The sequence below is a fragment of the Dipteris shenzhenensis genome, chromosome 11 (genome assembly GCF_047967505.1).
Source record: "Dipteris shenzhenensis isolate YYH24624 ecotype China chromosome 11, Dip_SZ_1.0, whole genome shotgun sequence".
In the NCBI taxonomy this organism is placed as follows: Eukaryota; Viridiplantae; Streptophyta; class Polypodiopsida; order Gleicheniales; family Dipteridaceae; genus Dipteris; species Dipteris shenzhenensis.
Window position 1 is genome coordinate 24,994,197 of NC_141606.1, and position 60,948 is coordinate 25,055,144.

Genomic DNA, 60,948 nt, shown 5'->3' on the forward strand with positions numbered 1-60,948 from the left:
TTTTTTATCTAGCCTCTTGTCCAAATGACTATCAAATCTCATGACCAAATCTCATTTTTGCAATATCCTTCTTCTTGCATAACTTGGTGTCAAAACGGGCCTTGCACCCTTTTTTAGAAGCTTCTAAGTTTTGTAAAGAATGTAATCTACATTCATCCAAGGATTCTAATTGTACCAAGCATTGATCATAGGAATCTTCCTATGCTTCTATTCTTGCAGCAGCAATGCAAAGACTATGTATCTCCAATTCAATGGGCAAAATTGCTTCTATCCCATACACAAGTTAGAATGGTGTAAACCCAATAGCTATCTTGTATGTGGTTCTATAAGCCCATAAAACTTCTGCCAAGTTCCTATCCCAATGCCTTTTCTTGGTGTCTATAAGATTTTCCATTGAATTGCACAACAATCCATTTGTTTTCTCAGCCAAGCCATTACATTGGGGATAGTATGGCATGGACATGCTATGATTTATCTTTAGCTTATGCACCACATCTTCAATTTAGTACATTTCTAAAAGAGTTTCTTCTTCCACATATTGCTGAAAATCTTACAGTTCTGGCCATCCAATGTCTACCAAAGAAACCACCCTGTTGTCTTCTATTGCAATGTCTTGAGCTAACTCATTTGCACTTTGATTTTCTTTTCTGTTTATATGAACAAACTTGCATAAATCAAAGTGACTACATAGTGCCATAGCCTTCTGATTAAGCTCCTTTAAATGAGGACTTCTTGTCTTGTAATTCCCTTGCATTTGCTTTATAATAAGTTAAGAATCTCCTCTTACTTGCAATTATTTAACTTGACTTTGAAGACAACCCTCGAAACCAAGAATCAAAGCATTATACTCAGCTGCATTATTAGTTGTGACACCTGGAAGTTCTTGCCCTTTTGCCCATACCTCTTGACTGTTAGAATTCATCAAGACCATCCCCCCAATTCCTTGTTGGCATGCAGGACTAAAAGCCACATAAAAATACAAAACAAAAGCGATTGGTGGTGTCTCCATTTCATCCTTAATATCCTCCTTACATTTATTTTCTTCTCCTAGATCCTCCCACCATGTGAGCAAATTTGCCATAGTGGAGCTAGTGGTATTTTCAGTGCGGCAAAAGAGAAAGAGAACTCCTGAAGTTTTGACAACCATTTTGCAAATCTCCCCCCAGGATTAGGCATGCGAAATAGATATGCTAATACAAACTGAGAGGTAAGGAAGAAAAAGGGTCGAGGCATTAAATAGGAGCGAAAAAGTCTAATTGAAAACACCAAAGAGCGAAAAGGTAATAAATAGGAGCAAAAATGTCTAACTGAAAACACCAAAGAGAGAGCTTCTTGCTCCATTTCTTCATACCTTGTTTCCACCTCTGTAAGTTGTCGGCTGGCATAATAGATGGGTTGCATTCTATCTGCCTCTCCTTTTTGTAGCAAAACATCACCAACTGAATGCAAAGATACACTTAGATTTACAAAAATTCTTGGGACCAATTAGGGGGCTTTAATATTGGGCCCTTACTCATGGCCTCCTTAAGTTGCTAAAAAGACTACTGTTGCTCCACACCCCATTAGAGAGAAACTCCTTTTCTTGTCAACAAGACTACTTGACCTCAGCACAGGCTTAGCACACGGAGGAACTGCTGGCACAAGCTTGACTCACTCTAATCAAAAAAGAAGAAGAGCCCCAGGATTGCCAAGAAAAGCTTGAAGACATGCAATAGTCTTTGGCAACACACACCTTGAGCATTGAAGAGCTTACAAGGGACTATTGAGTCTTAAAGGACCAACTTGCTACTGCTAAAGAGGCCAGCTCTTCTCAAGCACAAGTCTTGGACCAGTGGTCCAATACCACTGAAGCCATTCCTCAACAAGCGCAGTCACCTTGCAAATGAAAAAGCTTTCATTCTCTCTTTCCTTCTCTCTTTTCCTCTCTTTTCTCGTCTCTTTTCCTTCTCTTTTCTCCTCTCTTTTGCTCTCTTCCCTTCTCTTTTCCTTCTCTCTTTCATTCTCTCTTTTCCTCTCTTTCCTCCTTTGTTTTCCTCTCTTTTCTTCTCTCTTTCCTTCTCTCTTTTCCTCTCTTTCCTCTCTTTTCCTCTCTTTCCTTCTCTCTTTTCCTCTCTTTCCCTCTCTCTTTTCCTTCTCTCTTTTCCTCTCTTTCCTTCTCTCTTTTCTCCTCTCTTTTCCACTCTTTCCTTCTCTCTTCTCCTCTCTTTTCTCCTCTCTTTTCCTCTCTTTTCTCCTCTCTTTTCCTTCTCTTTTCTCCTCTCTTCACCTCTTTTCCTTCCCTCTTTCATTCTCTCTTTTCCTCTCTTTCCAACTCTCTTTTCCTCTCTTTGCTTCTCTCTTTTCCTCTCCTTTCCTCCTCTCTTTTCCTCTCTTTTCTCCTCTCTTTTGCTCTCTTTCCTCCTCTCTTTCCTTCTCTTTTGGAGGCTAAGATTAGAGACCCAAGAATTCAAAGAATGATCCGAGTCTGTAAATGCTTGCTAAATCATAGTCTGCACTAGTGCTTGGAGACTATCTTTTTCTCTCTCTTTTCAAACTTTATCCCCTATCTTTTCTCTCTTTTAAAAACATACAGCATAACGAATAACAAAGAGAGGGATACAACATAATCTCATCATATATCATAACAAATATCTAAGAGGGGTTACAACAAATATCCTAATAAGAGTACTTTATAAACTATAAAGACATTCTTCATTGTTTCTTCGATGAAGTGCTACCCTCCCCTTTGTCATCTCTCTTCTTCTTCTTATCCTCCACCTCTTTTTTCTTTTGCTCCTTAGCCCAAGGAGCTTCCTTGGGCATATGACCTTCCTCCTGGATCAGCTCCTGCATCTCCTCAATAGAATCCTCTAGTATCTCCTGATGGGTCTTGTACATGTCCTCATTGGGTAGCTCCTCGCCCTCGATGTGTGCATTTGGACACAGATGCGCACCAGGGAGTGATGGTACATCTACCTTCCCATCCTTTATATCATAATATTGTATGTACAGATCCTCCAAGTATGCTACCATAGCTTTTTCACTAGGGGCCATGGGGAGTAGCAAAGAGAGAGGGCAAAGGGAAGGGAGTGACTAGAAGTGAGCGACAAGAAGGAAGTGACGAGAGAGCGACTAGAAGTAGCAAAGTAGAAGGACTGATGTAAGAAGGGATATAGACTGGAAGGAGTTGTGTGATGCAAAGAATAGAAGAGGGGAGACTTTAAAGATTGAGGGAGGATGAAGTGGAGAAGGGAAAGGAAAATAATAAAGCAAATAGGGTGATAGGGGACGTGATTGGCACATATTGTGGAATAAAGGAGAGTGGATGCAATAAAGTTTCCTAGAATTATCTTTTAGGAATATATTAGCTTGTGTGATATATATAATTATTTGAATAGAAGTGAATGTGAATGTAGCTTGTTTGTACCCTGAATTATTTTACATATCTTGAATGAGTGCCTTGATATGATTTGTAATGTATTTTATATGGCCGTATTTGGTTCTTTTTTTTCAAAAAGATTCTAAATGGAATGCCCTCCTCCATGAAAGTCTTCCAAAAACCCCAACCCAGTTCCCCACGTTGCAGCGATTCGGGACATCCAAACTCTACTATCACATGTAGCATAGAAGATTGTGCACGATACAGACTGGGTGAGGTATAACGTTGAAGTACGTGCACGTGGATGGGGTCCTGACTGATCGCGCATGGAGCAGGGAAGACTGAGGCAGACACAAAACAACCTACGACATCTTCGTAATCTTTGGAGAGACCACTACGACCATGAATATAGCAAGGATGAAAGTGAGATGAAACTATAAAGGACGTAATGGTTTGTGTAGAGGTCTTCTTGGACTGCGAGTGTATAGTCCAAGAAGAGTATGCTTATATATTAGAAGAAGTGAAAGATGAGGTCATGAGTTACCTAGCTAGCAGTGAAGAGGAGTAAAGTACCTTGGATAATAATGTAGAGCACTAGACCTCCTCCTCTATTTTGGCATTTTTGGAGAAGGTCTCTTTTGGAGATAAATTTTGTTTAACACTACTAATTTTTTGATATTTTTTGTATATGAAAACTCTTGTGTAACAATACTATTTTTTACGATATTTTTTGTATATGAAAACTCTCTTGGATATAAATTGTCTTAAATAAATAATTATCTTTTCATAATATTCTTAAGTAAATAATTGTCTTTTCATAGTTTTATTAAATTGAATTCGAGTTTCAAGTAATAAATTATCTTTTAAGTAAATTGTCTTTCCGTTTCTTACCCACTCTATCAATGGCTTTACTTACTCGATAGCCATCCCCTGTAGCCCCTTCGACCAAGGGGTCATCACGTGGGCATATCCATTGTAGTTCTAGGAAGAGTATTAAGGGTCAAGGCTACTATGGTGGCTTGAGGGATGTAGACGAATCTGCACATTCACATCCCTACAGGTTTCCATTTCGTCATGAGACACAAAACCAGTCAGGTCCCTTGCCCTCTGTGACTCACAGGCAGTGGCACCCTAGAGCCCACTCCCTCTGCTACTCCTCGCTCCTTAAGCGCTCACACCACCCCTCACTCTAGCTATGCTACTCCATCCACCGCGAATCCTTCGGACTTTGTTTTGCCCGAGGACCGTTCCTACAGAGTGAACGGCGTTGGGGAGGTTATACAAGACGAGGATGGGAAGGCAGTCACCAGATACATGAGGAGGTTAGTGAGCACCCACTTACCAAATGATATATTCAAACCTTGAAAATGATAGAACCTCAGAGCCAAGGATGCCTGCATAGAAGCCCTCAGGAGACAATTTTAAGTTTCAGAAAAATGCCATGCTTACTTCCATGGGGCATCTCCTTAGGTCTCGTAGATACAAACTAAGGGGTGTTGTAGTCAAGGGTAAGCACAAGCTAGGGTGGGCATACCTGAAGGATTGGAAGAAAGCAAAGAAGTTTTATAGGGATAATTCAAATGCGTATGAGCCTTAGCGAATGGGAAACGAGGATATGCCTGGAGACTGTAGGTCCTTCACACCTAAGGAGCGGCGGTAGACTCAGCAACGAGGCATGGGTGGTACGTATATGTTTATCTTCTATTGAATTTCTAATATGTTCAATCGTTCAAATGTCTTGTCATTCATATCTAACTAATTGAATTTGGATCCATTATACGAATCTATGATTGGAAGGCCTCCAGACAATGAGTACAGAAGGGCTTTCAAGATTGGATCCAAGCCATGGTTTAAGAAGAAGGAGAGAGAAGGAGTCCACATCAATTGGGAAAGGGTCGCGGCACGTGATGTGAGTATATCGTATTCCTCTTTGTTATCGTTTGACTATCACCATTGCCTTATAATCAACACTCTTAGTTTTTCTAACTTGTAGGCACGTTCGATCCCATCTGGAGATCCGAACGGAGAGATGGGATCTGAGGAAGAAGTGGCTCGAGACACAACAGAGGAGGGAGAGGGATTGGGCACACACAGAGAGGCCAAGGGTGAGGAGGCCACTCGCAGACTAGAGACCGAGGGCGAGGAGAGCGAGGAGGATGAGGAGTAGGATAGGACAATATTTAGTGGTTCAATATTTCGACACTTCTGCCATTTTGTAGTAGATTGCACGCCTCGACGGATTTGCCATTTTGGAGTTCGGCAATTTTGCCATTTTGTAGCGCATTAGTGCATTACTTCGGAAGATTTGCCATTTTGTAGCATATTGACATCACTTTGTAGACTTTCATTGCAAAATTGTAATGTACACCTCCACATTTGTATCGCATTTAATTGTGACTTTATTGGGAAAAAATTTTGTGGGGTAGGATGGGACTAAAACAAGCCCCATCCTACCCGACATAATTTTTTTTAGCTTCTGTAAAATCGATGCCTGTACCGACACTACATTGTTGATATATACTGATGCCTACACCAATGCTTATACCAACACTGTTAAGTATATTTTACTGACACCCGCACCAACGCTTTCTGTGCAACGTCCACACTGATGGAGTTTCGGACGATATCCACTTGTAAAAAAGAACATTTTTTTGTAATTAGCATCGGGATTGGTGTCAAAAAGATGCCTGTGTCTTGTAGTGTCATAGTTATGACTGTTTGGAGGAGAACAATAAAGTGGTTTAATCAAATGGAAATTGCTTTTCCATTGCGATGGAGGCTATCTTTACTCGGAGATAAAGGTTTTTTAAATGATTCTTTGTTTGAAGTTTGGTAGGTGGTGAGAGCAGTAGTCATACATTGTATATGGAAATGCTGCAAATAATGGAAAGGGACAATGGAAAGGTTGGGCTTGGGAATAAGGACCTTGCAGAGTCTATAAGAATGACTTTTTGGAGCTTAATTGGGAATAAATGTTTTAGTAAAGTTTGCCTTAAAAAGGACAATTGTCAATACCAGTTGTAAAGAGGTTGTAAAGTGTCCTCTGATAAATTCCACAAAAAAATAATAATCTTGTTTTGCAGTAACTTTATGGTACATGGACTCTCCAAGATTTTTGCCATTATAAAAATAAAAGATGGTTTCATATTCATCTTTGATGGTGGCAACATGCATTTTGAGTTCTTTCATTTGGCTCAAAAGTCACAATGTTAGATTTGGAACATGCCAACAACAAAAGTACCGGTCTTGAATGTTTGCATTGAGTACTTCATGTAGCTGGAAAGATGGCATACTTTGTGCATGGAGTGGGCATGTTCTTTTCTCGGGGGGTCCATTTGGGAAATTTAAGTATACTATGAGAGTTAAAAATGAGGGGTATTTTAATTCTCAAGACTTACAGAAATATATTTATAGGAGGGGTAATTTTATACACCGTTTTTAAATTAACAAGTAGGGTGTGTTTATTCTCAGATCCAAATTAAAAGTTATTTTTTAAATATTCTCTCATTTAGGATGATGTGTAAGAGCAGTCATAATTTGTTCATGGGTAGCTCAAAGTTTTAATGTGTGCTGACTAGCCCTCGCAGTCATGATAATAAGATATTGGTGCTGGATTCAGCGAGACACACATAGAGAGAGAGAGAGAGAGAGAGTACTCAAATTGTATCTTTTAAGCTATGCTTTGAGATAGTGGCAATTTAGTAACCTAATGTCTTCTCATATTGGAGCCTTAGCACCTCCTAGATGAGTGATGAGCAGATAAATCCACATGGAAGCATCCAAATGATCACAACCGTCAGTAGAATGGCTTACAGCACTTACATCACTGAAGGGCCTAGCTTGTCCCATGCATCCTCCATGAAGGCATTGGTAGGTCGCAATGTAGTTGGAATTACCTAGTAGAGCTTGGGTAACCCCATCCAAGTTTCATAGAGATCTAGAGAGGACCTTACAACCCATGGGCAATTTGCTACTGCATCCATTCCTTATGACGCTCAGCTCTTCCTTTCCTCACGCCTGCCTTTGGCCTGCTCGGTTTCATGAGGGGATTCTCATTGTGCCTATTGAGGCTCTCTGGTCCCTTCGTCTCCCTTCGTTGCCTTTGGCCCGTTGATTATGCTGCAAAGAAGAAGAAAGAGATAAGGGATCGAGAGAGAGAGAAGATGAGAAGCTGATGGGCATGGTACAAAAGTAGAAAGGAAGGGGGGACGACGATTCAAGAGCTTGTGGCTCAATATAAGACTACCCAGTCGTCTTATTGCAGCCAAGACGCTTTCGTAATCTAGAGCAGGAACTCCAGGCCATGGAGAACAATTCCCTGAATGGTAGCAAGCGGAGCTGCCCTCATGCCCTAAATGCCTTGCCCATCCAACCAACTTGGGCATTTTTTATTAGTAGAACTGTTTTGCGGTGAAGGAATTTCCCGAGTTTCCAAGGACCAAGGATAGCATCATGGAGCTTAGGTTCTGCTCATCTGTTGGGGCACTTTATGGTCGTACATACAATTTGTTTTTTTGAGGTTGTGGTGGTTTGGGTTATCATGTTTTTGAGGAATGATGAATCACAAGCTGCGTTTAAGACCAGAAAATATGCATATACACTGCTGGTAGTCATCTATGGGAAGAAAAAGGTTTTCGACGACTTCAAAGCATCAAAGTGGTCAAGGGTCCTCCCTCCAGTGTGGAGAAGGCTACTACTTTGTCTGACAATGTAGACGTGCCAGGAAGTGTTCTGGCAAGAAGCAGCATGGGAACCCGACCTGTTTCATGGCTTTCTCGATCTTGTGACAGCGAGCCAAAATGAGGTGGAAACATTCTAAAAAGCTCTATAATCTGCTCTGTAGTGCAAGCTTCAGGAGAATTAAAAGGAACATTGCCTTATTGCGAGCATGCTTTTATGATGTTGATTGAATCATATGCCGGTGAATGACTGCAGGTCCATATCTTGGAGTATTCCCAGGAAGATTGAAAGAGTTGGATAGTTTTTTTTTCCAAGGTGAAGCAATATTTGGCATTGATGATGTAGGCTTGCCGATTTCCAAATATCTTCTCTGGAGGGCATCGCAACCCTCTTTAGTGACAAATTACCAGAAGCTGTGGTTCTTATTCTCCTAACTTTGGGGCTAAATTTCACAACTTTCAAGCTAGCTATGCACTACGTTGCAAATAGGCTTGGTCTTGTATTCCATGTGCTTTGCAAGGTTTATATCCTAGGATTTTCGTTTTTTATGCCATAGCCTTCCCCTCATGTCCTATTTGAAACTAGTAGGGGTCAACTATGTTTCTGACTTTCAAGGTGGCCATGTATGATGGGACTACTATATTGTTGATGCAATCCTTGGTAGACAAGATATATTTCCTCAAGGATTATATGAAGGTAAACGTGATTCTTTTGTCACAACTCTCTTGTCCTTTGCAACCTTGAATGTTTCACATAATTTCAAGCCACCTAATAGGTTTCAAACTCATCCTAATCATGCACTGTCTACGGATGAATTTTGAAGTCATCTCAAAGTGAGGGCTATCACTCTGCATTTCTTCTTGATTGTTGATAAATCGTACTTGTGGCTGAACTTGAAGGGCTTATGGAGATGGCAATGGGCAAGCTAATTGCAATTAAAGGTTTTGCATTACATGGCAATCTTCACCAATAAAGGTTGATGGTGAGTGTGTTCTCAAATTTCTTCCAATAGACTATGTACATGTGGTTGGGTAGGGTTAGTTATAGGATAAACGATGTCTTGTATAGATATAATTTGGTGTCTTTATCTAGGTCATATCATGCATATCTAGAAATCATGGATGGCAAGGCATTGATGAAAATGTAAGCCAATTTCATGTCAAATTTGGTGAATATCCATATTAAATTATGTAGCAGCATCTGAGCAGTGACCAAGGCTTCATAAATATATGCTCAGATTGTTAGAGAGGGTTAATCGAATATGTTCTAAAAATTGATCCAAAAATCACTCACAATTGGTTGGACCAGGTGAGATCAATTCCTTGTCTTGCTTGGTGATCTTCCCTAAGGCAGCCAACACATCAATTTGTTTTGGCTCCGTGCCTTGCATCACCCTCCAAATCTCCCTAGCCACCATGTGGATCCACAAGTCGAGGTATCCATTTGCAAGTTTGAAGCTCTTCAATGCCAATTCAGTGTAGATTCATAGGGTCCTCTAGGGCCAACTCATGCACAGCAAGACTAGGTCCCATCAGGGCAGCAAGAGGGCATAGAAAAGCCAGTAGCAACCAATCCAGACAGCCTTGGTTGGCTGACTAAGTCGGCAACATTAGCTAACCAGATCTAGTCGAATGGGTAGACCAAAAAGTTGGCTAGACATGGTAGCTCTAGACACTCTTTGCAGGTTGCATTCTAGGCAGGTAGCACATACAATCCAACCTTTCAGCTCGTAGCTCCTAGTAGATTATCCACCCTTACTAGCATAACATTTGAGGACAGCATGTCGCAGTTTTTGTGGCGCCATCTGATGAGCAGCAGCAGGGCCATCATCTGGGTCTGTAGAGATGCATATGGGACTCGTAGTAGCAGTCCATGTGCTCAACACATGGGCCTAATTATAGTCCATGCCTAGCCACTCAAGGTCAGCCAAGTGGGCCAACAAATAGGCCAACTTGAGGGTCGATTTTCGGCACCATAGGGTTGAGGGAGCCGACCCCCTGCTGGTGGGTCTTTGTGCCCTACACAAGGGCTATATCATGTGGTGATAGTACCTCTAGGCATGAACTAGAGTGCATTCAGACCTTCCTTACAAAGTGCATGCTCTGCATATTTTACCATTACTACATCTCTTGAGACCTCATTATGAACTGGCACTTTGTCAAAAACTTTTTGTGCTTCGCAAGTGACCTGTCTGACAACTCCAAAGTGCACTTGACTGTTGCATCATTTAGCTATCTTTTGCACAGGCATCTCCTCTGTTTGTAGACTCTTTCCAACCTGGTCTGACCTGTAAAACACCTCCAACCTGTCCCTAGAATAGCCATCTTTCTGCCACGTATCAGCACTCCAGGGAACAGATTGGAGTAGCAGAGCAGTACTCTAAGGAACAGATTGTTCAGAGTGCAAGAAGTTGAGGTTTGAGTGTTTTGTTTCAGCAGCTCTTTTGCAGTTTATTCACAAATCTCTCAGCTTACCTTTAAGCTCTCATCTCTCAGTTTTCACACTCCTTTCTCAGTTTCTCAGGTCCATATCTCAGCTCTCTCCATCATAGTTATCAGGGAATAGGAATGTTCCGGGAAGGGGGAATGGGAACTGGAATGCCACGTTATACACGAAACATCATCATGTGACATAAAACTATGCTAGAAAATGAAAGAAACTGTCATTTTACAAATTTAAACTTTCTAGATAAGCTCTAAAAGACCCATTTGAAATTTTCAAAGAGCCTTTTCTTTTTAGACGTTCCGGGGCTGTTCCCGTTTTGGCTTGCTTCCCGGAATGGTATTCCAGACATTTCAGATGTTGGAACACCATTCCCTGGTAACTATGCTCTCCGTCATTATATTCACCTCAATTCATCTCTCTCGCTCATGTAGTCACGCTCATGTAGTCACTGTGCATGCCCATGGATAGCACTAGCCTCATAGCCTCGCATAGTGGCCCTTAACGTTGGAGTGGCAGCATTGAGGTGGCTGGATCTGCTAGTCAGCTCTACTTGTTCACATTGCTCTCTTCAGAGTGGAATTTTGTGTGCTTTAGAGGAGTGTCCTTTGTATTTCAAGTTCTCCAAGTTTAAAGCAAATTCTCCCCTACATTGGGGGAGGGGGCCGTCAGTGGCTATACAGACCCAATCGGTTGTTGATCTATCCTCTAACTTTTATTTCTCTCTCCCCCCTCTCTTTGATGCATACACAAAGACGTCTCGCTTAAGGGCTCGTTGCGAATTACACAATTATTAACCGTTGCATGTTACAACCAGTGCACATGGACCTGCAATACTAGTCGACTTGTCTTCTATCTTCTGCTGACCTGTATTGTTGCGTAGCAGTCTTCTCTAGGCTCTACAACCAATACTTATCTCTTTGATCAGCACTATATCTTCTGTACCTGCTGTACCACATGATGCTGCACATGCTAGAGCCATGTGTCTGCTCTGACATATATATCTGCTCCTGACCAGGTATAGCCTCTGAAATTGCCTTGTACTTCCTGTCTTGTAGCTGTACAGGTTCTGTACAACTTGGTGTCCTGTGCAAAACCTACTGCAGCTCTGCCTACACTTTGTGATCTACACACGTGGTAGTGCTTAGATCTACCCACATGGCTTCCCACAGATCCCAACCATGCTGCTGTACACCTCCCGCAGTCCTCCTCATTTGGGGGCTCATAAGTGGGGAGGTGACCTCAATAATCTTGACAGCCCCTCTCAATGACCCACAGCCACTCATTGATGCAAATGCTCCATGAGCTCCCACAAAGAAGCTCAGTGTTAGAAATGAAGCAAACAGAGGGTATCCCACAATGGAAGACTGATAGAGCGTTCCAAGAATTCATACAGAGTGTTTAGGTACGGAATTCGAAACTTATTTACTTGTGTGTACTCAACAAACATGTGTATGTGCAAGCCAGCAAGTAGACAATGCTTCACAAGAGAGAGAGAACCAACCAAAATATATATCCCTCCACTTGGACACAATACAAAAGAAGTACAGAGTCCCACCAAAATATGTGGTCCTCCATCCTTACCCCAAAAGGTGTCCTCCTACTACCTCCATGGCACTTCTAGATCCCTAAGCCCATGTGCTCCTCGATGAGCTTCTATAGACCTTAATCTTCATGCTGTGATCCCCCTCCTTGCTATCCTAGAAGCCATGGTTATGGCCCCTTCTATAGCTAGGTCTGCAGTTGTTCAGCCTCACTAGAACCCCTAGATGGTGGCTCAGATGTTGCTGCTCTTCTGCTCCAATCTATTCCAATTTGCTCCAGTTTGGTCCTGGATGCTGTGCAGACATGCAACACTATTTGCTGCCTTTAACTTAGCTCCAATTTTGCCTTCTTTCGCATCTCTCCCATTACTCTTTCATTCCCATCCCATCCCTCCCATTGCCTTTCTATTCATTGCTTTTAGAATCTCTTGTTCTCACTGGGAGTGTCTTTGTTTTAGAAGCACAAGTCTCCAAATTTGATGACAGTGAAGGCCAGAAGAATAGGCTCATGCTGATGTTGCACGGTGGCACACTATGCAAAGGCAGCAAACTGAACTGAGGTTGCTTGTGTGTGCTCCAAAAAATGGAGAGGTGTACTATTAGAGGAGGTCGCAAGGTTTAAGGATGTTGCCTCCATGACTAGGTGAGTGATGTCATGCTCCAAAGTTGCAAGCTTGCTATCCAACAATCTAAGGAGGGGTCTCAAATAGGATGTCATATTGGGATTTAAGAAAAATACTCATAGCGCCACAAATAAGTATGAAAAAGGAGTGAGTGAACACTCTTGCTGGAGTGAGATCTAAAAATCTGAAATCTATCCCATCTAAAATCCCTGATAAGAACTTGACTATGCGTTGATCTATAAAGTGAGGATACCCGTTTGATCCAAGGACCACAATTAAAAATTCCATGAATGCACCTTCCAAGAAAACCCAGTCTACTCTATGATAAGCTTTCTCAAAATCTAGGAATGGATAGCAATGTCCTAAGCACTATGTCTAGCCCACACGGAAGCCTCACAGAATGGAAAGGTATAGTATGCAAACTATTGCAGCCCTTCACAAAGCTAGTTAGTGTAATTGAATGTTAACAATGTCATCAAATTAGGAAGAAGGGTGATTGCCTTCACTAAAATTTGCCGATAGTGTAATTGGCCCTTAACTGCGTGATTAAATTTTGGCCCTTAACTGTGTGAGTATTCTGGGCAATTTTATATGAGCATTTGTATTCAGTTTTGATCGTAAAATAGTGAGATTCTGATCATAATAGTGTGCTTGCTCTTACAATAGCCGGTAAAGAATCACCCTTTTTAGTGTTGAATCATCTTACCTTTTCTCTTCTCGATATAAATGTAACCTTGTTTTATTGATCAATATGCTGAAATTATTGATGGGCACGTGCTTATGCAAGTGATTGTTGGAGTCATGAAAATTTTGAGTTTGACAATTCCCCCATTTGTGCGCATTGACAGAGTTGTGATCAGCTAGTATTTCTCCTCAAAATCTAGTATGTGTACCCTACCTTTCCTATACTACACGATTCTCGCTACATATAACCTGTATCTGAAATTGTGCTTTGGCCAGAGAGCATTGTAATTTTTCATTTTCTTTTTCCTACTATCATTTTTATCATTCCATTTGATTTAACTATTGGCTTTGGAGGAGGAACTTTATATCAAGTTCTTGGGATCTTGTTTCCATTTCTCTGCTTCATATCTTGTTAGATGTGTAATCTGGTAAGATTTAGCAAACTAAGTAAGATTAAGCAAACTAAAAATTTATGTTGCAGACACTAGAGCCTTTTATTGGCTGCTCTGCATTGGATTGGAAATGTCTTGAAATGTCTGCTCGTTGATGGAAAGCTCGCATGGTGAAAAAACTCCTCTGCCTTTTATTCAATATGTGGAGGTGATCGTGAAACCTTTTGTCTCTTCTTAATCTCATTTTTCTTTTCTGCCACTCTGATTATTCAAACTTTAAAGTATTCAATCAAAATGTTGTCTAGAGGGACGTTTTTTATTTTGCAGAAGGTTTCCTCACTATATAAATCACTTCTAATGAGACATTTACACCTAATTTGGCATTCTACTAAATCCAAGCAGTGTGCATCTAAGGAGGAGAATACTGAGGATACTCAATAGTTTTGTACAGCATTCTTTCTGTTTCTTTTGTGCTCATCTTAAGCTAGTCTACCTCACACTTCGTGGAAGAATATACTCTAAGTTTTGTCTATCTTTTTCATGTGCTATTCGAGTAAAGTTTCAGTGTCAGTGTGATTATCTATTAAGTGTTTAACTTGGAGCTGAAGGGTCCAGAGGTGTGAGTCAAATATTTACTGGTTTTTAATTGGAAAGTGATTTTTTAAATGAGAAGGTCTAAGTTCATATTTACTTTATGATTATGCATATTTGTTTTGTTTGAATAACTATTTAAACACTATAAGAAATTGTATTTGAATTTTACTCCTTTGTTGTCTTAGCTCATAACTTTGAAATCTATAACTTTGAGAACCCAGTCTTAGTATGTAAGCAATTTAGCCTCGGGAGCACTCTGGTCTCTTCACACGGTCTATAATTCTCCTGGTAGAATTCTTAGACAATCAAGTTACATATGTAAGTAATCTAGCCTCGGGAGCACTTTGGTCTCTTGACACAGTCTGTAATTTCCCTAGCAGAATGCTTAGAGAATTAAGTCGTGCAATGTATAGTATTAAGCAATCTAGCCTCGGGAGCACTCTGTTCTCTTGACATGGTCTGCAATTTTCCTGGTAGAATGCTTAGAGAATTAAGTCATGCAATGTATAGTATGTAAGCAATCTAGCCTCGGGAGCACTTCGGTCTCTTGACACGGTCTGCAATTTCCCTGGTAGAATGCTTAGAGAATCAAGTTGTGCAATGTATAGTATGTAAGCAATCTAGCCTCGGGAGCACTCCGATCTCTTGACACGGTCTGCAATTCCCCTGGCAGAATGCTTAGAGAATCAAGTCGTGCAATGTATAGTGAGTGTATAGTATGTAAGTAATCTAGCCTCGGGAGCACTCCGGTCTCTTGACATGGTCTGCAATTTCCTTGGCAGAATGCTTAGAGAATCAAGTCGTGCAATGTATAGTATGTAAGTAATCTAGCCTCGGGAGCACTGCCTCCAAGTCTTAGGCTATTTGGGGCTCAAACTCCCTAAGTGCCCTCAAGACTTAAGCCATTCCTGGTTCAAACTGTGAAGAGAGTGGGAGAGAAGAAAGGAGTCTCACTTGCAACTTTCTCACATACATAATGGGGGAATATACACAAAGGTGGAGGCTGAAAACAGTTCTCCTCTTCTTAGTTGTGAAAGCCAAAAAAACTCTTAGTACAAAAGAATAGGTGAACCCTATATGTGGGTCTCAAACCAAACTCAACTAACTAAGGTGGCCTACTAAATGAGCCACTAACCAAAGTACATAAAGATAGCTATCATGCAGCTATTATTCATGGGCGGTGTACCAACCGCATATGTAGCTAACAAGTTGGTGACATAAATGCACAACACTCACCCTGGCATATCACGAGTGGAGCTCGATATCTCAACAGTTTCCCTCGAGCTCAATCCCAATTCTTGCACACCAAGCGAGTCTCTGAACTTGCGCAACTTCTCTACACCCAATGCCTTCATGAATATGTCAGCTACCTGATCCTATGTGCTGACATAAACTAGATGAATAAAACCTACTAGAACCTTCTCCCGCACATAGTGATAATGCACCTCAATGTGCTTTGTTCTAGCATGATAGACTGGGTTATTTGCCAAGCATATACTGCTCATGTTGTCACAATAAATGACAACTGGCCCATCTCTGATGCATATTATAAAGTAGCTTATGCAACCAAGCTCCCTCACATGCAGCCATTGCTACACACGCCTGTACTCAGCCTCTGTGCTCGACAAGGCTGTAGGCTTTTTCTTGCTGCTCCAAGTGACTGCAGCACTCCCCAAAGAGAACATATATCCACTTGTAGATCGTCTATTAGAAATACTACTAGCCCAATCAGCATCAGTGTATCCATGCAACTGTATCTGAGCCCCACTCTCATAAAATAGTCTATACTGCAATGTGGACTTCACATACATCAGTATGCATCTAGCCGCATCCAAATGTGGTTTCCTTGGAGCCTGTATAAACTAACTTACCAACCCAACAGCATAGTTTAAATCTTGCATTAATAATTAAGATCCAAATTCAATAAAGAAGCTATAATATTTCATCGTTTTAAAATTGTGAGGGGAAGCATGGATCCTTCAAAAGTTTAAATTGAAATATAGTAGAAATGGAATAAAGGGTGCTTTTCAAACTAAAAATTTGTCAGATGCATTAATAATTAAGATCCGAATTCAATAAAGAAGCTATAATATTTCATCATTCTATAAATTTTTCTTTTATATCATATGCATCTAGCATATGGTTTGAAAGTTAGGATATTCAATAAAATTTTAAAAAGTGATGCAAATACATAAATATGAAAGCATGTAAATTAAAGAAAAATAAAGCGACATAAATTGAGAAAAAGGTATGGATTGAGTGATAATAAGCTTAATAACTTTGTGCACTTAACATGATTAAGTTGGATGCCTTTATGATGAGATGATACCACTATCTTTTCCTAATATAAAAAGTGGCATATAGGCAACATGATGCTCATCATATTGAATATTAACACTTACACTAAATCAACATAATGCTACTACATGCATCATATTTAATATAAAAACTCCCATTAGATCAACATAAGGTTAAAGTTTGGGCCATCTTATAAGTTTGTGCCATTTTATTCATAGTTCAATTCACGTTATTTCATGCAAATCTCTAGTAGCTAGTGACAGTTTGGGAGCGTGCAAGGGAAACAAAATTGGATAAGGTGGAGTAAATATATGAGATTTTGGGAATTGAAAAGATCAAAAGTTGAAAATACATTCTATTAGGTACTAGTATGGGTGTAAAGCATGCATCTCCATGACATACAAATTAAAGGGTTTTATTCAATTATACAATACAATTTCTCATAAGTAGTGTTTGTTTCAACTTACACTGAAATGTACAAGAGAAGGGTAAAAAATATAGGCTTCTCAAATTTTAAATTTATTGAAGGGATATAATTATTGATCTAAAAATTCATAGTAGGGGTATATAAAATAGATAAAATGTGGTTACAGAGGGGTTTTTTAAATACCTTTTGAATGCACGTTGTACAGCTAGCTTATGTAAGGTGGACCCCCCGAGGTTCTTTTCGCAAACTAATGTAAGGAAAATGTAATGATTGTTAGCTAGAAGGACAGCTTAAGTATGATCAATTTGTAATAGCATCTTGCTCAACTCTATGTTTATAAAGTGGCAGAACCTATTTATAAATTCAAGCCTTGGTTTGACTTGCAAAAAAAAATTACAAATCTTTAGAAGGATGAGCTTAATTGTGACATGCTCAAAATTGCAATTTGAGGCAAGAAAGTTATCGCATTGAGATTTATATATATTTAATTGTGAGAGAGTGGTTGCATTGAGATTTAGATTTACATGTAAGTTTGACTTGTAAAAATAAATCACAAATCCTCAAAGGAGATTAACTCTAACATGCTCAAACTATAAAATTTCTATTCGAGGTAAGAAAATATGGTCATTGCATTGAAATTTTTAAGGAACAACTCATTGCCTACAAGCACATGATTGATTTGAAAACAATGTTGAAGTTAGAAGGTAAGTTCATGATTTATTGAAGTATGGCATAGATATGAAGTTAAGTTTTTCCTTTTAGTACCTTCCAACACAAAAAAGTCATTTACATCCTCTAATTAGCACTACTTTGGTACCTCAATAGGATATACAAATATGTAATTTAGGGTTCCATTTGTTTTTTTTGTTGGTTTGAACCTCTATCCAATGTAAGTATCCTTCAAGCATATATTGTTGACTTGTTCAAGAACATGAAAAAAATACTTCTATACACAAAAAGCTATGACAAAGCCTCCATTTTCTTTGTAACTAATGCATGGTTGCTATTTGGACTCGTAAAAATTGTTGGTTGAACAACGATTCGAGCATATAACTCTATGAAAAAATTTGCTTCTAGTAGTATTGACTTTTTTGAACATAGTCTTAGTATAGAGAATAAAATTAGGTGTAACTTTCAATACTGAAAATTGAATAAATATGTGTATTTGATTGTTGGCTATAGCCTACTAAAAGTTATATACCTATGAAACCTATGTTTTATGCACATAACCAAAGTTTAAACCTTGAACTTTTGTTTTGCATGATATAATATAGCATCATTCATGAGTAATTATTTTTTGACCATTCAATTAGAATTCAAAATCATGTAGCTGGATACAATGGAGCTTATCCACCATCATTAAAACTTTCTATGTCTCATCTAACATTCTTATATTACTATAAGTCTGCAAGAGGTACCATGGAGGAAAAGACATACGACATGGCCTACATCATATGGTGACCAGAGGTGATTTACAAAGACTATAAGGACTAAAACACATAACCATAACATTCTTTTTGGAGTACTACTCCAGGCAGAGAACCTCAAAATTGACTATATGACCAAGTGATGATAAAATTTCAAAGATGTTGGTGGACTTTAGAAGGCCCAATCTTTGTCTTTATCTACCACAAAATGCGTTGCTTCATTTTCTGATGGAGTTATTTCTTTAGCCATAGTTGCTTTGTCTTTCTTCTTCTCATTGCAAAACTTTTCAAAGTGATTGTTTTTGCCACAATAAGTGCATGGATTGATCCTATGGAAATCTTTTTCAAGATGAATGGTCTTTCCACAATTCTTGCATGCTTTGTAATTGCCTTTTGATGAGAACTTCATTGTAAATGCTTGAGTTTGATCTTCTATCTTCCTTGAAGTATTATTTTTCTTTTCTTCTTGTAGAGCACTCATGATGCTCTCTAGTGTTGGTTGGGGATGATTCTTCAAAGTAGTCATAACATAGTCAAAATATTGGGGCATACTCTTTAAGAGCACATCTGCATCATCTTCAGTGACTCGAGAGTCGACTAAGGCCAATTGTGTCATAAGACTTTTCAAAGTGTTGACATGAGTTGCATTAGAGTCTCCATTCATCTTAAGTTTAAAGAAGTTAATCTTTAAAGTCAATTTAGAGTTATGAGAGCTAGCACCAAATAGCACATCTAACTTATGCCAAGCCTCATAAGGAGATTCCAAATCAGAAATATGATGCACATAATCATCTCCCAAACCTTATGCAATAATTGCATAGACTTTCTCTAGCCTTTTAGCATCTGCTGGTGTTGTTGAAGTAGAGTCACTTGCCTTCTTCTTTCCTTTGGTAGTGGTCGATTCACCCTCTTGTGATGACTAATTCCCTGGCTTGACTAAATTCCACAAATTCTCCTTCATAAGCACAAATATAATTTTAATTTGCCAAGTATGGATGCCTTGGCCATTGAATTTGTCTAGTATTTACGGTAGGAAGCCTAGAGGCATGTTTGGGTTTTTTGAGCCCTCCTTGAGCCACTTGTCATAAATCTAGACCATTCATGTAAATTAATCTAGACTATCTATTTTTTACCTTTTTTTACCTTAGCTTTTCATGAAATTATCAAGCTTTTTGGATACTTTTTTGATTTTACAGACTCTACCAATCCACGTACTCGAGTCAGTGATTTCCAATGATTTTGATCTCTTCCCTCAACCGATTTAGTTAATCATTGCTTCTTTGTTCGTGGACTTCGCTCAATCAGATTAGCTTCATTGAAACTACTCTATAGTGGGCGCAACGGCTTATTTAACAATATGAACTTAGTAGCTAGCCAAATTTTTCATATGTGCACAAAGGAGAATGACTCTGTGTTTCATCAGGATACGGTTGCTCCTAGGATGTATATCAACCACAATTGCTTAACAATTCAGATCTTTTCCCACATATATGCTTTATGCTCGTCTTCCCCTTATCTACTTCTTGCTCTTCCTACTTCTTGCTCTTCGCTTAATAATAAACTCTCATCGACCCTACTTAACCCTATGTGACACTTTTTGTTTCTACCAGCAATTTCCTGTCATACAGCTCGTTTATTTATAACTTCTACGCACCTAGCTTTATGAGCGGTGTCCTCTCCAGGAAGCAAGTGCTTTTACAGCTATTTTCAAAAGTGTGGATGGTGGGGGTGAACGCGAAGGTGTAAAATGCAACAACGCTCAAAGAACAGATGGCTAGCATCAATGCGAAAATCACAATTCTAGAGTTGGCTTGGATAGCACCGCCAGGGATAGTCTATGGTTCATCTAGCTTCAATTGAAAGAGAAATAGTCATCTCAGGAGCATGCAACAAGTTCGCAGCAGGTGAGAACAGAGTACACTGATCGATGGTCAATGTATAATTAATGGACATTGGATATCAGATCAAGAGCTCTATGCTTGTGTATATCATTCCGGATATATTCGAGCTGATGGATTTTCTTGGGCACCTATCAGGGCATGTACACAATGCATTGATCCTGAGCAAAAGGGATTGTTATATTTCCAGTCGGTGGAGAGCATTAATCCTATGGGCTTTGCAACCCTTGTTAATTAACGTTGCAACACTTTCGTTTCCCATTTGAGAGGATAGTTTTATGTATGTGATTCACTCATGTCCAAGCGATTAGATCATCGCTTAGCCTCAAAGATCATCACTTCTATCGAATTTGTCGTCGGATTTGGACGGGAAATTGGGTTTGTATATGAAGCTTGCTGGATTGATGGTCTTTACAAGCCGTTCATTTGTATTTCTTTGTTTTGTATAAAGCCACGTTAATATCAATATATAAATATATATAGTTATTTTTATGGTAGACAGCATATGGGAAATTTTGTGTTCCTAATATAAGCCTTGGATTTAATCTTGAGATGCCTACAACACTTGATGTAAAGTATGCTTTTGGTTGAAAAGCTCTTGATGGAAGGCATGAGTGCTTTTGAAGGCCTCTAAATCTATATATTTTGCAAACTTCAACTCTTTGGATCGTCTATCCAACATCGTTCACATCAAAAAACTGCTTCGGAGGTAGAGACAGGATTTCCACGACAAATGATGAAAGAAATCATGACAAGAATTTGGTCGATGCTCAAGTTGGAATACAGATACACTCATTGAGATTTAGGTAATATATCATTCTCTTACATATTCACGATAATCTCGACGCTAATATTCTTGGCGATTACAACCTCAGTGCACGGGGAAGGGCCCGTTCCCTCAGATTATAACTATTTGGGAAAGGAAGCACGCCGCCTCCCCGCCCACACTATGTGTGGTTATATAAAATATATACATATCTATATATATATGTTTTCCATTTCAAGTTCTGTGTTTTTTTTTTTGCTTTTGCATATTATAAATTCTTCTTTTTCTATTTGTGTGCCGAGGTGTTCAAGAAGGGAACGATTAAACACATATGCCATTTGGTCGGGCCTGCTATTGTTAGCTTAGTTCATAGTCAGGTATTTTTCAAACACCGGCATGTTATCCTTCCTTCATTGTTAATCTATAATCAACATACTATAGATTACTCTCTTCATTCATTCCCCTTAGGCGCCCTACTGCACCCTAGTTTAAAGGTAGCCATGAGAGGGTCTTACCTTTACGATTAGGCAGTGTCTTCTCTCTTACAAATGGCTATAAATATCAACCATACAAGTGCATATTGCAAGCAATGAAATCAAAAAATCCTAGTCTTTTTGCATCAGAATAATAATATGGCTTTTTCTTCACAAGCTTTGTCACTTTTCTATTGACATATCAAGGTGCTTATTTCTTCTTCTTTTCTTTTGCTTTCAGATATGAAGCATTAGAAGAGCAACAAGAGCTAGGATTATTAAATAAACATGACTAACTGAAAGTTTACTGATAGTAAATTGTCCACAACACTCTTTCAAGATTGCATCAAGTATCCAATCACCAAAACTTTCCAAAACTGTAGTGTAAAAACAGGGAAAATTGGAGACCTCAATTCAAACATCTTGAAGAAAATTTGAGATGGCTTTTAAAGCCAAAGTGAAGCCTATGTACCAGCATAGGGCCATCAGCAAGGACATGTGCAAAATTGCATAGTGTCACCCAGGAGAGCTTAAGCAAGCTTAAAGGGTTTTTTGTTGATTTCCCCTCATCCACTAAAGCATTGGTTCTCAAAATTCATCAAAATATTCCTCAAATGGTTACCCAATAGTAGTTAGGAGGGATGGGTGAAATTTGTCTCCAACAGGGAGAATTCGACATGAGGTTTCCAAGCAGAGTAAGTGTCGGCGCGAGCAGCAAAGAGGATATTTCTCTAATTCCTATGAGCTAGAGGGGTGCCCTATTAAGGGGAAACTATGGTTGAAAGGGCTCAAGAAATGGTGCAGAAATGAGGGAGAACAAGCTTAAAAAATAATCAAGGCAAAAGAGAGAAAAAAATATGAAGAAGGAGAGAGATGGGTAGAAGATGATGATGTGGCAACTAGGGGGCTAAAGGGTTTTCTAGAACCTAGAGCTCTGATACCACATGTTGGGAAGTGGTGGGAGAGAAGAGATGCATCATTGACAAGAGTTGAGGACACAAGAAGAATCCATAAGTGTGTTCTATTGATTGTGAGAGAAGCCTCTCATTTATAGAGTGGGAGAGACGGTGGCCTAGATCATAGGCACCTCTCCTACATCAAAGGCAATCCGCTCTACATCATAGGGACTTCCTAGTAAATCATTGGCACCTCTTGAAGAGGGCGTCTTCTACTACATCATCACATGTGTCATGGTCCTAGATAGCACTAAGTGTGCTTCACTATACACACACACAAACATGTGACTGCTACTAGATGCATACATGCACCTTAGAGCAAGCCCTTGATCACAAATGTCCCAATGGATACATCCCTAAATTTTATATAAATAAGATTGTTTTGACCATACCCACGATTATAATTTTACACATACAAAAAATTATGTTATGACCTTGTAAGACCCACACACTTATTTTTTGGTGTTGTTTTGACCACATGATTTTAGTGTAGCGAAGAATTTATAAAATTGCATCCTAGGACTCATAATTATACCATAGAATATATTTTTGATAAAATTTGGATCATAAGAAATGACATGATGAAGATAGGATATGAAAATTCATGTTCCGTAGCTCGTGAAGATTCCTCAAACATGGCCACTTAGTAGGAAATTTCGATGTCTTAGGGCCTATTCCCATTACCAGTGAGGGAGCACTAGTTAAGGCTCTTAACGGAGTGTTCACATTAATGTGCATTCCCATTCGCATTTTTAAAATGCAGGTAAGTTAAATCTCCTAACTGCGCATTACAAAAGTTTGTAAATTTAACCCCTTCAAAATAGGTACTTTAAGGACTTTTAAGACGAGAAAGAAGTTGGAATCTGAAATTTTAATGGTTAACTTAAGGGTGAGAAGTGGGAATGATACTTAGAGCAAGATGGAGTATATTCACTTAAAGCAAGATCTTTATGATAGAGATGGAGTATTCACTTACAACATTTTACGTCCACCTTCTCTTAAAAACAAGTAAATCACATTTGAATTCATTGCCTTTGCTCTTCCACGGGTTTCCCACTAGTTATGATCTCTAATGCATCATGAGCTAGTGCGCTGTGGTTGAAGGGGGGTTCCCCATTTTGCTGTGGATGCTTTTTAGATGCCTTGCTTTTGTAATATGCCATTGTGCGCAGTGTGAGCACCACACACGGAAAACTGCCAAACGCAGCTACTGCAGTCAAGATGAAGAAGGTGGACCGGAAGCATTTAGCTCCTTTGCAAATAAGACTTCTGACTGCATTTCTACCCCTCCGTTTTGCCTCCTGGCCTGATCATCGTAAAGAATGATCATCGTAAAGAACTCCGGCTACTCGGATCGATAGAATATATTGCCCCAACGGCCCTGCACAGGATAGCACAGTGTAGAGCGTCCCGAGTATTTTCAGGCCGAAAAGCTCTGATATGATAACAGCCGTCAGGGTATACTGAGCTCCAATAGATAAACCCGCGAGAATAGAGCCAATGTAAAGTGCCCCTTTCACGCCTAATGCAATCAAGAGGTTTGCTAGCACCAAGATCGCTATAGGAATCGAGAAAAGAGCAGGTCTTGTGATTGCGGAAGCACCATCCATAAAGAAATCTGAGAAGAAAGCAGATACAATGCGGCCGAAGAAGTTCCAAATGCTGACCAAAGACACCAACGTGTTAATTTTAAGGGCCGAGTAATTTTGTGAGTATCCCACTTGCGCCATGTTGTTGATGAATGCCATCACCGAACCCAGTCCACAGGTTAATGCTAGGAAGAGTATCCAGAAGTCCAAAGACAACAAGGCCTGGGCGATGGAATGGTCTTCACCTCTAGGTGGAGATGAAAGCAGGAGAGATTGGATCCCTTTTCTATTCTGCATGGATGTTCTAGCTTGGGCTGATTCAATCGATCCTACCTGCGAGCTGGAGTCATGCTGTGGCTCCTCATGCGCTCCCACGGGTAATTGAGCTGGTGTCGAAGACCCGTTCTGGGTCTGCGAGTTGTCAGCAGCTTGCATATTTCCCAATTCATGTTGACGGGACTTGTTGATCTCCGACCACAGGACCACCAATAATGGTAAAGACAAAATGACCAACATGAGCGAGGTCAGACCTGCGACAAGCGGCCTAGTGAGTGAAGCCAAATTTTCAACTACTAGGAGGAACATGAGATACACTGCTAGAGTGATTGCGATTCCGTGGAAAAATCGCATGGTGCTGGAATCACCGTCTTCCTGTGAATCATCCAGGAATCGCAGAACAAACATGAAGAGCAGCGAGATCACGGAGGGGAGGCATCCGGCGAGCAAGAGGAAGGAGACTGGATTATCCCCAAACACAGCGTAGTAAATCAGAGGCAGGATGGCGCCGCTGAGGCCGTAGAAGCCCTTGACGAGGCCTAATACGGTGCCACGGCGTCGAGGGAAATTCCTGAGACAAATGACCATGGCGGCAGTTTCAGGAAATGTCTGTGCGTTGGCTCCAAGAGCTAGGAATAGACAAAGCTGCCATACCCTGAGATGATGCAGGGAAAACAAGCGCCCTGTAAGGGCGAGCCAAGCCATCAAGTATCCGAAAGCATTGAGCAAGGCACCGACTGCCAGGACGCCGGAAGGCAACCAGAAATCAAAGAGCAATCCTGCGATGAAACCGACGCCGTCACCTACGCCGAGGAAAAACGAGATGGTATTGAGTTGCTTCTGGTCGAGTCGCAAGGTGGCCTTGACGCTCTGCGAAATCGTAGGCGGCGCCAGCACAAGCCATGAGGTACATACCGACGACCATGACGAGCCATTTGCTCTTGAGAAGTCGCTGGAGTAAATCCAGGGGCAGGATGTGTTTTCTCGAGCGGTTTATGAAAACTTTGAAGGGATTTGTAAGACGAAGAGTAAGACCAAAAGCAAGCATGGCAGAGGGATGGCTTGTGCAAGAGTCATTAGTATATATCAGAGTTTCTTGCATCCACGGATCCCGATATGCCGCAAGCTTGGCATAACAAGGATGATGATCGCATCATTGGCGAGATTCCCCAAGGAAAAGGGATTGAAAGAAAGATGAGCGAAGAGCAAATGAAGAAATTCAATAAGTTTTGTATCCTTAATAGCCCTGAGATGCAGAAGTGGATTGAGAGATATGAAGTGGCCAAAGCAGAAAGAATAAATGCAAGGACGAGATTCAGAGTAATGTACAGGCGATCGCAACCATATCCACGGGATCTGGCTCTTCTCCCCACTCACATGTCACTTGATTGGCTACAACTGGCTCTACGTAAAGCCGAACGTGATGGAGAGACAATAAACGAGTGCGAGCGAGAGTTATCATCTGGATGTATGGTGCATGTAAGTTTCTTACCTCTTGATGTAATTAAGTAATTATTTGTGGCAATATACGCTATAAAATAGATGCATCTTCATTGTTTTAATGATGCTCTTTTACAGTACAAAAAGTACAGTGCATTATGGTCATATGAACGACATTTTCGCGTGGAACGCATCGATTCAAAGAGAGTCGCGTATGATTATGGAGTCATGGCTAACTTCACACAAGATAGCCGAGCAAGTGCTCCGGATACCAATCTTCTCTCCTCACAGTTGGATTATTGTGGAACCATACGCGACATCTATGAAGTTGATTTCAGACGATTTAGTATTTTCATTCTTGATGTAAAATGGTTTAAAACTATTTACAACGGTCCCCATGCGACAGTGAGAAAAGATAGTAGCGGTTTCTTTGCAATAGACTCCACCAAACATTGGACCGATGAAAGTGATACTTTTGTTCTTCCTGAGCACTGTGAGCAGGTGCATAATAATGATTTAATTAATTGAAGCTTTCGTTTTTAGAGATCCATTAATACATGTACTTGAGCATAATTTCATATATATAATTGACGACATTTGGCACCCATCTTCAATATAGGTGGTTTTTCATCCGGATCGTTCTGATCCAAGATGGTGGTACGTGATCCAAGTTGCACCACGAAGTAAGCAAATTTTTGAAGATAGAGATGTGGATATGGAGATGCCACTACCAATGCCGGATCCGATTGATCCCGATGAATCTAGCGAAGAAAATGAAGATCACAATATGAGCCAAGAGGAAGATGCACATAATGACATTGCACGGGAAGAAGATGGAGATCACGATATTGAGGAAGAAGACAACGATCATCAAGAATCACCACACTTTATTGAAGAAGATGATCAAGTACTTTTAGGTGAACGTACGATGCTAGAGTACGATGATGATATAGGAGATCAACTCGGTATAGAGTTGGAGATAGACTTGTTTGGCGCCTTAGACTTGGCTCAAGATGAAACAATTGATGTAAATGCTCTTAATTGATTTTTTTCATCTCAAACTTGGACATGAATATATGAGCTTCAAAGGCTTGATGTACATGCTCTTATATTTTTATTCTCTATGAGATCAAACATGTATGAAAATTTTTAAAAAAAAATCATTGGAAAAAACTAACTTTTAAGGCCTATATGAGTAAAAATCCTCTCTGGAAAATGTCGCTATAAAATAGTATCTCAGTGTCGCTATATAGTGACACTAATAAGTCGCTATATAGCGACTTTTGTAACAGTCGCTATATAGCGACGTTTATCTAACATCGCTATATAGCGACGCTTTACGGGATGCACTTTTCATACCGATAATTAGCGCCACGCGCGTGCTAAACGTCGGTACGTAAACGTCGCAATAGGATCCGTGTGTAGTAGTGTATGCTCTTATGACTACCATCATGGCTATAGGAGAGCCAGTGTACTTCGAAGACACAATAGACAAGCCAGAATGGCAAACTGCTATGAATGAAGAAATGGATGCTTTGTATACGAATAATACTTGGGAATTATGCGACCTTCCATCACGAAAGAAGGCCATAACAAACAAATGGGTATACAAAGTGAAGTACAATCCAGATGGTAGTATTCAGAGATACAAAGCTAGACTAGTTGCAAAAGGATTTGCACAACATTACGGTCAGGACTATGATGAAAATTATGCTCTAGTAGCAAAGATGGATTCCATACGGTTCTTGATATCACTAGCGACACTCAGCAGATGGAATGTGTATCAGCTCGATGTTAAGAACGCATTTCTCAATGGTTATCTAGACGAGGAAGTCTACATGCAACAACCAGTAGGTTATGTTGAACCAGGAAAGAAAAATAAGGTTTGCCATCTCAAGAAAAGTCTCTACGGCTTAAAGCAAGCACCCAAAAGTTAGTACAGCAGAATTGATAAGTATTTTGCTAATCTGGGATACATGAAATCCAATGCAGATCATACTCTCTACTACAAAATTCAAGGGGAAGACATTACTATTCCACTTTTGTACATAGATGATCTAATTGTGACAGGAAGCAAAAATAGCTTCATCAAAAAACTAAACCAAGACTTATCTGCAGAGTTCGACATGAAAGATCTTGGACTTATGCACTATTGTCTTGGAATTGAGTTCTGGAGAGATTCAGATAGCACATTCATGAGTCAGCTCAAGTATGTTGGCAGTCTCGTGAAGAAGTTTCATATGGCAGATTGCAAGATTGCAGCCACTCCCATGGAACAGAGTTTGAAAGTTACTAAAGATTCAGAAAAGCCTACAGTCAATGACAGGTAGGCAACTCATTGGATCTCTTATAGATATATGACAATCACACGACCAGATATTTGTTATGCAGTAAGCTCACTAGCACAATTTATGGCAAATCCAAAACAGTCTCATTGGAATGCAGCCAAAAGAGTCTTTAGATACATCAGAGGTATAAGATAGTTTGGGATAGAATACAGAGTAAGGTATCCACGGTTGCATGGGATATTATGACAGTGACTATGACGGAGATCTTGAGACCAGGAGATCGACACAGGGATATACATTTTTCCTTGGTCAAGGTGCTATATCATAGTTGTCAAACAAACAACCAACTATTTCTTTGTCTTTGACTGAAGCATAATATAGAGCACTCACTACAGGTGCATGTGAGGCTATATGGCTCAGAAGACTATTGTCAGAAACAGATTACTTTGATGAGTCAAATCCAACAACAATATACTGTGATAATCAATTGGCTCAAGCATTGGCCAAGAATCCAGTATATCACTCCAGGACAAAGCACATTGATGTCAGAGAGCACTTCATCAGAGAAAGTGTGTTACTTGGTGACATCACAGTGCAACATTGTGATAGCAAAGAGAATGTTGCAGACATCTTTACCAAACCACTCGGTAAAGAGCTATTCGAGAAACACCGACTAGCTCTTAGTTTGACGCAGAGGAAGGACATTCCCATTAAAGGGGTGTGATGGAATGTAATGCTCAGTCCTTCTTCGATTCCCTAGAATCATCATCTTGAGGGAAGGCCTACTTCATGATGTTGATCTTGAGGGAAGGTGTTAAGAGTTCACGCTCAACATCATGTGATCATGTGTGCATAGCACCATCACGTGATCATATGTGCATAGCACTAACCTTATAGAGTGCTATAAAGGAAAGGGTTAGATCCCCTAAATGGGTTTGTATGTATTCTATTTTTTTAACTGAATCTATTGTATAGTTAGTCATTTGTGGTGTGCTCTCTAGCTATGCCCTCTCTCCTCATCTCCACTCTTCTCCTCTCCCCTCTTCATATTTTGTCAGGAAGATGCTCTAAGTATAGCTTGCTTATCAAGTTCTTTGACTTAAAATTGGATAGGGGGGAGTCTATCTCTTCACATCTAAATTCAATGAAGAGCATTTTGACACAGTTATCTGGCATCAAGTTTAATCTTGATGAAGATATTTTAATTGCCATCTTACTTAGAAGTCTCACTGAAGAATATGGCACTATTATTACCACATTCACTAATATTCCAGAGATAAATCTGGTAGAAACGGAAGCATCACTCTTGGAAGAGGAGAGAAAGATCAAACAAATAAGTGATTACAAAGAAGGGGCATATTTGGCCAAAAGCAACTTAAGCAACTTCAAAGGAAAGAGCAAAATGAAATGTAACTTTTGTGGCAAACCTGGACACTTTAAAAAGGAATGTTATGCCAAGAAGAGATGTTCAGCCAATCTTGTTGAGGAAGCAGAAACTGAAGAAGAAGAAGAACCACAGAATGTCAAAACTCAAGCTCTCACTGCTTACAACACCCAAGTCAAATTTGACAAGGGTAAGGATCCATATGGTTTTTGAGTTATGTGTGTATGAGGTCAATAATGGTTCTCTGCCATGGATAGTCCATCCTTAAATGATTGTTAGTGTTTTGAGATTTTTCCTTGTTGGACTCATTGGGCTTTACATACATAGTCAGTGTCCATCTCCCAGTTGTAAACCAAGAATCCTATGAGTGAGTCATAGGTTGGGGCCATGAGTGTTGCCACATGATAGTGGGCAAGCCATGGAGCATCCCATGTACTACTGCTGAGGGATGAGGTCATCAATTTGTGAGAGGGAATGAAGGGGCAAATTGATGTGTGTGTGTGTGTGTGTGTGTGTGTGTGTGTGTGCCTATGGGATTGGAGTCCTATGCAAGAAGTGTGTGAGTGTAGGTGTGCTAGAATGTTCTAGTTAGGTGTGTCAAGTTGGTGTGATGAGTGAGTGATCATAGGAGGTGATTGATTGAGATAATTGTGGATCTGGGATCTACCTACATGGAGGCAGTTGCCTATATATGTAACCACTCTTGAAATAAACTTCTACTTTTGTGTACTCTCATTGTTTCTATATGGATTTACAACACGTAGGATAGCATGTCGCGACCATGAAGGCTAGCGTCTTGAGACACTACATCAATCAAGAGTTGGCTCACAAGAATAGCCATGCATGTAAGAAGTGGCAGAACTCAATGTAAGGAGGAGAGGAAAAGTTTGGCCTAGGACAGAACCAATAAGGCAAGTCTATGATCAGCGAGAGAATACACGGTAAGAGCATTACAACAAAACACAGTGTAAGTTCCGAATACATGCAAGGAAAGCACGTCTGCGATAAGTGCTATGTCTGAAAGTTGCAAGGCGCTACGAAAGACTATGGCGCACAGGGAAGGACAGTTAATTGTATCAAGTACGAGGCTAGGGGAGAGCTAGCAAGTTTGAAATATACACTAGGAAAGTAGCATATAGGAAGGAATTCGAAGGACGAAACTAAGCCAAGAATAACGGTCGACAGTGTATCATTCATGGAAGTAGAAAAGAACTAGGACAAGTTAGTGGCAGGGAGTGGCTCATAGCGTGGCCACGAATTCATGACCAAATGGGGAGGATTAAGGGTGGTGAACACGGGAGCATGAAGCAAGGTGCAATAAGAAACACACCGTAGCGAAGGCAAATAGCACTATAAGTTCGTAAAGCAAACGGGTGTGAGAGAAAAGATAAAGAGGGTGGAGTCATAGACAACGGATGCGGTACTCAGTAAGGAGGCTAAAAGAGTAGTACGGGAGCAAGAAATACACAGCAAATCATATCAACGGGATACCCAGGGTACACAACATGTTTGAGGAATAGGCAAAACTACGAACCTGGGGAGTCAGCATATTATGGAAGTAGGTAGGAGGGAAAAGGGTTAAGGCTAGAGTAGAAGAGGGTATAGGTTTGATGATAGAGGTCGCGTCGAGGATATGTGGTGAGGGTAGTTAAATAGGGAGATGACAACACGAAGTATTCAAGGCACCACAAAGGTAGGTGTGACTCAATTTTGGCCACCTAATCCTTTAAGTAATTTGAGGATTATCCAAAAGGTGGTTCAATTATACATAGCCACAGTTAACATAGCTAAAAGGTCATTAATAAATTGTTACATCTTTGAAAGCTTACAAGACCGATCAGGAGATCCTGGAGGATTCTATTGAGGAGATGTAGAGCTTGATCTAGGAGGAAGGCTACATGCCCAAGGGTACAAATACATAAATTCAAAGGTCATTGTAAAAGTGCATGTTACATCGATGTTTGCATAGAGACCATTATCGATACCATGTCATCTAGGTAGGCTGCATCACACAAAAACAATGTATCAGTATTATATTAGTCTATCATAAAGGGTGCTAGTGTGTGTGTGTACGTGGAGAAAAAGTAATAAGTGAATGTGTGTGTGTGTGTGTGTGTGTGTGTGTGTGTGTGTGTGTGTGTGTGTGTGTGTGTGTGTGTGTGTGTGTGTGTGTGTGTGTGTGTGTGCATGTGCATGTGCGTGCAAGTGCAAGTGCATGCGTGCGTGCATGTGTGTGTGTGTGCACATGTGCGTGTGTGTGTTTAACTACAAGAATGAGAAGTTATAACTTGAGTCAAACTAGTGTGTGTATTATGTCTATATTAAAGAAGGTTTGCGTCTCTGGAGTAGATCTAGTGCACAACGTGTGCTTATGAGCGAATTGGCGAGGAAACGTGATCCGAGGTCCGTCCAGTCTATGCCATTGAGGTGTTGCAACTATGAAGTTTGTGTTGGTTTTATAAGTTGACAGAGATCCACGTCTATTTCCTGATTCTACGTTAATTCACTGAAGTGCGACGGAGATGAGTTCCGACGTTTGCTCATGAACGAATGAGGCCAGGAAACGTGACCAGAGGTCGGTCTGCTGGCAGCTATCCACATGCTGCAGTTCAATATTGCCAAGATTGATGGCTTTGTGAGTTGAAAACAACAACAGAGATGGCTTTATGGGTTGACGGAAATCCACGACTACTCTACGTTACGTCTCTGGAGTGCGACGGAGAAGAGTTCCAACGTTTGCTCATGAGCGAATCCCGCAAGACTGAAAAGTGACCGGTGGTCGGTCAACGTGCTGCAGCCCTTCACATGTCCATGTAAGATATTTTCATAATCAGTCTACAGATTAATCAGCTTAAATTGAAGAAAATGCAATCAATGCGATTTAATAGTAATACCTCACAATACCATAGATCTTGAATATAGCATTTCTAACATCTTCTTGTAAGCACCCTTTTATTGTAATTGGGAGGATGAACTATCAAAGCAACAAAGAAGTCATGTCAACAATATAACATAATCATAATTACGCTAACGCATCATGATTATCGGTACACTAATTCTACTTAGAATACCTGTGAGACCTTGTGCCAATCATGGGACTTGAGCCCACTAAGCTTATTGTCCTTTGAAAATGCTCCTTTCAAGCAACGCATGTACCCTATCAGTGTTTGAAAAGAGGCAATGTCTACCTTGATCGTTGCATCCTCCCTCATAGAGAGGATCCACGTTGCTTTCGGGAGGACAACTTTTCCCGAAACATGCACTTGGGGCCACAAATGAGACATCCTATTCATAGCACGCAAGTCTTCTCGCACTCCTCTCGAGTCTTTGGAACCAACCAAGTGTGCCCAAATAGTAGCCCCCACATTCTTGAAGATATGCATGGGATCCAAGAGATGATTGATTTGTAACTGACCCCAATAAGGAAGCTCGTGAAAGATCGATAGCCTCTTCATACCAGGAGGAGGTTCCTCTCCATTCGCCCTCCAAGCTTGAATCCAGTCACTTGCCTTCAAATATGATGGTGGTGGATCAAGCTGACCTCCACGTGCGAGATGGTCGAGCGGAAGGTATCGAGCATGACCTTCATAAACATTTTTCCTCATATGTTTGGACAAGCATGGTACCCAATTGTAACAAGTCCTGCATGCGTGCATGAATGTGTTAGTATAAGACATGCGTGCGAAAGAGAGTCATAAAAGCATAATTCCTCATTATACATGTAGAGACACAACCACGTACCTGCGCACTCTCCATATCCTGGGTAGTCATGCATGGTCCACATCAAGATACCCCTGACCAAAATATCATTGGTATGTCTAGGAGCTCTGGAAATATCAAAGACCTGCACTCCTCTCCATAATATCTATACTCCTCTATCAAAAGTGCCATGTACATGTCCATATTTTTTCCTTATACTTTCCTGGCACAAGTAGTGCAAGCATGAGGTGTCCCTTTTTTAGTTAGCCATGGTGGGATATTGTAATTCACCACGACTATGGGCCATGTTGACCAAGATGTCGAGCGTAACCCGAAAGGATTCACGTCGTCCATGGCGAGCCCAAGATGTAAGTTGTGTGGCTCCCTCGCAAAGTCTGACCACTGATTATCTATGTGCTTCCAAGCTGCACAATCTGCGGGAATCCTCAATGTGTCATTGTTGAACCGATGAGATGCATGCCATGTCATCAACTCCGCTATGGATTTGCATCGGAACATGTGTTGTATTCTTGCAATGATGGGAAAGCGTCTCAAGACTTTTATCGGTATTCGCTCACCCTGCAAGTCATCTCTATATCGTTGTTCCCCACACTTTGGACAACTAGCCAAATCTCCATGCTCACGATGAAAGAGAATACAATCATTACGGCAAGCATGGATGGTATCATAATCCATACCCACTGTTGTTAGCATCTTTTTTGCTTCATCTCTTGATGCGGGCATGGTATTTGGTGCAGGCAACATCTTCTGGAGCAACCTATGACAATTCAAACATACATAGGCTTCGAACAATGATGATTCGATATACATTATCCAAATGATGTTTCTCAAAACAAACATGATGATTCTCAAAACAAACAATATCCAAATAATGAGTCAAATTAATGCAAGAGCTAACCTCATTAAGGCCAAGACACTTGTATCCGACCACCCATACTTTACTTGCAGATTCAAGATTGAGAGACAAGCACGTAGTTTAGACATCCTAGCACCCTCGTACAATTGTGTTGATTGCAACTCTCGCATTTTGACCTCAGACTCTAACATCACATGTACATGGGATGTAGTGCCCCTAAAAATAGAATCCATCATGTCGACCATACCCTCGTCATCATCCGGGAGACTATAGTCTTGCTCAAAGTGTGAAGGTATATGTGTACCCTCGTCAGCCTCCTCATCCTGTTTTAAGATTTCGTGTAAATATAAGATCTTGTATTTCTTGGTATCCAATAAGACTGCGAACTTAAATAGCTTTGACTTACCGATAGTCCATCAACACGTGCAACACCAACAATGGGTACTGGTTCGGGCTCCTCCCCATACATCCGCAAGTGGCACATGATAAGCATGAGCATATGCTCATGCTTATGCTTATGCATGAGCATAAGAGAAGTAGACATATGCTCATGCATAAGCATGAGCATATGTCTCTTTTTCCTCTTTACTTTCCCTCTTCTTCTCTCTTTCTTTCCCTCTTTCCTCTTTTCCAATCTCTCTTTCCTTTCCCTCTTCTTCTCTCTTCTCCTCTTTTCCCCTCTTTGTTGCTTTCCCTCTTCTTCTCTCTTTCCCTCTTTCCTTTCCCTCTTCTTCTCTCTTTCTTTCCCTCTTTTTCCCTCTTTCCTTTCCCTCTTCTTCTCTCTTTCCCCCTTCTCTTATGCTCATGCATAAGCATAAGCATGAGCATATGCTCATGCTTATGCTTATGCATGAGCATAAGAGAAGTAGACATATGCTCATGCATAAGCATGAGCATATGTCTCTTTTTCCCTCTTTACTTTCCCTCTTCTTCTCTCTTTCTTTCCCTCTTTCTCATTTTTCATAAGAGAAGTAGACATATGCTCATTTTTCCCTCGTTACTTTCCCTCTTCTTCTCTCTTTCCTTCCCTCTTTCTCATTTTTCATAAGAGAAGTAGACATATGCTCATGCATAAGCATGAGCATATGTCTCTTTTTCCCTCTTTACTTTCCCTCTTTCTCATTTTTCAATCTCTCTTTCCTTTCCCTCTTCTTCTCTCTTTTCCTCTTTTTCCCTCTTTCCTTTCCCTCTTCTTCTCTCTTTCCCTCTTTCCTTTCCGTCTTCTTCTCTCTTTCTTTCCCTCTTTTTCCCTCTTTCCTTTCCCTCTTCTTCTCTCTTTCCCCTTTCTCTTATGCTCATGCATAAGCATAAGCATGAGCATATGCTCATGCTTATGCTTATGCATGAGCATAAGAGAAGTAGACATGTGCTCATGCATAAGCATGAGCATATGTCTCTTTTTTCCTCTTTCCTTTCCCTCTTCTTCACTCTTTCTTTCCCTCTTTCCCCTTTTCCAATCTCTCTTTCCTTTCCCCCTTCTCTTATGCTCATGCATAAGCATAAGCATGAGCATATGTCTCCGTCTCTTATGCTTATGCTTATCATGCATATGTCTCCTCTTTTCCTTTCCCTCTTCTTCCTCTTTTCCTTTGCCTATGCCTATGCTTATGTTTGTTTTTTGTTTTTTGTTTTCGTGTTTGTGTCTATGTTAGACATGGGATCACGTCACACATCCGACGAGTACGGACAGCCTCGTAGGAGGAGAGCTCATGATCTATATGCTCCAGAGGACATTGATTCCTCTCACACGACTACCCCGAGGACTACCCCTGTTTCGATCCCTCTCGGACCTAGCACTGCGACTACCCCTGGTCCGACTCCTCTCAGACGTAGCACTGCAACTACCCCTCGAGGAACTCCTTTGCTAGCCATGCATGGCTTTGTTGGGAGTCCCGATGAGTTTGTAGCGTAGATGAGTGATGAGGAGGCAGTGAGATTCTTCTCTCTGCTATCTTAGAGGACCTCAGCAATTCCCTCCCCTACACCGATGGCTAGACGTACTGCCCAACCGTCCCCTCATGCCCCTTCGACCGAGGGGTCATCACCTATGCGTGCGTGCCTCTCGTAAGGAAAGGAAGAGTAGGAAGGGCAGCTTATGTTGTGCTGACTCGAGAGATGTAGATGAGTCAGCACACTCACATTCCTACAGGTCTCCACTTGGTCCAGAGACAGTATCAGTCAGGTCCCTTGCCCTCTCCTACTCCCACTGCTACTCCTCGCTCCGAAAACGCTCGCACAGCTTCCACTCCTTCTGACTCTGCTACCATCAGTCCTCCATACTCATTAGCTAATCTCTCCTATCAAATCACGGCTGCCAAAGAGATAATAGAAGATAGAAAGGGCAAAGCAGTGATGGCCACCATGAGACGGTTGATGAGCCATCACTTCAAGAGTGGCATTGCTACTGATTGGCGGTATCAAGATGACCAAAAGAAGCAGGCGGTCATCAATGAATTAAAACAAAAATACCCTAACCCACCAAATTGGGAGTTTAATGAGGATTATATGTGAGAGCGCATGGGTTTGGTCTTGAAGCATCGTAGATCAACTTGCGTACTTCCATCACAAAGCGGTTGGCTAAACCCAGCTAGGCAGACAAAGCTGATTGGAAGTTCTTCAAGAAGCAGAATAGGGACTATCCCGAAATGTTCAAGGATCAGAGGAGGGCTGCGAAGAGATTGCTGGACATAGTAGGTACTTCGCACTTTGGTGCAGGCGGACGGTTGGCGTTCGAGGCAACCGTGGTAAGTCTACTTCTTCTCATTTAATGTATTGTTCTATTTGTTTTACTACATATTACATGCACTTTAGCTAACTCTAACTCTCATAAATTGGATCCACAGCAAGCTGCGATGGGTCGTCTTCCTACAGATGCAAAGACGCGACGTGCATTTCGCATAGGAACAAAGCCGTGGTTTATTGAGCAAGAGGCAATGGGAGCAACAGTTGATTAGGCTAAGGTGGCTACTCACACGGTATAAGTCTACTCCTACTTGTAATCTCACTTTTTAAATTGTTTTATTCTTTAAGTTCCAATCTAATTTTTAATTTATATGGTTCACTCTTAGGTTCAAAGCTCAAGCATCCCATCATTGGAGGCGAGCGATCACCAGGGCCAAGGATCAGACGCACGTGACGAGGATCAGGAAGAAGGCGCAGCTCATGAGGACCAAGGATCAGGCCAACAAGACGAGGACGAGGACGAGGACGATTCGGATGAGTAGTAGTAGTAGTAGTAGTAGTAGTAGCAGTTTGCATTTTCTTCACCATGTATGTCATTTTGCATATCCACTCATTTGAGCAATTTTGTATCACCCTTTCGAAAGGGTAATTTTGTAACAAACAATGTTATATATGTTCGACATGTATATGCTTTTGTTGCTCGATCATTTCATTTGAGCGATTTTGTATCACCCTTTTCGCAAGGAAAATTTTGTTATAAAAAACTTTTTTTTGTAATTACAAAAAAAAAAGGATTAGTGGGGCTAAACAGGGCCATAGCAAGCCCTGTTTAGCCCCACTAATCCTTTTTTTTTAGTTCTGTTAATCGTCGCTATATAGCGATGTTTACCAGTGTCGCTATATAGCGACGATTATCAATGTTGCTATATAGCGACATTTATCACGTGGCTATATAGCGACGGTCCTTTTTCAACGCTTTTAATGACTTTAATAACGACGTTTGCGCCTGTGAAAAAAAAAATTAATGTAAAAAGCATCGGTATTTTTGTTGGAAAAGGACCTATGCCTTGTAGTGATAGTTGGTGGTTTCCGCCTGAATTGCTTTGCCTTGCTGAGGTCTACTTTCCCTAGTAGACCATCTCAGCTGCTGTGGCTCTACTTGGGGTGTTGTTGGCAATTCTTGCTCTTCTTCATCAACCTATTCTGTAGATTACTGTGAAGTCGATGCTTCTATCTCCTATGTAGGTGAGGTTTTCCATTCTGATTCCTTATCAAAGATTACATCTCTGGACATAATGACTTTGCGATTGATGGGATCATACAATTTGTATGCTTTGCTTTCTTCACTATAGCCAACCATGATGCATTTGCGTGACTTCGCATCCAATTTTCTGCGATGATCATCATGTATGTGGGCATATGATATGCATCCAAATATGCGAAGATGCCCAATATGTGGCTTGTGTCTAGTGAATGCTTCATAAGGAGTCATATTCTGTATCGGTTCGATAAGAAGCCGATTAAGCAAGTAGTTTGCTGTAGCTATTGCTTCTGCCCAATACTGATTCGAAAGATGCTTTTCACTAAGCATTGCTCTAGCACTGTCTGCTAAAGTCCCATTCTTCCTTTCAGCTCTTGCATTCTGCTAAGGAGTATCTACACATGTGAAATGTCTTCGAATGCCGTGATTTTTGCAAAAGTTCATGAATGCTGAAGACATGTATTCACCTCCTCTATCTGATCTCATGACCTTGATCTTTTTGCCTGTCTAGTTTTCTACCATGGCTTTGAATTCTTGAAATCTGGAATACACTTCAGATTTCTCTTTTAGAAAGTAGACCCAACAATATCTGCTGTAGTCGTCAATGAAAGTCGAGTAGTAAAGTGAACCATTGATGCTGCGGGTCTGGGCATAATCCCATACATCCATATGAAGATCTAGATCTATACCAATTGTTGATCGATGAAAGAACAGCAAATAATTCCTTTTCTTTTGTTCTTTTTAAGTGCTGGGTCAAATGCGTCGATGTAGAGGTGAATGTGCGTGAAGTGGTTTTGTCACGGCGAGGCTCAAATGTGAGTGTAACTTGCGCCAAAATGTGTGTGTGATGTGATGAGTGCATAGAGCATGAAAAAATGAGTGACTTTCCTTTTTGGAGCGCCCTCAAATTCTTCCTGGATCAAGAGATACAACTTGATCTAAGTGGAGGGGCAAAAGGAGTGCAAATGGTGCTCAATGATGATGTGTCATTGTGGGTCACATGCAGTGATGATGTGGCACTATGCCTAGCAAGAGGTGTGCCAATGGAGCCCTGTGCTGAGGTGGTAGGAGTGGTCACATGGAGTGACTGTGGAGCACTGTCTGTGCCTGCAGAGGTAAGAGTTGACTAGACAGCTGAGGTGGCACTACAGAGGTGGCACAAATGATGATGTTAGCAGATGATGTGGTAATGATGACATGGCATTGATGATGTGGCTATGCTGACATGGTAGTGATTATGTGGCAATTGATGATGATGTGGCAGTCAGTGATGATGTGGCAGATAAGGTTGCTGACATGGCAGTTGGCTACCACGTGTCAGCTTGGTGACATGACAGATTGAGGATGAGTTGATGATGTGGCACAAGGCAGGGGCTACTGACATGGCATGTAGATAAGTATGCCACATGGAAAACTGTAGACCTAACCTAGGTATTACCTTATCCTGCCATGTGTCAATTACTGGGAAGCCAGAATCTCTAGATTCTGTCAAAATCTACGAAGATTCCGTTGATGTAATTTCTTCAAGGCGCAGGCTGTAGTCGTTGGAGCTCCTATGAGCATCGCGATGAACGCTGGGCTGCCTACAAAAGTCAAAAATCCCCCAATTGTTGGAGTAGGCCAGGTTCCGAGCCACTGGAGCTAGTGCTCAAGAATAGTGGAAGGTGGATGCTAGAGGTCTCAACCAAGGGAGGCGCTAGGCAATCGTCAAAGCGTAGGGTTGGCGATGGCTACTGCAATAGGTCCTTTAATTGTGAGCCGGGTTGAGGAAGCTAGTATGAAGAAGAGCTGTTGGTCGTGGTCATTCATCAGCGCTATTGTGGGAGCCACTTCTATGTTGGTGGCGACATAAGTCGTAGGTCTATGGAGGCGGAGCTTTGGTTAGCAGTAATCGGAGTTGCTAGAAGCTTGCTTCTTGTTGAGGAGCTAAGGCTTCCAGTCGGCTGGCTACTAAGTTGAGGGCCTTAGTTGCTATAACATGTAGGCTGACTTAAGTTGAGGGCCTTAGTTGCTATAACATGCAGGCTGAAGTCATTGCTAGAGGCCGGGACTGAAGAGTTCATTGGTGCCAAGGTCATTTGGCTAAGGCTGTTGGAGCCGTTTTGCTCAACACTTACTTCTTAGAAGCCTTAGTTGGAGCTACGAGCCTGATGCAATCTCAAATGGAGGAGCAGAAGGCCCCTGAGCTGTAGAAGCCCATGAATGCTCTTATGTTGCAAGAGACGAATGCGTTGGAGTTTCGCTTGAACACTTGAGCTTCGCTCTGCTGTCGATGGAGGCTATGGAGAGCCAGGTAGCCGAGTCATTGAAGGAGAGGCTTTGCTCATGGTGTTGATAGGCTCTATGGAGCAATCACTGGAGATCTGCAATTGAGGGAGCTTGGTTGTTAGGTAGCTCTAGGAGGTCGTTGTTGCACTCGGTTGCAGCTGCTTTGCTCGCAGATGCTCGTTGAAGGAGAGGTTGCTGACTACAAAGAAGCAGTTGAAGGTGTTGCCAAGGAGGTGTAGAGGTAGCTAAGCTCACTCCCTCACTCTCTCTACCTTTGAACTCTCTCCCTCTCGCAATGCAATAGATCCAAAGTCTCTCTTTCTGAAAGAAAATCTCACAAGAGAAATGGAAATGGACAGAAATTCTCCACTCAATGGAAGTGAAGATCACTCAAGAAGAACTGTCTCAATCTTTCGATCTCTCTCACTCTCTCAAGAATCGCAATGCCTCAACGGAAGGCAAGGGAGCTCTCATGCCATGACCAAATATGAAGAGGGGAGAGGAGAAGAGTGGAGATGAGGAGAGAGGGCACAGCTAGAGAACACACCACAAATGACTAACTGTACACTATATTTAGTTGAATAGAATATATATACAAACCCATTTAGGGTTAGGGTTAGGGGATCTAACCCTTTTCTTTATAGCACTCTATAAGGTTAGTGCAATGTACATATGATCACCTGATGGTGCTATGCTATGCACACATTATCACATGATGTTAAACATGAACTCTCAACACTTCCCTATGCTCCAAACACATGCTCAAGATGAGTCCATGTAGCATGAGCAGTCTCACATCTATCAATGTGATGAATAAAGGAATCACTCAGACCAAGAGCAATTATAGCAAGAGCTTTTTCATCTTTTGGAAGCCATGAAGCTTCTCCTTCTCCAGATGTAGGTTTAGTTTCTTTGCCATTTGCTACCTTCCATATTCCCTTTTTCATGAGAATAAACTTCAGTTTTGTTTGCCAAGTGTGGAACCCCTCTCCTTCAAACTTATCTATTTTCAATTTGGAAGCCATTTGGGAAGGTCTTACCAAATTAATGGTAGTGTCTAATCCCTTTACAAAAGGTCAATCTTTCTAAACAAAAAAATCACCTTCACCATATAGATGCAAATTGCAAGATAAGAATTTTGAAAAACCTAATTGTTTGGTATAATCATAACCAGTGGCTTCTCCCACAACCTTTTAACTAGAGTCTTCTTCACCTTGTACTCTATCTTTGTAGTCTTCTTGATTTTTGAAGAGCTTTGAGAACTTGAGGTTGGCATGTTGTCAAGACATTAGTACCAACTGAACTAACATTCTTTGAACTGAAATGACACACTTTGAACTGATTTTTGGAAGAATAATCTCTGAACTGAGTGTTTTACTCCTCAAGCATTTAGTGTAGCATAAAAAACTCCAAAAAATACACTAGAAATGCTTGCAGAGTACATGTAAACTTTGGAGGCTTGGTACCTCACTCCAAGCATCACCAAGATAGGGGCTTTTACTGCGCAATCATAGATCCATATGCAAGAAAGATTTAGAACAAACCATAGCCAAAATGGTGTATTATAACTCCAGCGGCAGCAACATCTCCTTTGCTTGAGGAAACTATCTTCACAAGACAAGTCGACTAGTTTTTTGTCTAGTTCTCCTTCATTGTTGGACCAAGTCACCCCAAAATTCTTTAGAGGGTAGCTCTAGGTGTAGAGTAAGCTTGGCTCAGAGGAATTGCAAGATTGTTGACTGAGATGAGTAGCATTGCAGAAGTGGCGCGGAATACACAAAGAGGCAGTGCGTCTTCATGGCAATGTATTTCAGAGATCCCACCAGTCAGGAGGGTCTCCCAGAAGTAAGGAAGGTCTGGCTGAAAGGGCTTCTCAAGATATTGCGTGGATGGAGAGAACAAATCTATCAAAGCTCAAGGTAGAAGAAGGAGAGATAGGAGGCATTTTGAGAAGAAGATAGAATGTAGTTGGAATCTTCTAGGAATATCATTCCAAGCACTCAGATTCTTACCAAGCTCTGATGCAAAACACTAGGTGAAAAATGGGGTTTGTGGTGACTTAGACCATCCAAAGCATATCCGATGGACACAATAATTTACATGCACCTCAGCATGGGTGCGATTTATGTATATGAAATGTATCATCCCCATCGGGTATGTGTGCATTAAAATAACATACCTCAAAGCGTATTTTTTTATGGCTGTGCATAGTTATCACCTCTTTTGAGGCACGTGCAAAGTATCGTTCCCATCAGACATGCTTTGGATAGTCGAAACCGCCACAAACCCTATTTTTGACCAAGTGTTATACACAACCATCCAAAAACACGCTCTGAGGTTTGTTGTTTGACGTGCATGATATCTTTCACATGCATCAGCCCCATCTATGGAGATGTGTGTGTAAAGTATCATGCCCATCAGATATGCTTTGGATGGTCGAAGTCCACAAATCCAATTTTTTACCGTGTTATGGACATCATCAAAAAATGCACTTTGAAGTATGTTATCCAAATGTGCACATACCCAATGGGTACGATACCTTGCACATGCATCAATCCCATATATGTTGAGGCACATGCAAAGTATTGTGCACATCAGATATGCTTTGGATGATCGAGGGTGCAATCAACCCCGTTTTTCACCAAGTGTTATGCACAACCGTCAAGAAATAGTATTCATCACATAGTGTGACACTTGGCGGAGTTCTCCTCCTTGGATGCAAGATTGTTGCATTCTTCTTACATGCACATATGCCACCCATGTACAGTTATATTCATTGACTATTTTCTAGCATCGGTTTCCTACATGCATACACATCAGCCTTGTACAGCCTCTTGGCCACTCCGAACACCTAGTTGTCATCACTTTACTATTGGCTTGATCCTCGACACACAGTTGTTCTTCCATCACATGACTTGGTCCAAATTGTCTACACAACAAGCTGCCTCTTCCAAGAAAAAAGTAGCACTCACTATTGTGATCATAACTTTTGATCCAAAACTTTGATTGATGACTTTTTTGATGCATTGGAAATCTTAAGTTTCTGTCTACAACTTTGTAGAGTAGAGGTCAAAATCTGAATCCATGATCTATTTAATTTATGCAATCTAAGTCTCCTCTTCAAGGAAAAAAGCGATAGTCACTATTTTGATCATAACTTTTGATCCTAAACTCAGATTGAAAACTTTTTGATGCGTTAGAAAGGATCCTTTCTCAATAAAAAGTATATTTACTCACTATTATTTTGAACTAACAATGCAAAAACTAGGAAACATAAGGAGAGTCAAGTATACTTACCATGAATTCAATGAGATAGATATACAACTTCATGTTATAAGTTTATTGCTGTTAATGGATACTTTAGTTCTATTTGTGTCTCAATCATGAATAAGCCAAGGCATCATTAATATGACAAACAATCTTTTATTATATAGTTTTTTAAACCAAATCTAAAAAAACATCATACTTGGAGAAAAGCATGATCTAAATTTGTCATTTTGAAAAGAGGGTTTATGGCAACTTTGACCATCCAAAGCATATCCGATGGGCACTATACTTTGCACATACTTGGATGTAGGTGGTATTGAAGTGCATGCAAAGTATCATGCCGATCTAGTATGTGCGCATTTGAATAAAACACCTTAGAGCGTGTTTTTTGATGGGTGTGCATAATACTTGGTGCAAAATGGAGTTTGTGGGGACTTCGACTATCCAAAGCATATCCGATGGGCACAATACTTTGCATGCACCTCAATGTAGGTGGTATTGATGTGTGTGGAAGGAATCATGTCCATTGGGTATGTGCCCGTTCAAATAACACACCTCAAAGGGTGGTTTTTGACAGTGTGCATAACACTTGCTGAAAAATGCAGTTTGGACACGATACTTTGCACCTGGCTCATCATAGGTGGGATCAACCCACTTGAAAAATATTATGCCCATCAGGTAAGTGCATGCTCTAATAACACACCTCAATGCATATTTTTTGACGATTGTGTATAACACTATGAAAAACTGGGTTTATGGTGACTTCGACCGTGCAAAGCATATCTGATGTACATGATAGTTTGCACATGCCTCAATATAGGTGGTATTGATGCATGTGAAAAAAATCATGTGCGCTTTCGAATAACACAACTCAAAGTGTGTTTTTTGATGGTGTGCATAACACTTGGTCAAAAACGGGGTTTGTGGCGACTCGACAATCCAAATCATATCTAATAGGCACAATACTTTTACTACACCTCAGCGTAGGTGGGATTCAATCTGCGTGCAAAGTATCATGCCCATCAGGTATGAGCGTGTTCAAATAACACACCTCAGAGTGTGTTTTTGGACGGTTGTGCATAACACAAACGGGGTTTGTGGTGACTTTGACCGTCCAAAGCGTATTTGATGGGCACAAAACTTTGCATACACCTCAACATAGGCTATATTAACACGTGTGCAAAGTATCATACTCATCGGGTATGTGCGTGTTCGAATAACACACCTCACATATGAACTACCAAATGCGAAGTGACTGAGCTGGTGTTAGATGTATGAATTTGTAGACCAATGATAGATCCGATGGGACTGATGCCATTGGTAACTAATCAAGTAATGTGGCAATGGCTTACTTAGCTTGGTGGAGTTGAATCTCCTCTAAGGATGTGCTAGTCTAGATCTAGACTACACATCGAAGCGTAAAATGCAGCAAAATGAATTTTAGTTCGTTCATTTTACGTGTTGGATGGCTGCAATGGATTAGGAGGTGGTCCAATGATAAAAATTGAATGATGCTGACCTGTTTAAAAGTCAAAAAGAAGATTTGGGGTCCCCACCACATAGAGCATGATATGGCAATCATTTTTTCTTTTTGAATCACCTCCAAATTCCACCTGGATCAAAAGTTATGGCTCTTGGAAGAAAGGCCAAACTTTAATCCCTAGAGGGTGATCAAAAATGATGATGTGGATAGAGGGTGATGTGGCAAAGATACGTGGCCATTGAGGGTGTACTATGCCTTTGGCCGTTGAGGGAGCCGCTAAGCTGCTGAAGCCAATCATAGAGGTTGCTCATCTTGCATTGTCATGTTGCTCTTTGGAGTCACTTGTTGCATACTGTGGAGGACTGGGAGCCCGTGTTGAAGCTAGTGTAGGATTTTGAGCCACTGGAGTTGACGTTATCTCTATCAACGGTGGCGAACGGCTAGCGTTGACTTTGCTACATTTGTAGTTGGCATTGGAGCCACTGTGTCGATCATCGGTGCTCATTGAGGCTGGCTTGCAAGAAGCTTTGGCTTTGATACCATGATGAAGTGGGGAGGGAGAAAGACAAAGAGAGAGGTTTGCACATGATATAGCTACCTGTACACTATGTTTTATTGAACGTAAACATGAATATATACATGAGAATGATGACATGTATACTATCCATCAAAGAGGCCATTCATTACATTATTGTGTCCAATTGAGAGAGAAGGAATTCAGACCATTGAACTTCGTGCAATACTCCTCTCCATTTCATAGTAATCTCCCCTTTGGCATGTAAGTTATTTCATACTCCTCAAGCTACTTTGGTGCATGCCTCACTTAACGTCTAGATTGTGGTGAGAAATTTGGAGCCTCGTGTAGACATGAAGGTTGTTCTTTGTCAGCTCATGCTTTTATTGTGTTAGTCTTATCCCTTCTTTTTTTGGGAAGGTGCGAGCTCCTTATGAGCAGTCCTGGGTATTTTCCCCACTATCCAATCATTATTATTTTTTAAGTGCATGTTAGATATTCGGGACCTTACATAGTGATGCAACCAATAGTCTATGTAATAAGGTAGATTGTTTGATAATCTGTATTACCCTATGTATAATGCAATCTCTTCAAGCTAAAAATTATCTGCTCATGCTTTGGCATAGTTTTCCATACTCATCCATTCACTAATTATTTACCCTTGGTCTATGCAACTCGGGGTTATATGATTGGTTCATGTCCAATCAAACAACTACAAGTGTCTTCTCAAATATAAACTATAGTGTATACATAAGTGTATACATATTATGATTATAATTAGTGTGGAAAATCAAGTATATAGAAGTCATCCTCACTAAATTCATACCTGCTATACACACACACACACACACACACACATCCATGTATATTTAAAGGTCCACCAATCCATGTATTTTTAAATTTCCACCAATCCCACTTTTGTATAATTTAAATTATTTTCAAAGTATCCAACATATTAGTCAGCTATCAAGCATGGTACTATTATATCCATTTTAGTATCACCAAAACTATGCTACTAGAGGCATTAGTATATTTTATAGTTAGGGAATCATTGTCTCTCCCTAAACCATATTTGACTGACATGCCATCCAATCTATGAGTATCTATACATATATGTATATATTTAGGTCATTCATCTCAATTGTGTCTTCTAATGAGACCAAGTTCATCTCTGTATCTCTCTTAGTAAGTTCATATACTCAAAATGAAAAGCAAAAGCAAGGCCGCAAGAGTGAGAGCCTGCATGAGTGGCACGTCTGCCTTGCATGGTGAGAGAGACGAGTCGAGTGCCTTAAGCCATTGAAGGAAGGATCTAGGAGCTGGTGACGGAGAAGTCGTGTTCCCTAGTGGCAAGAAAACTGCGGATCATGATGCTAAGTTGCAAGATGATGAAGTGTCTATTCTGGATTTGATCAGAGAGGAAAGCCACAGCTCTCCTTCGTATGTAGAAGTTCTGGCTAGTAAGCAACGGGGAGGCTTCACATTGCTCAAGGATGAAATTGCAATGAAGATCCTCTGTGATGATGAAACCTCTTGAAGGCAAAGGATATCAAGAGGCAAGGATGGTTCGAGAGTGGGAAAGGTCACTCAAATGAATGTTCGATGGAACTAGAGGATGTCAAATCAGAATTCACTCGCCTAGTCAATGGGGGTGTGCACATGTTCTTCACAGGTCGTATACCCTCTCTGGATAAACTTAGTCAGTTCCCAATCTACAAGTGCAACCTATCCTTGAGCTGCTATGTTGCCAAGTTTTTTGGTACTTGGGCTTCTTCCTGGTTTGATGCACCTCAGAAAGTATTTAGAATAAGCTAGCAAGGAAGACTTGCATGTTTGGAGTGTCCTCGGTGCTTTTAATTTCGTGAAGCCCAACCTTTTCTATTGATGATTTCATTTTCCACAAATGCCCAATTTGGGTTGATTTCTCGAATCTCCCTAAATGGTTGTGTGATTTAGTTGAGAAGTTGGCTTCCACGTTGTGCAAGGTTCTATAGGTACCGTATTGCTCCAAAGAGCCTTGGAGTCAGAAGCATGCTTGGATTCTTTGGGACAGAAGCCAGGAGACTCTTGACTTCATCAAGATCAATTTTCAAAACAATCAGAGTTTGGCCCAACATGTTATTTTGCCAAAAATCTCCTACACTTTTGTCCTGTTTGGGTCACTTTGAAGGCCTTGCCGGTAGCTCTTCCCCCGCTTATTTAATCTCTTGCAGCTCTTCTAGCCTAGAGTATTATATCTTCCCAAGATGGATTTTTTGGTCTTGAGCAAAGATATTCAAATTTGCATTTTATGGGATATGGAGCAGCCTGTTCCTTCATGCTTGGATATTGATTATGTTCTTGCACATCCACTTCACATTCCTTTATCATTTTTTTCCTTCCCAAATGCGTGCTACAAGTGTAGACAAATTGGTCATTTTGCTCGGAGCAGCCTTTTAAAATCATGTCAATCTAAAATCACCAAAAGGTACCCATGTTTATAGTCATTTCTAGGGTTTTTGGGCCTTTTGAGGTCATTTTTGGTATCTAAAAAAAGTTTTATTTTTCTTACTGCTTTCCATTAGAGCTAATCATACTACAGAAATTTCTCTATGGTTCATTAGGCATGCTATTATCTAGGTGTTACATAGGCATTCATGGACCTCTAGTAACAAGTTGAATAATCTCTTGTTACTTTAACAGGACTACCCTTCAGCAATGGTTCAAGCTTGATGTAATTTTGATTGGCTACATTGGTATATCTCCTCCAAAGTTTTTGCATACAAGCACTACAAAAGCATGATAACTTTCTAGTTGTTCGCATCGCCCACTTTTATTTTTGAAAATACCCTGGTCACATCATGAGGCTTCATCTCCATAGACAACCTTTTCTCAAAAACCTCACAACATTGGTAGAACATTGCAGCATCCTCCTTGAGTTGCTCTTGCGTCAACGGCTCATGCACCATCATGCTCACCCTTTTGGCAACCAAAACCAAAAAATGCTCCACATCATTTGCAATCGGGCTTGGCAAATATACCTACATAGCAAGTAGAATGGCCTTCTAATTTGAATGGCAAGCTGCTCCATCAAATGATACCCAATGTCAGTTGAGGGGAAGACCAATACCCTTCATGATGAAGCGTGAAACAATGTTGCGCAAAAAAGTGTCATATTGCTTATCATGAAAAATGTAGAGTGATGGGTTTTGTGGATGTCATCTGCAATATAAACATAGTAAAATGTGAAAAAAAATAACATTTGCTTATAATACCAGTGCATTGACTATATCTCATTATCCTCCTTGTACCTATATTTTCAATAAAATCTACACAATATACAACCACATCTTCAAGGAACCTTGTCAAACATTCTTTTTTTTACCTTGCTTGCCATCTGTACACAAAATTGTGCTTGATAAAATCTACAAGGTCCTCATTGAGCTGACCAATAAGTTCCTTAGTAGACGAAGTCTCCTTTTGTGTGACAAATTTGTCTTTTCTTCTTCTTCCCATCAATAGTAATTCTTGTGTCTATGTCTTCAAACTCTTCATAATTATTGGGTGTTTACTGAATGGTTTTCAGTTTAGGTTTTCGGTTCAACATATTGGCAACATCCAAGGTCCACAGTACATTGTCTCATGATACACTTTAAAGCATGCAAGGTAGATCTCGTTGTTGCAAGGTAGATTGCATGATACACTTTAGAGCATGCAAGGTATATCTCGCTCGTTTTGGACACAAAATAGACTCCCAAATTGCTTTTACACCCTTGTAAGACTTTTCTAGAGATTCGCATCAAATTGAATGGCCATCTACCATCTAAATATCACAAGTACAATTATATGTCTACCCATGCAATCCAAAAGCAGTACTCCTCTTGTGATTCAAGGCATCCCTTAAATAGGACATCAAAATGGGTGCAATACAGCAGCATGTGTCACGAGCCTTAAGTTTGAGCTTGCATACAAAATAAGGCTTTAAGTTTTCAAATGTGTATTTTTTTAATCTTGATCTTTGGGTGCATTTCTTTGAATAAAAGATAGAGCTCTACCTACACCATGAGAGATTTATAATTAGATAATATATACAATAAAAATACACGATCCTTATATGCAATGCTACGAGAAGCCATTTCTTGCATGCTAGCATTCTAATACTGATATTATTATCGGTATTACATGTTTCATCCTCATGACTAGGGATTTCTTTAGCAGCAAAAATTGATTCCTTACTATGATTGGAGTGGTAGCACAAGAATACCTGTATAATATTAAGCATGTGTGCTAGCATAAAAATGTATTTTAGTGATTGTAAGTTCTTTCGATGAAAATGTGGGTGTAAAGTGGTATTAATTTATTACAATGCTTGTGCGATGGGATGCAACATTAACATCTCTATCATGCTGGTAGCATGGAAGCAATTTTTTCTTGTAACGTTGTATACATAAATTTTCATTGAAAGGCCTTACAATCACTAAAGTCCATTTCCATGCTAGCACACAACCTTACTATTTTGTATGTATTCTTGTGCTACCACTGTAACCTTAGTAAGGAACTGGTGCATGCCTAAAGATCCTTAACCTCACTACTACAAGAAACAATTCCTTGCATGCTACCACTCCAATATTGGTATTACACATTGCATTCTACCACTCAAGTATCCTACTAGAGCAATACTGGTATACACCAACATTTCCATTAGAAGACCTTCAACTATTAAAGTACATTTCCATGCTAGCACACAAACTCCCTAATATGCCCACTCAAACTTTAGTATGAAAGCAGTTTCTACTAAAAGAATACCTAAACTCAATGCTACGAAAAAGAATTATTTGTATGCTACCAGTATAATACTGGTATTACTTACCACTCAACTATTCCACTAGGATATACCAATATAACCAACATTCCCATTCCAAGGCCTTACAATTATCATATTTCATTTCCATGCGAGCATACAACCTTACTTTTATACTAGTATTCTTTGTGCTACCACTCTAGCCTTTGTAAGGAACTAGTTCTTGCATAAAGAATCCTTAATCTCACTACGATTAGAAACAATTGCTTGTATGCTACCACTATAATAAATTGTATTGCAAATTGCATTCTACCATTCAAGCATCCTAATAGAGCAATACTAACACACACCATCATTTCCATTAGAAGACCTTACTATAATTAAAGTATATTTCAATGCTAGCATACAACCTCACTCTTATACCGGTATTCCTGTGCTACCACTCAAACCTTAGGCGGAACCGGTTCCTACTAGTAGAATACTCAAACTCAATGCTACGAGAAAGAGTTACTTGCATAGTATCGATACAATACCAATATTATATGTTTCATTCTACCACTCAAGTATCCTACTAGAGCAAATATACACCCGACTTTCGATTGGAAGACCTTACAATTATCAATTTCATTTCCATGCTAGCACACAACCTTACTATTATATAGGCATCCTGTGTGCTCTACCCTAACCTTAGTACGGAACCGTTCTTGCTTTAAAATACTAAAACTCACTACCATAATAAATAATTTCTTGCATGCTACCAATGTAATATTGGTATTGTGTGTTGCACCCTACCACTCAAGTATTCTACTCAAATAATACCGATATACACCCACATTTCTATTGGACTTGACAATTATTAAACATGCTAGCACACAACCTTGCAATTATACCACTGCAACCTTAAAATGGAAAGAATTTGTGACAAAGACGTTACAACTACCAGCTACAAGCAGTATCATATATCCCATTCTATTATGTACGTATCCTACCAACACATTACTGTTAGAAAACTAGTTCCTCTATAAGACCTCATACTAGTATAGTACATTGCTAGACTGTAGCAAAGCCACACCATAATACTAGTTTTCTAATACTACCACTATGGCATTAAAAGGGCATCATATAAGGGTGAGTACCTGAGGTTGGTTGAGGAGGTGCATAGGATGCTTGATTTAGAATTTTCTTCCGATTCACTTTCGATAAACAGCGTTTTTGTTGCCTGACACAAGCGTGTGAGCAACCCAAAAGAGAAAATCAATGCTCTTCAACCTCATTACAAAGTGACCCAACTACATATTATTCTCATGCTAACAATGGCAATACACCATATTCTACCTATTGCAAATGAGATTTGACCATATAAAAATTTATCCTATGTATGTTATGCATTCGCGACTCAAAAGTGAAGTTTGGTTCAGATGTGTCTATCGTGCTAGCATTTGTTAGCACCATAAGGCTAGCTATTTCAAAAAACAACTCGTACCATGTTCTAGGAAATTTAATTGTACTAAGTGTGTTACATATGTTTGCTATTAGACCTCCAAGTGCATTATCAAATGTTTGTGCTAACCCACTAAGGAATGCCCTTATTGAATGATGCTTGATAACTTGATGAAATATATATGACCTTGTCTCTATATCAAGACTTGATGCACATTAATTAAAAAGCTAAACCACCTTGTTGCAACTTCTTCGACACTTCTTTTCATTTGCACCTTCACAAGAATTCTCTTCCTGTGATTTTATCACACTTTAGCCTCGCATTAAACATATTATCTTTAGCCATGAAGGCATTTTTTCTTTAACCTTAGCCCTATAGCATTCCACCCTAGAAGAATAGGCTCACTGTGAGTCTCCCCTAACCTTAAGGCTAGCTACTAACAACCCATGGTTAGCCAAGGGGCCTTAGGTTGTTCACTCCTCCGCCCTTTTTACACCACTCCTACCCCTCCAACTAATTGAATGGAATATACAATAACCACCTCAACTATGGCCTAATATGTAGAGCTGCCATCGACATTTTTAACTACAAATCTTGGGACATGAAGAGCAAAACAACAAACTCCATAGCTCTTGATGGGTAAAGCTACCAAGTTGTGGACCTTGGAGTATGCAGCACTTGAATTCATTTAGGCAAGAAAAAACACAAGCGAGAACCTTACATAAGGACTATATGGAGGAACCACAAGGCTACAATACATAAGAACTTCCAAGTAATACGAAGGTCGTCGTCATCACGTAAAACACAATAGGGTTATCTACTTGAAACCCAACAAAAAGGAAATATTATTTGAAAGTAAGGTGGAATAATATTATCCAACGACTTTAATGGTCATGTCCTCACAAGGCATAAATAAGGGGCACACAAACTAAACGATGTAGAAATGGACTGGACAAGTTGTGAGGGTAATAGTTTGCAGACATTTTTGGCTAGGATTGATTTCCACTTTTTCCTTTTGAAGAGGATACATCTTATCATGATTTCTTAAAGTGAGGAAACAATGTTATCCCTTCAAGTTTATCCAAAAAATCCCTTACCCTCTTCCTCCAATATCAAGATCAGGGACAATCTAAATATGCAATATGTTGCTTGGTAAATCATTAAAAGAGGCTTCAATCCCCCCTTCTCTTCAAAAAAAGGATTTAAAAATGAAACTTTGTACAAACAAAAATGAGCGGGTGAACGCTTGAAAGGTGAACAATCTTTTACAAGGAATGTTCTGCCTTAGTAAGATATTAGGTTGCAAGATTCTCTCTCAACCATGTATTTCACCCCCACTATGCCAAGCCGACTTGTCTAGCCTTATACTTTTTGTATTCATAATGCTCACTTCATACAATGTCCAATAATCTGAGCCTAAAAGAATGGGGGTTCAAATCCATAATAAAAACCTCCATACCTACTGGAATTGACTAGAATTTCAACCAGTTCTGAAAATATACACAGGTTTTTGGAGAGATGAGACCATCATCTGTGCATTCATGCAAGACCTGTATGTCAGCAAATGTAATTAGGTCTGTTCAGCAGTCGTTTGCATATAATTCACATCTCAATAATACCAGAGAGTTGAAACAACATTCAATTCACAAGGAAGAAAGCAGAAAAATACTCCAAAGATCACAGGAAGATAATGATAGTTCTGTCAAAGATAGTAAGCCATACCGGGCAGACTCCACACGGAATGCTCGTGAAGGCTGTAGTCTCCGCAAGTCTGCTTTGCGAACTTCGATACAACAGCGTATCCTGTTGACTAACATCTAAAGAGTAAGCTGATAGCCAAGAATAGAGTAAATTGCTGAAAGCTCTCTCTAAAAGATGAAAGATCACATGATGTTGAGGCTTCTTCAAGCTCATAAAGCAGTCAGGCAGAAAGAATACCACTCATTTCAATCTATAATTAAACTTACGAAGCACCCTTGGACTCCCATCAAAGTCCAGAGTGAGTTTGTCTACCTCAGCCAAGAAGAATCCCCAGGATACAGACAAAGTCCTGGGTGGTGCTTGAGATGGTCAATCAGCCCGCCATCCAATCCAAGCCACAGGTACAGCCAGTTCTTGAGCTGGTGTCTTCAAACTTGCCCTCCATTTCCAGTTTCAGCACAAGGGGATACCACGGGCATCTACTAGCCCGCAGCGTCTGTCAGCAATAGACTGGCAGAGCAGCAGCCAGTCTGGGCTGAATAGGGCCCAGACTCAGTCGGCAGTCTCTAGGTGTCACGAGCATCCACAGCCCTTTGACAGACTGGCTGCCATGCAGGGCTGCCACGTGGGCAGCCACATCAGCAGCAGCCAAATCAAGTCAGCACCCTGCACAGCATCCACATGGACTGCCACAGGTGCACAGCAGGCATGGACAGCAGTGCCATGTCAGTGCTGATGTCAGCAGACCTGAACTGCCACAAAGGGAGCATATAAAAGGCAGACCCTTGAACCCTCATTCTTCATCCACTCCCACAGGCTCCAGCCTTCAGCCAACAGCAGCCCTCAGAGCTTGGACCAGGGCAGGAGAGTCTGCAGCAGCCCAGCAGCCCCTTCCAGCCCTCCTTTAGTTAGTCCTCACAGCAGCAGATATGGTCTGCCCTTCAGCAACCCTCAGTTCCAGATCTACAGTGAGGGTATCCCCCTTCTATACAGCAGTCTCTATTCTCTTTGTAGTGAGGGTTCTCCCTCCATACAGTACGCGTTCTTTACAATTGTACTTAGCCCTTTGGGCCAAACATTGTTCAGTTCTTATTTTAACTCTTCGACAAGACAAATCCTCAGTCTCGACACACCACATCCTATATTCGCATTCTTCCCACACAGGATGATCATTTTGGCCGTTGACATATAAGTGATTCTTTCTGAGTTGCATTTACCATTGCAGGAGCAATCCGAAGGTTTCCTCTACTTTTACATTCTTAGGCATACAAAAATTCAAGTATTGTACCTTCTTGTTGTGTGCATCCCAAAAAGCACTCGCATGTGAACAAAAAATGCACGATACTGAAAATTAATAACATCCATTGCGCAACAACGTAGAGACTTACAGGAGCGAATGCAGCAAAAGGTCCAGTGCCGGTACTAAGTGTTTCTTCTACCTCACCATCAAGAACCAGCATATCCATGAGCTGAATTTTAGAAAATACAAATGTTAGTTCTTTTAACGATGCTTCTGAATGGAACAAACAAGTCTACAAACGTAACAGAAAAATGCACAAAAAAGTTTCAGAGAAAGACTGTCTGTATTAAACAAGGAGCTAAGCATTTCTTCAAACCAAGCTTGTTGGTCAGCGTTAAATGCAACAAAAGGAAGAGAACAGATAGGGTACAGAACCTGTTTGAAATCTTTCACCCGAAGCTCTTCTTTTGTAATTCCAGATTTTCTCACAGCATCTGCAACCATCTCCACAGTAGCCAAACCCTGAAGAACAGATCCGAAGGCGCTGGTATGATACAATGATAGAAGAAAACAATTTCGATGCTCATTTTCTCAGGTCAACGATCAAAAGTTTTGGAACCAGACTCCTACTTGCTTCAAGACAAACTGGACACAGTGCTGCTTGAGAACATTGATGAACTCTGAATCAAACTCTTGGTCAGTGTACCAAGCCCCACCAGTGAGCTCCTTTGAAGGCTTAAGTTCTGCTAGCATATAGACTTTCTTGCCTTTGCTCTACAGATAGCCAGACCAAAGTAGGAATTATGTAGATAATAATTTGAAAATTAAACTACTACTTTATTATTGCGCCTTTTATAACTTCCATTAATCTACTGCAGGTGATGGAGAGACAACTCTCAAAACTTACCGAGATAGACTTGACTGCCTTTATCAAGTTTCTACTTTCAAGATTCTTGATGGCTTTGGCTACCTGAGGCTGTTGTAAATTGGTATTTCGCTTCATGTCTTTGGTCCAAATCCCTGCATTTGCACTCCAATTAGCGCTTGACTGGAATACACATCCTGAAACGCATTTGTTCTCCATCCAATGAGTTTGGCAGATACAAAATGCTGGAAACAAAATCAAGCTCAAAGTACCCATGTTTCCAGCCTGCTGAATTGCTTGATACACCAACATATCATCAGAGGTTAAACCCTTGAATCTGCAATTCATAAACATCCGGTGTCAGATAAAAATGAGACACTATCGAAGTAATGATTTTTTTACGACACTAAAGCGCTGATAATAAGGGAGTTATTGAGCCACATTCCATCATTGTATCATACTGCTGATAGAGATTGTCTAATTGTCTAAAGGACGAATGGTGTACTCACTTTCCAGCCTCTTCTTTGGCCTGTAGCCTGTAGATATGAGTGCTCCCTCGCTGAAAAATTTGGACTTGTCGCTGTTTCCAAAGCACGGTAATGTCAGAACCAACCAAGAAATGGTCAAGTCTAAGGCCATTCTGCGGATAAGAAAAGAAAGGCCCTTACTTTTTGAAGCAACACATTCAGTGCTTCAACTCCCGCTTGATCAACGTTTCCTAATCGCTCATTCAAGCTATCCTGGGTCAATCCCTGAAGGAAAAACGACATCAGAAAGAGCCGGAAAAGGGCAAGCTGCTACAAAAACAAAAAGACGCCTGAGCTTCTTACATCTGGAGAGGCCTGCAACAAATCGATGATGCGATTTACAGCAGACCCGACTTGTGCAGCTGACACCTTACGACTTGCCATGGCTGCAGAAGTTGTTCAAGCTCTCAAAGCAAAGTCATACAGAGCGAGTGCCCAAAAGACGGACAATTGTGTGTCACAACCAGTTTTGATGGAGGGTGAGTGTCGTTGAATTTTGGTGAGCCTGCCAACATCGATTGCTCCTCTACACTCCAGTCTACTCCACCCACATACTGTCTTCCATCGCCATCTTGCCAGCCAGCTATGCGTACTTGATCCCCTCAAAAACTGATGCAGCAACCCGTTCCTCAAAACACTTTCCAAACTCACCCCTTGCTAACCCTTTTGGGGCATCAGAATGGAAACCTGCTTTGTCTCCAATGGTGAGTGGTTCCACAACATGTGTTCTCGCATCGGCAGCAAGATTTACGTTGTTTCACCTCAGAAGCTTTGATATGACCAATACTTAATTATATAAGGTTGATTAACAAGGAGTGACAAAAAGCCAAGAAAAGAGTTGCCAAAACGCTTCGACTTTTTTGGCCTGCAACCTTTTTAAGTAGGTAACGGTGTTTCACCTCGTGAAAGAGAAAATGGTTGTTTTATTTATTCCATGAAAATTAGAATTGCACTTGTTGTCCCTCCTTTGTAGCCCACCCACTTGTCCTCTCTCTCTCTCTCAACTTGAAGCTAAATTATGCCCCCATCATTTTCTCCCCCTTTCTCTCTCTCTCTTCTTCTTCTTCTCCTTATTCTTTTTCTCTGAATGTATTCAACTTGTTTAAGGTTGGAGGAAACGTGCTCCGAGAGCACTTTCTCGAGAGGTAAGCCCCAAAGGCCTCGAGCTTTTCCGACGACTTTTCGACCTCGATGCTCGCGCTTTCCCAACCATCGAGGTTCGATGGAAGGGGGTGGTAACTTCGAGTGTTTAACTGCTAGGAGCGGCGAAGGTGATGTTAGAAGTGATGATGTGGAATCTCGATGTGGCACGAGCTAGACAGTCGTGGGCAAACGGTCGATGTGGCGGCGAGGTAGACAGTCGATGTGGTGGCAGGGCAAATAGAGCACAGCCACATGCGGCCCTCTAAACAACCAAGTTCAACAGCATGCCTCTGAAATCAAAGGCAACTCAACTTGGCACAAGGGACTCAGCAGATGCTCCAGAGGGAAGGAAAAGAGGGTCTACAGGCACACTGGTCTAGGTCAGTTTGCCTAGGAACCCAGGAGTCTATTGGGGGTAGGGAGGGTTGATGGCGAGGGGTTTTGGGCCCTCCAAACTTAGATCCACACCGCCATTCCTGAGTTGTGTGGAGTCCAAGGCATAGTATACTCCATCCAGGCATAGTACAGGCTGCTATTCTAGGTCCAAACCACTCTTTAACCTTCGATTTTAGCGGCATCTTGCTGGTGGCATGTGTCCGAAAATACACTGCTGAACCGATGTTTCCCTCCATTCAACGGTGCATGTAGACGCCCTCATAGACATTCAGTCCCATGATGGCAGCCAGCAGCGCCAGACTGCAAGATGAAGCATGGCATGGCATGCTCTGTGTGGTGTTGTTACTGCTCTTGTCAAGAGTCCACAGCAAGTAGTCAAAGAGTCCACACTATCCACTACAGCAAGTGGTCAAACGATGTGGCACCATTGGAGCAGATTAAAAGGACGAGACATCTGTTGATTGGGAGATGGGTACATTGATGACTTAGACAGGACGACTGACTAATGACTGCGTGGGACCGGATGACATGGCGGGGATAACAAGCAGGGCGATCGAAAGATGGGCAAAATGATCGAATGATGTGGCGTCGCAACTCGGAGCTATCAGAGCTTCCACGTGTCCGATGGAAATCCAGTCTCGGGTCAATTTTGATGTTGTGGAATGCAAACGTGTCTCAATTATAAGGATGTACTTTGTCCTTTTTACTTTTTCGACGAGACATTTACCTTGAGCTTCATTTAGAAGGTATTCTAATCGAACGATGGAGATTTCTCTTCCACCGACTGAGGACCTTGACGTTTTAGGGAATTCGCACGGGGTGGCCTTTGTTGGTGGGAAAGTGGTGAAAGCCATTCTCGAGAGGAACCGGTGAGATTTCTTGAGTTTTCGATCAAAAAGGCAACTCGTTGTAGATTCTCGACCATCAATGGAGTTGGGAGCTTGCAAACGTTTTTGTGTCACCTGCATAGCCCATGCTTTTTTGGATTCGATGTTTCATTTAATGTGTAATGTAGCAAATCATCTTGGGTAGACGGACTATGATTACATAAGGGTGGGGATCCTATAGTCCACATTTAGATTTTGGCGACCAGCATCGTTCACAAAATTCTAAACTTCCCAAAGAGGGGAAAAATTCATCATGGGAAAGCATTCCCCTTTGTGCCCTTCATTTAGAAGGTATTCTAATCGAACGATGGAGATTTCTCTTCCACCGACTAAGGACCTTGACATAATAGGGAATTCGCACGGGGTGGTCTTTGTTGGTGGGAAAGTGGTGAAAGCCATTCTCGAGAGGAACCGGTGAGATTTCTCGAGTTTTCGATCAAAAAGGCAACTCGTTGTAGATTCTCGACCATCAATGGAGTTGGGAGCTTGCAAACGTTTTTGTGTCACCTGCATAGCCCGTGCTTTTTTGGTTTCAATGTTTCATTTAATGTGTAATGTAGCCAATCATCTTGGGTAGACGGACTATGATTACATAAGGGTGGGGATCCTATAGTCCACATTTAGATTTTGGCGACCAGCATCGTTCACGAAATTCTAAACTTCCCAAAGAGGGGAAAAATTCATCATGGGAAAGCATTCCCCTCTTTGCCCTTGAAAAGTTTGGTGCATTAGTAGCTCCCATGGATCCAGAGAAATCTTGTACTCTCGCTCTACTTCGTGACAACTCCACGCATCACATTGCATACATGTTTGCTCAATTATTTCAAATAGCAAAACATTGTCTCCATTCTTTCTATTAAGTTGAGAAGCAAGTATATCTTCCTACATGAAGGCAAGCAGCTGCTATTGGACCTCATCTCCAAAATTTAACATTTGACATTGCTACCAAATGTGTGTGACCTGTGAATGGAACTCACATATTGCTTGCCATACCCAAAATTTGAGCAAGCAACACATTGACTCCATTTTGCTTTAGGGAATTGTGACGCTTAAAAACAACTTTGGCATGTTTGTGGCATGGCTCCAAGTGGAACAAATGACACAAACATTGAGAAGCTTTAACTATCTATACGAATTGTGTCCACAAGGTGGATTAGTAGCAAAGCTAGTACAATTACAAGGCTTACCCATCCATCCATACCTACTCATTGACTTGCATCTTAGTAGATAATGATCTAGCCATATCTATTGAACTCAAGTTTTGGAGTATCAACGCTACTCATGACTACAATCCAATAAAATCCCCCTACAAGTGCGTAGTTGGCAAATGTTGAATGACCACCTTTCATGAAGAAGGATGCATACAGAGTGCATCTTTGACATGATAATAGGTGGAACTTTTCTGAGAGAGCTGACTGTTAAACTTCATTGGCACCTTAAATGTCTTATAGAGAATTCTCTAAGATGATGTCATGCATCACTTAGACTCCACCTCAAAGCTCAATGGCAACCGATAGGCAGAGCAAGCCATGTGGGAGGCCCTCTTAGTGCACAATGTAGGCATTACTTCGTTGTGCCACATTTATATGACTCCCTCTTTATTACACTATTGAAGTCTTTTTGTTATGCCACATTTATATGACTCCCTCTTTATTATACTATTGAAGTCTTTTTGTTGTCATGCAAACAGCTATGCCGTCTTTGTGTCTCCTTTGCATGCATACAAACTTAATAATTCAATAAATTGAGTTCTCTTGTTTTATCAAATTATCGTTAAGGTTTCACAAAATAATTGGTGCCATGGTATATTTGAATGTTGGGATCTTACACGAGTGTGTAATACATTCTTAGCAAAATAGATATCATAGCTTCATAAGGCACATTGATGATGTACTCACAAGCTAAATCTAAGATATTCATTTATCAAGAATCTTGACATGGTGATGTGGAAGGCATAGATTTTGAGGAAGACCCCATCGCACCAACACCCATATAGTCCACCACAGATTTTGGCACACAACACTGAGGCCAAATTCTGAAGATTTTGGAATTGGACCTCAATCTGGATCCTAATCTAGATCCTCTCCGTAAATTTCATCACTCCATAAAAAGTACATACTCTCAATATGTTGTCTGTAGCTCAATCTCCCTATGCCCACGATTCGTTTTCCTTTATGAGTCCCACAAAAAGCATTCTTTCATCCTTAGGTTAATAAATAGATAGGCATCCTAGAAAACCCACTCTTTTTTGTGCTAGCGCGACAATACTCTTTGCAGGGAAATATTTTTTGCTATTGTGCTTACAATAGCCCCCTTGCCAAAAGTAGTGAATATAACCATTTGCAATTTCCCCCTGATTGGATTTACATAGTCCTATT

At 40.7% G+C, this 60,948-nt stretch overlaps 1 protein-coding gene and 1 pseudogene across 2 annotated transcripts; both read right to left on the minus strand.

Annotated features, from left to right (window-relative positions):
* Window positions 1–23,587: 23,587 nt before the first annotated feature.
* LOC147896813 (protein NUCLEAR FUSION DEFECTIVE 4-like) lies at window positions 23,588–45,581 on the minus strand (annotated as a pseudogene).
* Window positions 45,582–53,057: 7,476 nt separating this feature from the next.
* LOC147896814 (DNA binding / DNA-directed RNA polymerase) lies at window positions 53,058–57,019 on the minus strand. 2 transcript variants are annotated; one of them, XM_087381689.1, is made up of 10 exons: window positions 56,448–57,019; window positions 56,286–56,369; window positions 56,127–56,197; window positions 55,890–55,954; window positions 55,660–55,772; window positions 55,383–55,526; window positions 55,188–55,274; window positions 54,901–54,981; window positions 53,534–53,614; window positions 53,058–53,361 (listed from the first exon to the last, which is right to left on the minus strand). In XM_087381689.1, the coding sequence occupies exons 1-10, from the start codon at window positions 56,526–56,528 to the stop codon at window positions 53,284–53,286; spliced, it is 885 nt and encodes a 294-aa protein (XP_087237815.1). In that variant the 5' UTR covers window positions 56,529–57,019; the 3' UTR covers window positions 53,058–53,283. The 2 variants fall into 2 exon arrangements, with proteins under 2 accessions (XP_087237815.1, XP_087237816.1); XM_087381690.1 differs by having other exon boundaries at window positions 53,534–53,621.
* Window positions 57,020–60,948: the final 3,929 nt, after the last annotated feature.

What these genes read in the sequence shown, in the direction of transcription:
- LOC147896814 (XM_087381689.1), bottom strand. Translation starts at nt 56,528, where the DNA reads ATGGCAAGTCGTAAGGTGTCAGCTGCACAAGTCGGGTCTGCTGTAAAT. An exon ending in GCCAAAGAAGAGGCTGGAAA is followed by an intron (nt 55,955 to 56,126) that starts GTGAGTACACCA and finishes TATGAATTGCAG; the next exon opens with ATTCAAGGGTTTAACCTCTG. An exon ending in CTTTTGCTGCATTCGCTCCT is followed by an intron (nt 53,615 to 54,900) that starts GTAAGTCTCTAC and finishes GTTAGTCAACAG; the next exon opens with GATACGCTGTTGTATCGAAG.